This window comes from Hemicordylus capensis, chromosome 1 (assembly GCF_027244095.1).
Source record: "Hemicordylus capensis ecotype Gifberg chromosome 1, rHemCap1.1.pri, whole genome shotgun sequence".
Classification (NCBI taxonomy): domain Eukaryota; kingdom Metazoa; phylum Chordata; class Lepidosauria; order Squamata; family Cordylidae; genus Hemicordylus; species Hemicordylus capensis.
The window spans coordinates 89,163,341-89,235,429 of NC_069657.1; the positions used below are offsets into that span (position 1 = coordinate 89,163,341).

Sequence of the window (72,089 nt, forward strand, 5' to 3'; positions counted from 1 at the left end):
GAGACATCTGTGCATGGAATTAGCGATGGCTTGACAACCATAAAGAGAAGTACTTAGAGAACAGGGGAGGAGCTGGTAATAGTCTGACAATTGTCACTGTGGTGTGAGATACATCCAAGGAGAAAGAATGTATGGAAAGGTTACCTACCTTTGATGGGTGGAAATAAAAGCTCTATTCTGTTCTAGGGAATTTGAAATAAAACAATTAAGGCCCTTCTTGTAACCACATACTCTCCCTCTGCTGTGCAGCAGGAGCACTATTGTTCACTTGTAAAAGGGAAGGGTTGTTCATGAAGAGTCATAATGGTAAGATGCTAGAGGAGCTGCTATGCAAAGTACCAAAATATTGTTTGGCCAATAGGTCTTTCCATTATATACCACTCTGTAAGCTGCTTTCCATAAATACAGTACGTATGAAATGCTACCATGGCATACATCGCAATCAAGTGTTCATTTTGATCATTTTGTTCCTGGGTTGTTTTTTTTATACAGCAAATGTTCCCAGCATCCTACACAAATCCATACTGTTCATTCCATTTTTTATTTCCTCAAATTGTCCTCCATTTATCATCTTCTCAGCTACAGTGATGTATATTTCCACCCTGTGCAGAAGAGTCACTTCATGATTTTGTGTTTATCCCATGATGGCTAATCCAGTCCTTCATGATCTATAACATAGACCAAATTCACTAGCTGCCTCTTCAAGGCTGCAATTTTGCACAATTACACGTACATAATCCTAACCGAGGTCAGTGGGACTTACACAAGCATAAGTATCTAGTCTTGGAATCTAAACATGCCATTGGAAAGAACTCAGAAGTTTTATCAGTTTAAAGAGGGCATTCATCAGCTGTGAACTGGCTTAAGATTTCAAGACACTGGCTTTTTAGGGTGCAATTCAACTTGATAACCAAGAAACATAACTGCTGATCACTTGAGATACAGACTTGTCTATTTGTCTAACCATGGATGAGACAAAGATGGATTGTCCGGGGCAGAAGTCACTGACAAATCAGGAAGATTCAGAAAAAAACTGGATCTAGTTTTCTCTTTGAATTTGCAGCCAAGCCATAGTTGGAAAGAAACAAATTGGTCAGAGATGACAAACAATTTAAGAGAAGCAATAACTCTTAATTTAGTGGCATCAAGTCTTATAAAGAAGCTAATGACTGAATCCAGCTGGTGCAACAATGTGGACGGGAACTACAGGGAGAAACTAACTATTGTTCTGTCCTTTGCCATTGTTCACTAGGCAATTCAAGGCAGGCAGAGTTTTGGCACTGGTAAGACACTGACTTGCTATATTTCACTGCTAATCCAACTGCTAAAGTGAGGAATATTGACGATCAGTCCTCATGTCTTTATTTGAGAAGAATGTAGATGGTACAGGCTGGGGCATACATACAGAGGACACTTAGTAACAGATGAAGGTGTCTCACCATTGCAACTCCAAGTATGTTTGGTAGTTTATAACCCAGAATGCAATTTATCTGTTGTTGAAATTAAAGAATAATATGTGACTGACTCTTGACACTTAAGATCCCCAAAGAGGATCCAAAGTCTTGGCTAAAGCTTGGCACACGATAGCCTTTGGCATCTCAACATGATGGAGACATCGCTCTTTCACTGAAATGTTGGGTTCACCATCATAGATGATTCTATTGGTGCTCTTCCAACCGACACTGCCACAGTAACACTACATTGCACATCCCAAGATTTCTGGGTTCTTTTCAAACCACTCATTGAAATATTGCACCTATTCAGGTTCAGAGCATCAGCCAGCTACTGTGCTATGCTAGTCCCATTCCCTACCCTCTACTGTGCCTGCAGATACTGTCCCTGAATCTACAATTGGTGCTACATGAGGTTCCATTGATGAAGCAACTATCACTGCAGACACAATTGCAAGAATGAGGTTCACTGTAGACAGAGTTCAAAGAGGCTGCAGCATGAAGGCCTTATAGACAAAAGTGAAATTGTACTTTTTCCTCAGTATATTCACTATAAACCTGGAGCAGAATCATATTCTCCCTAGGAAAAAGGCTGGTTGATAAATCAGCTTCTTCCTAACCTCTGTATATGTGTGTGTATAGATAGATAGATAGATAGATAGATAGATAGATAGATAGTGTACCCCTAAGCATGTTTACTCACAAGGAAGTGCCACGAAGTTCAGTGGGACTCACTCCTAGTAAGTATGCTTAAGTTTGCCAACTTTATAGCTGATGTGAAGGTAACTTCTCAGAAAATAAGAATGCTTTGTTGGATGTGCCGCCATCATGAAAGCATCTTGTAATGAACCATAAATCAAAACTTCTCTAAACATCTGTTGATTGCCATGTTTTCAAGAGGAGCAGCAGTGAAGGCAACCAGAATGTACGCCAAAAGATCAGTGTGCCGCCTTTCCCCAGGGGCTGCATCCCAAGCAAAAGGAGAGATTCCAGAGAAAGAGTGTGGACAATCTGCAGGCACCCCAGCATGAGCCTGGCCTTTGCATTCCATTCTTGCTTCTCAGCAAAGTTGGGAACTGGAAATTTGCTTTCCTTTTTCTGACAGACACAGCTTTAGGGGAGGGGGAAGTATTGTGTATAAAGATTTCCCTCTACAGGTGGCTGGAGACTGTGGCAGCAGCTTTTGAGTTTTGCAACAGAGAGGAGGACTATTCTATTTCCTCTCCACACAGACTGACGGACTTCTTTAGCTTGTATCCCTTCCTAAGGTTTGCCACCTAATCCCAGCAGTGGAGAGTGCCCGTTCTTAGTCCTCCTTACCTTTGGCCAGATTTTGCAGCACAAATGTGTGCCATTTTCTGCAATTAGCTTTTCATATGCATGATCATTAGTAAAGCGAGTTCCCCCTTTGCTCCAGTGTGGCAAAGTAAAAATAGAAAGGTCTGCCCAAAATGGGTGGAAACTCCATTCATATATGCATCTCTCCTCCCCAATGTGTGTGTGTGTGTGTGAGAGAGAGAGAGAGGGAGAGAGGTGGTGGTGGTGGGGAGGTCCATAGTTTTTATCTTTCCCAGGGGGCATGCTTTCCCCCCCTTATCCCAAAAATTTCTGCAAAAATCATCAAACACACTGAAAACATAACCCACAACAGTCTAGATAACTTTTTTCCCCTTACAAGGGAGGGTTTGCTGGCCAGTGCATCGTGCAGCTTTCCAAAAGGCAGGCAGCAACAGCAAATCAGCAAAGTCTACTCTTTGCAAAAGCATCCAGCAACTGAAACAGAAAACTTTGCAAAAAGCAAAAGCACGACACACACACAGAGGGAGAGATACATAACAGAGATAGAGAGGGAGAGACAGAGTGCAGAGAAACCTACCTTGCAAATCTTCTTCACTTATGTGTGCAAAGAACAAAAAATAAACAAAACAAAGCATTTTTAAAAAGGAAAAGGAAAAGGAAAGGAAGGAGAAAACAAAAACAAAACCAACTGCTTTTCTCCCCACACGCCTTTGCTGAATTTCTAGGGAATTTTGGCGAGGACTGCGAAAGGAGGGAAAGGGTGTGGGGGATTACATAAATAAACTCCAGCGTTTGGAGCTGTGCACCCTAGCAAAGGCTGTGTGGATTTCGCGTAATGTGTGTCTGTACTCTTCCAGGAGAAGGGGTGGGGGGAGAGAAAAGAAAGAAAGGGGGGGGGGAATCAGTTCGTGTTCTCTGCCTGACTTGGAGACAGAGAGAAGCAACCCCCCCTCCCACTCACCCTCCCACCCACGCATCCACCCCCACACCACCAATCCAGGCACCTCCTGAGTAACTGATCAGAGCAGAATAACTCATCACCCACGTTTGCGAGCCTCCCTTCCCATCTCCCCCCACCCCCGTTTGGGGAGCATATTGCCCGTGCATGCACCTTCGCTAGCTCTATTTATAGGCTCCTAATGCTGTGTGTGCGTTGCATTCACAACGTGTGTGTGTGCATCAGTAATGTTGCTTTGATAGGTAAAAAAGGGGGATTTGTGTCTCTCTGTGTGTATTTTGCACTGCAGTGCGTCTGATCAGTTTTAAAAGATTTTTGTGTGTTTGTGTCTGCATGAAAGCGGCATCCATCATTCTTTTTAATTTGGGGGGGGGATATTCGGCAGAACGATGGCGCGCGGGGGGGACACGCACACGCTGCTGAATGCACCACTCGGGGTTCCATTTTTGCAAAGGAGGCTTGGGGGGGGGGGACGCGCGCGCCTGCGCGCGCGTGCAAGAGCCGGGGTTTTGTTGGGAAAGGCTTCCAGCCCTTGGCTCCCGGTAGCACAGTCAGTTCCTCCAGTGTGTGCTATTGACCTGCATTGACGTCATTGCGTCATTAGGTCTCCCTTAGAAACACTGACTTTCAAAAATAGTATCAAATTAATTCAACTGGCAGAGAGAGGCCACTAGCTGGAATGAGCTATAAAACTCCAGAATCTTCAGCTCAGCTTTGCTGTGCTCTCCCCCACCCCTCCAAAAATAATAAAAAAGAACTCGATTTCCCCCTCCTTGAGAGAAAAAGGAGAAAAGAAAGAATAAAATTGTATGGAAAATACCATTGATGAGAAATAAGGTGTGTGTGTGTTGCGGGCGGGGGGGGGGGAGAGCGAATCGAATTAGATTGCAAACCCCAGAGCAGCCTCTCTCCCCCCTCCCTCTCTCCTCCTCCCCCTCCGCCTCTCCCTTTTCTGATCTAAAAATAACCCCCTTGCTCGAGCTGACTGCGGTATCTTTTGTGTTGCATCTTCTGTTTTTAGCCTTTGCATGAGCCAGGGAAGGGTGCCCGCAGGAGATCAGAGAGGCACAAGATATTGATCTCCCGAGACCCCTCAAGGGCCAAGAATTAGCTATGAAAGGCGCTGCACCTTGGTTTTGGGCCAAGGGTGCTTAGCTTGGTGTGCTAGTGACACAGGAGGGGGGTTATTTTAGGATACCGTGCGGTGTCTTCTTTTAAAGCACAGCTTGCTTCCATCCCCTCCTCTCCATTCAGTTCCTTAGTAGGGAGGGAAAAAGCCACACACACACATACACACACTCCATTCTCTCCCCCCCACCAGCCTCACGTGGACGTGTGGGCAAGCACATGTAACCCCCATTCATACAAACACAATGCAATGGAGCGTAGGTAATGTGCAGAGATGGTACATTCACAAACAGCAACACAGTCTCTTTCATGCAGGTTGATTTCATTGAAAGGACATCCTAGCCCAGAGGAATCTGAGTAGGTGGCTTTTTAAGCTGACAAGTTGCTTATTAGATTTTTTTTTCATCGGGTGCATCCTAACCTGGAAAAAATGAAGGAGGGGAGGGATGGCTGCCCCCTGCCCCTATCTTTTCCATTTGGAAACTAGTACATTATTATTATTATTATTATTATTATTATTATTATTATTATTATTATTATTATTATTATTTTAAAAAACCCTTTAAAAAAAAGTGTTTCATGCCAATCAATGGGATTGTAGTTCCCAATGGTAGGGCTGGAGCCACTGGTGGAGAATGGGAGAAGTCACATAGGTGTGTTGCCAAGATACTGGTAGGAGATTTTGAGGAAAGAATGGCTAAGAGGGGAGTGGCTGAAATTTGAGAGTGGAACAAAAACAGCATTCTAGAGGTGGGGAATTGCTGCTTAGGGTGCAGACAGGCATACATTATTTGAGTAGTGACACCGGTTGTGGAATGCATAGCACTTTGTTCAGACATTCAATTCTCTCTTTGGAATCAAGCTCAAGGGAAACTGGTTCTGCCAGTCTGCAGTAGAAACAAGCAGTGCACAGTGCTGATTGGTTGGCACCTGTGACATCACAAATCCCCCCCCTTGCTCTCCATGGAGCAGTTTTTTCAGTGTTAGGTGTTGTGTTTTTTTAAAATGACCAAATTAATGTTTAATTGTACAAACATACAAGTGATGCCCTAAACAAGGCAGTTAACCCACCTGAGGCAGGGAAATGGGCAAAACTGAAAACCAAATCAGGCTTAAAAGAAACCATTTGGAAATGTCATCAGGGGGTTTGGGTAGATGTGTCTCATATCCAGATGACAACCAGCTCTATCTCACTATTTCCTGGTCCTAAATAGTTGGTGGATTCCTGAACTCATGAATGGAGGCAGTGATAGGCTGAATGTGGACTAACAAACTGAACCATAATCCTTTCGTAGTGGTACACAGGAACATAGGAAGCTGCCATATACTGAGTCTGAGTCAGACCATAGGTCCAACTTGCTCAGTATGGTCTACACAGGCTGGCAGCAGCTTCTCCAAGGTTGCAGGCAGGAATCTCTCTCAGCCCTATCTTGGAGATACCAGGGAAGGAACTTGGAATCAAGATGCTCGTTCCAGAGTGGATCCATCCCTTAAGGAGAATATCTTACAGTACTCACATTTCTAGTCTCACTTTCATGTGCAACCAGGGCCGACCCTGCTTAGCTAAGGGGACAAGTCATGCTTGCTACCACAAGACCAGCTCTCTTCTGGTGTTTGTGGTCAGTAGGAAAGCTGATCTGGGAATGGAAGTTCAGTCTCTTCTGGTTGCACATCCACTGAAGGTGCTGCAGCAGGTGCATAGTCTGGGGGTGCTCCTGGACCTGGCTTTACTCCTGGAGAGACAGGTGGCAGCTGTGGCCAGGACTACCTTTGTTCAACTTCAGCTTGTGAGCCTGCTGCTGCTGCTTCCACGAGGCTCGTTGCATCCTGCTTGGACAATTAAAACAGAGGCTCAGGTTTTGGGTGGTAGAGAAATATGTTAAATAAATAAATAAAACAAAATAAAATAAGATTTTTGCTCAACCTTTCTTTGAAAAGCATTTGGAAATTACAATTTGCTTAAAATGGCCAGATTGCTGAAGGGGACCTCTTGGTTCATTTTAATTACTACTACTACTACTACTACTACTACTACTACTACAAGAACAACAACTACTACTGCTACTATGAATATTTATATACCACTTTTCAACAAAATGTACTCAAAGCAGTTTACATAGATACGTACATAGATACATAAGATGGATCCCTGTCCCCAAAGGGCTCACAGTCTAAAAAGAAACATAAGGTAGACACTAGCAATAGCCACTGGAGGAATGCTGAGCCGGGGTTCAACAGGGATAGTTGCTCTCCCACCACTAAATATAAGAGAATCATCACTTATACATCTAAAAGCATCACCACAAGAGATGAGAAAACAAACTGCAGGCACTCTCTATGTTACCAACACCTGGCTGTAAAACACCCATACATAAAAACAAAACTTCATAACATTATATTACGGAAGTCCCCAACTTACAAACACCAACCTGCACATATAAACAAGTTGCCACTATTGGGAACTATATGTTTTCCATGTTACAAACATCTACCTTACAAATGAACTTTTGGAACACAACTTGTTTGCAAGTTTGGGACTTCCACATTGTTTTCCCATCTTTTTCCAAGATCAGGCCTAAACATGAGTTTATTGCAGTAGTTATTCATGGATTCTCATGCAGAGGCCAGACACTTGTGTGGTTTTTTGTGGACTCCCATCCTTCCTGGTGAGTTTTGGTACTCTGGCCACATGCTGAGCACACCCCTTGCACTATTTTTACAGCACCATCTGCTGGCCAGCACTTGCAAATCCATCCCTTTTTATTACTTACTACCATTAAGAAACTACTGCTGAAGTTTTTAAAAGCTCACAACAAACTCATGTTTGGAAAAGCCCTCTGTACTGCTTACCGGTATTATCTTAAAAGTCCTATACAAATTTGGTCCTGCTTATCTTAAGGTCCACCTACTTCCATGTGATTCTATCCACCTATTAAGATCTTCAGGTGAGCTCTGCTCCACATGTTCTTACTTCCTAAAGCTTGCCTGACATGCACACAGGACAGGATCTTCTTAGTTGTAGCCCCAGACTCTGGAATTCTCTCCTACAGGAGGTTCAGATTGCCCCATCCCATCTGGCCTTCAAAAGGACACTGGAACCCCATTTGTTCCATTGGGCTTATGGGGTATAGCTGGTTTCCATACTGTGTCTTGTAATGTTTTATTGACTTTATTTTTAAAATTATATTCTGTATTTTAAAAGAATTAATATTTGAGACTAGTGGTTGAAAGATGGAATATAACATTTAAAACAAACAAATAAATTGGTGGCAAGTATGTTGATTCCACTGAAGAAAACACACACACAGATTCATGCTTTAAATTAGACTTGTCTCCTGACTTGTCCAAGTCACATGGAAAATAGTGTGCACCATGGTATTCAGCATCTCTACCTGGGGAGACCAATGCAGAAATGATCACAATGCAGGGCAACTTCTGGTCAGGGGCATAGCTATAAATTAACAAGTGGAGGACAAATGTCTCTGGGCTCTTGAGGGAGAGGGGCCTGCTGGCTGGGTCACAGCTCACTCTTCGCTCCTCACTGTTGTTGTATGAATATATGAGGTGAGATTGTAGTAGCTATATATGTAAAAGTGTGTGTGTGTGTGTGTGTGTGTGTGTATAAGTGTATCTGTGTGCATGGGGGATTGTGTGATACCATTTTCATGGAAGTGAGAGAAAGAGTGTGCTGATGATGTTTTGTTTTTCACCATGTCATTACAGTTCTTCAGCAGCAAAGACATGGGGAGCGGAGGAGAAGAAGGTCGGGGGCCCAGAGGTCCATCTTTGCTTCTTGTCCAAGAGCTCCTTCCAGCCTTGCTACACCCCTGCTTCTGGTATTACTTTGCGGCTTTGTTCTGTGCCACAAAGGTGATATCAGAAGACCAGAGTCACATGGGAGGAATCCACAATGCAGCTTCTTCTGATATCAGTCTTGCCCCCATTTCCAGAAGGAAATTTGGAACTTTGAACACATATTTTATTCATTCATTCATTTTATTCATTCATTCAGTTTCTATACCACCCTTCCAAAATGGCTAAGGGCAGTTTACAGATAAAACAAAGACAGTTAAAATCAATCAACAATTAAAACAGGGATTTTAAAATACTGTAAAACAACAGTTAAACAATAAAAACAGTTTTAAAATCCTGAAAAACCAGGTACATTAAAACCCTTTACAACAATTTAGAAACCCTGGAAGGCCAGGCCAAACAGATAGGTTTTAAGGGCTCTCCTAAACGCCAAGAAAGAGTTCAAATTATAGATTTCTGCAGGGAGTGCGTTCCACAGTCCAGGAATGGCTACAGAGAAGGCCCACCTCTGAGTCACCACCAGATGTACAGGTGGTAACTGGAGATGGACCTCCTCAGATGACCTTAACGTGTGGTGAGGATCATACAGAAGAAGGCACTCTCTAAGGTAACCTGTATCCAAGCTGGTCAGGGCTTTAAAGGTAATAACCAGCACTTTGTATTTTGCCTGGAAACATATAGGCAGCCAGTGCAACTGTTTCAAAACAGGAATAATATGCCACAACAGGCATGTTGTGAACCGCCCTGAGCCGTATCGGAAGGGCGGTATATAAATCTAATAAATAAATAAAATAAATAATAAATAATATGGTCTCTCCAAGTTGCCCTGGAGACCAGTCTGGCTGCGGCATTTTGAACGAACTGAAGTTTCTGAACTACGTACAAAGGCAGCCCCACGTAGAGCGCATTGCAGTAGTCAAGCCTGGAGGTTACTAGCTGGTGCACCACTATTTTGAGGTCATCCTCTTTAAGGAATGGGCGCAGCTGTCGAATCAGCCAAAGCTGATAGAAAGCACTCCTGGCCATAGCCTCCACCTGAGATATCAGGATGAGGCCTGGGTCCAGTAGTACTCCCAAGCTGTGTACCTGCTCCTTCCAGGGGAGTTTAACCCCATCCAGCACAAGGAGATCTAACTCATCCCTCAGATTCTGAGCCCCTACAATGAGCACCTCCATCTTTCTTGGATTTAGCTTAAATTTTTTATCCCTCATCCAGCCCATTACTGCCTGTAGGCAGGCATTTAGTGAATGAACAGAATTTCCTGATGATGCAGATGAAACATAGAAGTAGACTTGGGTGTCATCAGCATACTGATAACACCCAGCACCAAATCTCCTGATGACCTCACCCAGCGGTTTCATGTAGATATTAAAAAGCATTGCTGACAGAATGGAGCCCTGGGGGACTCCATATAATAGCTCCTGTTTTGAGGAGCAACTGTCGCCAAACCCCACCATCCCGAATCTACCTGAGACATAGGAGCGGAACCACTGCAAAGCAGTGCCCCCTATCCCCAACTCCCCCAGGTGACCAAGAAGGATGCCATGGTCAGTGGTATCGAATGCCGCTTAGAGATCCAAGAGAACCAACAGTCACACTCCCTCTGTTGATTCCCCAGTAAAGGTCATCCATCAGGCTGACCAAGGCTGTCTCAACCCCATAGCCCGTATACATATAATTTATGGGGATATAAATTTTATGCTGTTCCCTGACTGTACTTGGTTACTTCCTCCATTGCTGACACTAAAAAGTTTGTGGGGATGGCATGATAGGCTGATAGTCAAGCATTGATTTCTGTATTTGTATTTATCTATAATATAAAGCTGCTTGGGCCTCACTGACTGACTGACTGACTCACTCACTCACTAGGGTCAGTTATTCTCCTCCTGCTAAATAAAGAGAATCACCACAGTTAAAAGGTGCCTCTTTGCCAAGTTAGCAGGGGTTTTGCTATTAATGAAAGCAGTTATTAGTTACTTGTGGGACAATAGGCCCTGTGCTTGCTCAGTCACTGGGGCACCTGAAGTGCATAGCAGCCCCAAACAAATATCAAGTCCTCTGCTCTCCCTGAAGTGCTGTTTCTTTCAGACTGCAATCCTAGGCATGCTTACTTAGGAATAAGCCTCATTGGGTAGAACACTGCGGGAATATTTCCAAGTAAATATGCATGGGGTGGTGCTGTAAGATAATTTCAGAAAGGATAGAGGATGACTTCCTTGGAGAAGAGGAAACTGACTCAGAGAGTGGCCCTCTGCCTTTGTGGGGTGTATTGCTGCAGTATATTCCTATCTGCTCACCAGCAAAAATAAAATAATAATAATAAAAAAATCCCTGAGAGCCAGTTCTGGCCCCTGGGCCTTGTGTTGTATAGGCCTGGCATAGAATCACAGACATATAGTGTGTGTGTGTGTGTGTGTGTGTGAGAGAGAGAGAGAGAGAGAGGGTGGGGGGAGGGAGGGGGGAGTGAGTGAGTGAGTGAGTGTGTGTACAGGATTAAACATTATCTAGGTCTACTTTGCACAGAGGTGGTAAACTTGGTCTGGGCTGCATGATCCACTTCAGACTACAAGTGGGAGTTCACATGACTGGGTGCTCCTCCATATAAAAATAAAAGAATTTCTAGTCTGTAGAAGACTAGGCTAAAACCTTTCTTCCTACCATCTTGTTATCTATGTGGAGGGATTTTTCCTATGGTGAGGGGGGAACATTCCATCATGTGACCTGCACTCTGAAGTGGTACAACCCAATCACAGGTTTATCACTTCAGTGAGAATTAGGACTTAATTAACTAGGATTCAGCTCAGTGGTTTGAGAGATTCTGTTTTGCCTCTCTGATATGCCAGAAAAGTTATACAAAAGCTCAGGTAGGGGAGAAACAGAGAGACAGACAGACAGACACATAATAAAACTGGCTTCTACTCTGCCTTTTTGTTTGACGTACAGGAAAGTTGAGGGAATAACCTAGTTGGGTGATTGTCTGCATGATTCTATGTAGAAACAAGTCCCACTGTTTTTAGTGAGGGCTTACTCCCCAGTACATGTGTTTAGGATTGCATCCTGAATTGATGAAGTTTTCTTTTAAAAAGACAAAACAAAGATACCGTATACTGCTATAACTAGTGGTAGCTCAGTTGCAGAGCTCATGTTTTGTATGCAGAAGGTCCTAGGTTCAATATGGGACAGTTGTTTCAGATGATTGTGTTAATGAGACTGTTCCGGAATGCTGGCTGCACTTAAATCGGGCTTTTTGGGCTAACATGGAGTATCAACATGACTAGGAGGAACAGTTGATTACTGAATAAATTTGTGCAATGTTTTGGTCTGGAAAAGCAGGAGGAGATGGAAATATGGTACAATTGGATTTATTTAAGTATTATAGGGGCACAGGGAAAGCAAAAGATTGATTAGGAAAGATGAGGAGGCAAAAAAATCTTAACTAACAGTATTAGAGTCTCACATAGAGGCATTTAGGCTTAAGGTCCAAATTGTCAATGAATTAGCTTAAGGCTTTACTTTGAGAAAGGTCCAAGATATGGGCTTGAAGAAGAGAGAGAAGGGAGCAAGGAGATTTAAAAGGGATAGGAAGTTAGTATTACTGATCCTGATCCGTTGGTATGTTGGATACACTTGCAGGTTGAGGTGCACAGATAGACTTCCTTGCAGAGAGAAGGCAGCAGAAAAGCAGGAAGAAGAAAGAGTGAGAAGCAGAGCACTACAACTCGAATCCTTGAGAACCAGCAGGACAAAGATCCAGGTGGAGTCAGATTCCAAATCTGACCCCAAGTCTGATCCTGAGGCCATGTGGCTAGGCCAGGGGTTTTTGTACTCAGAAACATATCCTGAGGCAATGCATTAGTCAAGCGTCCTGACTGAAGGGGCTAAAACTTGTGTGTAACAAAGAAGTTCATGTTTACATGAACCAATCAAGTGGGTGAGCTCTTTAAGAGACAAAAGCTGGAATGGCTGGTGGAGAGGTGTGTATAGAGTACTGTAAGAGTGAGCTCAAAAGTTTTATCGGAGACTGGGGCATCTCTTCCTGAGAGATAGATAGGTTTCTTTTTCTGTTAACAATCCTACCTTTGGGTCCACACCAGCTCATTAACACGAGTCTGCTTGCTATCTTCCTCCCTTTTCTGCAAAAGAGAGGCCATGGGGGTCTCCCTGTGGCCATTTGTTAACCTGACCTTGGGCAGTGCTGTCCCATGTTTGCTTGTGCCAAGCAAACAAACTGCATATTTGCCAAATAGAGGCATGTGCAGAGTTCATGATCCCATGAGCAAAAGTAGCCAAGATGGAGGCTGCAAGCCTGCAACTCCAAATCACATAGAGGGGCGCTGTCTGCAGCCCCAAGACAAGCTGTTTCTATAACAATTGCTGATAGTGAATGAGGAAGCACAGCCCTATCCCAATCACAAGCAGAAGGCAACCACTGTGTCATTAAAGGAAACATCATGTGTAGGCTTTCCCTCCATCTCAACAGGTTCTAATTTCAACACAGGCACCTTGTGGTTGAGAAATTAAGAATGGACTTAACTTCTAATGCCTTAAGAAGAGTTTTCTTGTGACTCAGAGCAGCTAAGAGCAAATATGAACTTGCTCATACTGGTTTGTGGAAGCTGTGGGGCTGGGAGTACACAACAGCTTCATAAAAAGAGAGATGCTGAAGTTCGGCCCTGCCAAAAGACCCACCTTCTATCCCTGAACTCTTCTAGACTGATTCTGCATAGATGTCAACAGCATCCAGTTCTTCAGTGGTGACTAGGAAATAGAGTTGCCATGTCCCTCCAAATTCTAGGTTTCACCCAGATTTTAAGCATCTCACCCAGACTGCTTAGCCCACCCAGATCCACCTGGATTTCAGCTTCCTTTTTTTTAAAGAGCTAAGTTCTAGCCCTTGTAGAAGCGGAGTTACGGAACAAAACATGCAGTCACTATTCTGCTCAAACATTATTTTCAAGCTAATTTACATAATATGCAAATTAGGCACCCAGATTTGGAAAGCCAGAATATGGCAACCCTACTAGGAAGCCCTTTCCTCATCTTCTAAAGTTAGTATTTTTCTTCTAATGTAGACTTGAATCCTGGAACTAAGATAGAGGCAGTTCTGTGAAAGGGGCAGGAAGTGACTAACCAGAGAGCCTGGGGATAGTGTATTGGGGGTTGACCAGGGGAAACTGGCCAAGATTATCTTTAGACAAGTGACTCTTTTTAAAAATCTTAGTTTCTTGCTCTGTAAAATGGGCATAATGTGATTACCTCTTGGGGTTGTTATGAGCCCAAATGAGAGAAGTATCACATGACAACAATAGAATAGAGGTAGAGACTGGTCTAGGTTTGCTTTTTAGCTCACCTTCATTCATTCATTCATTCATTCATTCATCATATTTATATAGTGCCCAAACTTTCATATCTGGGCGGTTAACATAAAACAATTAACACACATATAAAAAATTAAAACAATTCAAAAATTTAAAATCAGCCACAAAATTAAAACCAACAGATTTTAACATGATACAAATTCATATCTTAAAACTTGTGGGTCCTCAGCATGGCCGCTGAAATTCACATATATGTGGCACAGCCTGAAAATATCAACTCACAATGAAACAAATGTGGAAGAACAGCATGGAATACGATATCTGATGCAGAATTTATATTTCAGGGAGTCTTGTTTTTCTTTTTTAAAAAGGGCAAGTTTCTTGACTTGCCAACTTTTTTGTTCTTGGCAGGGCTTCTGCATCTTTAACAAGCAGAATTTCAACAGTGAAGCATTTCCCAGCATGCAGATGCAGTGATAGGGCAGCTTCACCTCCTGAATTATTGCTTGTCACACAGCTGTTAAAAGCACAGAATGTAAGAACAAAAACATTGCTGTATTGGATCAGACTAAGGTCCATCCAGGCCAATAATCTGTTTCCAACAGGGAGCTGCTAGATGCCTCTGGGAGCTTACAAGCAGTGCGTGAGGATGATGGCCTTCCATGGTTGAGGGACTGCCGCTAACAGAAAAAAGAGCTAGCATCCCTACTAAGTTTCTTGTCTACATGATTGTTAGAATATGTCTCTAAGGGTGAAACTATATGTTGCAAGAAACACAAATGGCAGCTTCATATCACATTCACTCTTTTATCGTAATGCATCATGCAGTTTACACTCTCTCCTTGGAGAGGAGAGCTGGTCTTGTGGTAGCAAGCATGACTTGTCCCCATAGCTAAGCAGGGTCTGCCCTGGTTGCATATGAATGGGAGACTTGATGTGTGAGCACTGCATGATATTCCCCTCAGGGGATGAAGCCGCTCTGGGAAGAACATAAGGTTTCAAGTTCCCTCCCTGGCTTCTCCAAGATAGGACTGAGAGAGATTCCTCTCTGCAACCTTGGAGAAGCCGCTGCCAGTCTGTGAAGACAATACTGAGCTAGATAGACCAATGGGCTGACTCAGTATATAGCAGGTTCCTATGTTCCTATGTACACCAAATGCAGATATCATTATACAGAACATTTCCCCCTTCTCATCAATGACAGCTAATGATATGGAACAGGGGCAGGGAAATGCATAGTGTAATAACCTCAGGGCAAAGGACAAGTTGTATTAGATGTTACAACAAAAGGGGAGAGAGAGAACTCAACATGGGGCTATCCAACATGCTGTCCGTATTTGCAAAATAATTCAGTGGTCTCTGTGGTCTGCATGATTGGCTTGCTTAGACAACATTGCCTCTAATAACGTTCCCCTGTGACATCCCTCAACTACTTACAGCCCTTTGATTCCTTGTCCATATGAATACCTTACAAAATATTCTTAACTGTGTGACGTTTCAAAATATTAAGTTCAAAAGAAGGCATGAGTAATTTATTTTTGGCACAGAAGTTAAGCTTTCATGGAACTGAGAATGAGAACTTCATTGACAAAGGAGCTGGATTTATGGGTTGAGACATCAACAAACACGCAAGGAAGTGACTGGCACCCTGATGAATACTGTGCTCGGGCTTTTAACAGCAGCTTATGTACAGTTCTAGCATTAGTGCTCCCAAAGTGCACCTTGCTCCGGAAGTGCTGTCTGACAACAGAAATACATTTCCGAGGGTTGTACAGCCCCCAGGGATGCGTTTCTGCAGGCTTCTGGAGCAGGGGGAAAGTGGCAAGGATCATTGTGTGCTTGTGCAAAAGTACTAATGCTTCAGGAGCATCAAAGTTAGTGCTGCAGGAATGGTGCTGGTAAGAGCACACGTGCAGGATTAGTCAGGATATCAGCCACCAGCTTTCCTGCAGGAAGGTTCAAATCCAAACTACCTGTAAGGAAGAAGGACATCAAGGAACAATGCCCAGACAAGCTAAGGTAACCGCGGTGTAACTCCCTGAAGTTATTTCAGTCACGGACCAGACGTTGATAATTATGAATTGAACACTTCTCAAATTCACAAAGGGCCTTGGTTAAAAGATTATTTTTTTTAAAACCAGTAACCTAAAAGGTACCTGATAAACATCCCTTGGGAAAACATTCTACAAACATCCCTGAGATGTTCACTCTGAGCATTTCATATCTAGCCCACAGTATGGAATAATTTGATCAGAAGAAACACATGCAATTGGCTGTCATTGACCAGTCTGAACATACAGTACATGTTATATGGCCTTGTTCTGATTTTTCACACACCCTTGAGTGAACCGTCATCATATTGCGCACAGCAAGTAAGTGTAAGAGTCCAGTGTGGTAGCCAGGAGGGAATATCACAAAGAATGGTACCATAGTAGGGCTTCAATCTGGCAAGGACATTTGCCATTCAGCATAATGGCACAGAAACAAAATACCAGCACAACTAAGCTCATTGGTATTCCATCCTGTATTTTGTACTGCTTGGTCAAGCAAAAGCAATGGGGAACTTCCTAGAATTAACATTGTTAATTAACAATGTTAGAATTAACATTGGTATTCTAAATCTAATATTGGGACTTAGATTTCTCTACCAACATTCAACATCAAGTGTTTTGACACTGAAATCCACCATTAAATGTGAACTACCATTCTTTCAAACTGGTGTCATCAGCCATCTAATCAATATACTATTCTTTCTCTTTCTTTCTCAGGCTTTATCAAGCTTAGCTTGGGGAAAAAGCTTGGGTTTGAGACATGGCAATTTGCATTTTGAAATGGCATTCGTGTTGGAATCTAAGTGAAATTTGGTTTCAGCTCCCAACAACCTGCTATGATACAAAAAACAACAGCAACAATCAATTCTTCTTTATACACTCTGGCCTTTCCTTGGTTCACTATTCTCAAGTGTCTTGCAGCAGGTGATCAGAAAAATCATATGAGCTGGCTCTCTTTCTGCTTCCTGTGTTTTCTCCAGCTGTAAGCTTGAGCTGGACGTGCAGCAGCTCAGACCAAGTGGATGAGATTCCAGATGAGCTTCCATTAACATCTCTTGATTTGTACATACTTTTACCAACATTATGAAGGACCTGCAATACAGAATGACCAGAAAATTATTATATTATGCACATTTGTATGAAGGGCTCGCTCACACTTGCATGGTCATTACTTGTTTTCTTATCACTTGATTACTCAACACTTGATGAATATTTTTTGACTTATAGCCAAATATGTAAACTGACTCCATAAAAAGCATTGTGTCTGAGGTGAAGTAAGATTATATGGATGTTCTAATGTCATGTTTCATCCATGATGGCTCATTCACACAAAGAAGTCATTACCATTGTTCCTGGTAGCTGAAACCTCTGGGAGATGAAAAGGAAAATGCTTCTTATTCTTATTCTTATTCTTATTACATTTATATCCCACTCTTCCTCCAAGGAGCCCAGAGTGGTGTACTACATACTTTAGTTTCTCTTTTACAGCAACCCTGTGAAGTAGGTTAGGCTGAGAGAGAAGTGACTGGCCCAGAGTCACCCAGCTAGTTTCATGGCTGAATGGGGATTTAAACTTGGGTCTCCCTGGTCCTAGTCCAGCACTCTAACCACTACACACTCTAACCACTACACCACACTGGCTCCACCATGTAGCATTGTAGCATCGTAGCACGTAGCATCGTGTAGCATCGTGGCTACACCACGATGGCAAAGTTGTAGGATTAGCCAAGCCAAACTTAAAGTTGGTCAGACTATTGTGCTCCCAGAGGAGTCCACATGACCTTTGATCACCCCTAGTCATTCAATCACTCATTAAAACCCTGATTTAAACTTAAGTTGTAATCTTGTGCAGTCTGTAGCAGCTGAGTCATCTAGCTGAGCTGAATTAGGCCTGAGCAAGGGAATAGCTGGGTGATAGTTCACTCTTCACTCTCCTGCTTTCACCTCCCCAGCTCACTGGCATACTGCTGGCTCCTGACCGTAGGATTCATCTCAGCTTCAAGCAAGATGAGTCCTCTTCAGGAGGGGGAGGGGAGGAGTGTCAGGCATCACCCGTCTGTCCTCCTTACTGGCTAGTGCTCAGCTTCAGCCCACCCCTTCCTCAGTCAACTGACTGACAGCTAGAGGGCCTGGGGGCCCCATCTTCACTATTTGTCCTAGAGCCCACCCCAACCTTGCTATGCCCCTGGTCCTGGGATTGCAACTGAGCTCCATACCATCTTTGAATTCAGCCTTTTTACCTTAATTCATGACGACAGAAATTATTTATTTATTTGATTGATTGATTGATTGATTGATTTCTATACTGCCTTTCCAAAAAATGGCTCAGGGTGGTTTACACAGAGAAATAATAAATAAATAAGATGGACCCCTGTCTCTAAAGGGCTCACAATCGAAAAATGGTGAGGGGAACTAGCCACAATACTGTGGTATTTGTGAAAGAGCTCTACAACATGAGGAACTCCAGGAATGACAGACCGCAGCCCAAGTGACAAAGCATTGAGAAAAAGGAAATGAACCAAGTGAGTGAGGCACTGATGCAAGTTTGGCAACAGAGAAAGAGGCTAGTGAAGTAGAGCCCCTTTCTTACTCTACAATAAGCTTAAAAACAAACTACACCTAACTTTGCAACGTTTTAAAATAGAAAAGTTTTAAAAAACCAAACTGAAGAAAAACCTTATTTACAAAGCCAGCAAGTAAATGGCTAACTACTGTATCTGCCAGCTGGGCTCCTGGCATTTAAGGAACAAATTTGTTCCCTTGAGGCCAATGTGGCTGACCAGAGAAACTGAAAGCAGTGGGGTATGTAGATAAGCCCTTCAGGAAAGTGATAATGGTCCAGTTCCATGCTGACACTAGATCTTCAAACAATGAGGGCCTTGGCAAGAGTATTCCATACAAAGAAAGAGGGAAACTTCTCAGATGACAAACTGAGTTCTCCCATGCCAAAAATATGCCTTCAGAGGTTAGGATGTGGGTTTTTGTAAGTGGGAGATTTGATAATCAGGAACATAAAGAGATGGACATGGGCATCTTGGCTTCATGGTGCCCGTCTGGTGTGAATATTGCATATATCATGTGCCTTGTAGATAGGATTTTCAGTCAGTGGTCATTGTACATATGGCAGCAATTACAATAGTCATGAAGGCCTAGAAGACAATTTTAGGTTGCTAAGTAGGAAGGTAAAGTTCAGAAATGCTACCAGTTCTAGATGGAAGGCCAGCTGGACAAGAAAAACTGTAGGATCTATGTAAGTGGATGAAAAATTGGTGTTGGGAAGGAAAAAAAATGTCGGGCACTGGGGAACATTTTGGGACAGGTCAAATGTGTACAAAAGAGATGGACTCTACCTGAACCATGAGAGAACCAGAGGGCTGGTACTTAAAATCAAAATGTTTGCTATGCAACTTTTAAACTGACTTCTGGAGGGAAATTCACAGAAGCTCAGGAGCATTTGGTCTAAGATGAGTTGATGGTGATGGGTGTAATTGTTTCAGATTCTCAGAATATGGATAGTGCAGAATGTGCATGCCAAGCCATACATGCATTTACAGTATAGGGAAAATTGCACATCAGAAAGACCTTTTGAGACATGCTGTGCTTAGGTGTTTGCTTCTTTAATGTTACAGCCACAAGCCAAAACAGAAGAGAAAGATTACAGTTATATAACAATAAATTGAGTGTATATAATTAAAACAGGCTGAAATTAGAATTAGTTAAAAAAAGTTGACAAAATTGAAAACATAGTGATAAAAAAATTTAAAACAGTAAAATATGCTTATTAACCATCCGGTGACGTATATTTATGGCAGCAGCACAAAATTTAGCCACATTAGATGTAATTAAACACTCTGAGTCCGAAAGCAACAAGGAACAATAAAATTGCTCCTGTCGACCGGGAAATTTACAAAGCAAAGGAGTAATGAAAGATTCACGGATATCCTTGTAAAAAAGGCAGAATAATAGAACATGTTCAGTAGTTTCCACCTGATCCAACCCACAAGGGCAAAGTCTGTCAGCAAATGGAACCCCTCTATAGCGCCCTTCTAGAACTGCCGAGGGTAAACAATGGCAACGAGCCAAGGTAAAAGCTTTCCTATACCTCGGAAATTCCAACCAAGTAAAATAATTCATTGCAGAGACTAGATATCTTCTTTCCTCTGAGAAGTAAAATTTGGAGACCTTCCCGAGGTCATTTTGCCATTCGGAGTTGAACACTCATTGTTTAACCAGCAACCTTGCCTGATCAAATCCCAGCTTAGACAGAATTGTAAGAGAGAGGCCCAAAGTAGCTATTTTAGCCTCAATAGACTGGATCCACCTGGAGCCCAAATCATCCTGTAAAATTAGAGGAGCCAGGCCAACTGGATGATAAATTAGTTTGAGCCAGTAACAGAATATAATAATCCAGATACTGGCCTCCACCCTAATAAAGCCAGTCTCCAAACGGGCAGCAGCATTTGAAACAGATCTTGGAATATTAAGGGCAGTTCTCAAAAATTTTGACTGTACACATTCCAAAGTTGTTATATTCGGAAAAAGCCCCAGCTGAGCTCCATAAAGTAGTTGGGACAGTGACTTTGCTTTGAATAGTTTAAAAGCTGCTGGTAAGTAGTAGCCACCTTTTGATCACAAGTACTGTAGAATGGCAAGTGAGCTTTTCTGGGCATTGGAGGCTACGTAGTTCGCGTGGGCCTTCCTAGTGCTCCCAGCATGGAAAACTACCCTTAGGTACTTAAAGAATGATACCTGCTCAATAAGTTGACCCTCGATCCTCCAAGTGCGAATCCTAGGTCTCCGTGCGAAAGCCATTATTTTGGTTTTCTGGAAATTTATCTCCAAACCCTCCTTCTTGCAGTACAGACTTAATGCTCTCAGCATTTTTTTGTGGCTAATTGGCATCCTCGACAAAAGGACCGCATCATCTGCGTAAAGCAAGATAGATACATGCCTCCCTGCAAATTTAGGAGGGTGGAAATCTAAATGGCTCTATTGTTCCACCATAGAATTTATGTAGCAATTAAATAATAGTGGAGCAAGTATGCAGCCCTGCTTAACAGTGCTTAGGTGTTTGCTTCCTAATACCAGAAGCCTCAGAGCAAAGACCAGGAAGCTGGAGTGCTTGTTACTAAAACAGAACTTACTGTATTTACCTGAATCTAAGACTAGGTTAACATAAGAACAGCCTTGCTGGATGAGGCCCAAGGCCCATCCAGTCCAGCATCCTGTTTCACACAGTGGCCCACCAGATGCCCCTGAGAAGCCAACAGGCAAGAGAAGTCCACAGGAAAGAGGTGAAGGAGGAGAGCTGGTTTTATGGTAGCAAGCATGAATTGTCCCCTTTTCTAAGCAGGGTCCACTCTGGTTTGCATTTGAATAGGCGACTACATGTGAGCACTTTAAGATATCCCCTTTAGGGGAAGGGGCTCTGGCAGGAGTATTTGCATGCTTACATGCAGAAGGTTCCAACTTCCCTCCCTGGCATCTCCAAGATAGGGCTGAGAGAGACTTTTGCCCGTAACCTTGGAAAAGCCACTGCCAGTCTGTGTAGACAATACTGAGCTAGATGAACCCATGGTCTGACTCAGTATACGACAGCTTCCTATGTTCGCCTGCAGCTGGTATTTAGAGGCATCTTGCTTCTGAGGCTGGAGGTGGCCTATAGCCACCAGGTTTTTTCCAGGCTTTTTTGATATTAGAAATTCGGAGGTCGTCCTAAATTCAGAATCCTGCTCCTTTTGAGTAAATGCGGGTATAACCTGTGTTTAAGCTCTACTTTTAGAGAATTGTCTAAAATTCAGAATCTTCTATTTGGGTAAATACGGTAAATGCTTCAGGGCTGAGCCAGCCGCAGTCATTGGGAGGTGCAACTCCAGGGCTGGGACTGGATGAGCCAGTCAACCAGCTGGGGCTCAGGGATCCAAGGGATACTGGGGCTCAGCAGTCAGTGGTCCAATCGAGCAGGTAGTCACATAGCAGGGCTCAAACTAGTAGGCAAAGGTTTGGAAAACATCAGAGGTCAAGCCAAGTAGATAGTCGGAGGTCAGAGGGTCATAGGAACATAGGAAGCTGCCATATCCTGAGTCAGACCATTGGTCTATCTGGCTCAGTGTTGTCTTCACAGACTAGCAGCAGCTTCCCCAAGGTTGCAGCAGGAGTCTTCTCAGCCCTGTTTTGGAGAAGCTAGGGAGGGAACTTGAAGCCTTCTGCTCTTCTCAGAGCACCTCCATCCCCTGAGGGGAATATCTTACAGTGTTCACACTTGTAGTCTCCCATTCATATGTAGCCATGGTGGACCTTGCTAAACTAAGGGAACAAGTAATGCTTGCTACCACAAGACCAGCTTTCCTCTCAAACCAGTAGCCTTTGAATTTTCCTCATTTGGGCAAAACCTCTTCGCTTAAAACACCTTTTGGCCTTTTATAGCATCTGAATCTGCTTGATACATGTATGTATGTATGTATGTATCAAATTTGTACACTGCCCCAAGCTTTCGTCTCTGTAAGCCATGCTGGCATCCTCCTGGAATTGTCCCCCCGCCCCGCCCGGGCCGCTTTCCTAATCTGTTGTATACATTCTAGCCAAGCTGCTATTATTGTAATTTTAAATAGCCTTTACTGACTCAGGGGCACAACTTTACCTTCACCTTTACTCATCGTAAAATATTTTACTCATCCTTTCAACTTGCTTTTAACTGATTGGTTCATTTTTGACGTTTCCTCTTTTGAAATTAAATGTGACTATACTGAACTTGCTGAGCAACTTACCGTTTATATCTACAGCACACGTTGAATTGAATAGCACTGTAGTCATTGTGGCTGGGGATGATGGGAGCTGTAGTCCAACAGCTGGAGAGTATAAGGTAGAACAATCTGGCCTTACGTAATCTCAAATGTGAAAATGCTGATATTATAATAAAAATATATATAACCAGTTCCTAAAATTGGTGGAGATACGCAAGAGAAAAAAGGCGTTTCATGCCTCTATTCATCTTTGTGTCTAAGGATCTTGTTCATATCAATGGAAACCATGCTGTCATGAAATCCATCCCTTTTTCATCTGTTTGTTTCCCATTGGGTTTAGTAGGGTACTGTCTCTAATTTTTATGCCTATACTTTTGCAGTTGTGCATCCAACCCACATTAAATATATAGGCGGGGACCCCACCAAGGGATCATGCTTGCCCAATGTCAGACCACACCCAATTGACTCATTGTAGAGTGTGTTGAAAAAAGATGCTTCTCCTTGACTTCAGTGGGGGAGCCAGCTCCACTTCTCCTGATCTAGGAGGGCTCTGATTGATGCTGCAAGTCATTGTGATTACCATGTATGTGTGAAGCAGCCCAGAGGTTCTGGGCAATGTCTACGGTTTCCCACATGGCTTGAAAGTAGACAGGATTTTGCAAAGCTGATGATGGAACATGGGATGTCCATGACAATCACACACACACACACACACACACAATCTACACCACAAACTTACATACTTTTAATAACCCCTGCTAACTTGGCAAAGAGGCACCTTTTAACATGGTGATTCTCTTTATTTAGCCGTGGGAGAGTAACTGGCCTTATCCACCCCCAGCACAGTACTTCCAGTGACTGTTGCTGGTGTCTATCTTATGTTTCTTTTTAGATTGTGAGCCCTTTGAGGACAGGGATCCATCTCATTCATTCATTCATTCATTCATTCATTATTCCTCTATGTAAACTGCCCTGACCCATTTTTGGAAGAGATATCAATCAATCAATCAATCAATCAATCATCATTTATTTCCTAGCCACAGGGAATCCTGAGAAGTATTATTAGGAGGTGGGGGTACTCTCACTCAGTTCTGGGGAAGTCATTGTTCCAGGTGTGCTGCCCCAGAGACCACACACTCTGAGGGAGCTTCCTTGGGGGACCCAGCCCTGGGACTTTCTCAGGTTCAAGTCTGGTGTCAAGATCTGGTGCACTGGGTCTGGTGCTGGTTATGCTTCCTCAGTGTTTGAGTTGCTGCTATGAGTGGGTGTTGTGATAGGCTGGCCATAGGAGTGTGAAGCAAAGATCTGATCCCAGGATAGTCCTCACCTTACCTGCAACTTTACACTAATGATTCACTCTCTGCTTGGGGACACCCCGGCTCTCCCACCAGACCAGGTAATCAGTTCAGACTTTCCTTCCAGCTGCCTCTGTTTCTCATGAACAAAGGTGCCCATTTTCTGCATTGCAACAAAGCAATGGAATAGAAGGGTCTATGTTTTCATCAACTTCTTTTCATTTCCTTCCTGGCAACTTCCTGATAGCTTCCTGAATCTTCTTAATCAGAAAACAATCACTTCCTCAAACCAAACCTGCAGTATCAGTAGAACCTTTCCCAGATGAGCTGGTCTTGTGGTATCAAGTGTGACTTGTCCCCTTAGCTAAGCAGGGTCCATCCTGGTTGCATATGAATGGGAGACTAGAAGTGTGAGCACTGTAAGATATTCCCCTCAGGGGATGGAGAGCAGAAGGTGGGAAAAGCAGAAGGTTTCAAGTTCCCTCCCTGGCTTCTCCAAGATAGGACAAGTTTGGTGTTGTTTTTTTTAATAGGACAAGATTTTTTTAATTGAACCCAAGATAGGGCTGAGGGAGATTACTGCCTGCAACCTTGGAGAAGCCACTGCCAGTCTGTGAAGACAATACTGAGCTAGACAGACCAATGGTCTGACTCAGTATATGGCAGCTTCCTATGTTCTTATATTCCTATGGCAATGAAGCCTCATGTGAAGAGCACTGGGATTGGTAGAACCAAGACTCTCTCTACCTGGGCAAGCAAGAAGGAGAACAACCATAGTCCACTAGAAAAGAAATCTCCATCTGCTGAAGCCAAACTCAATAGTTTTAAAATTCCCAGTTGTCACTGGGAGAAAAGAAAACTACCAAATGGAAATTTTTGTCAGTAATGAATGGTAGCAAGATCTCTTTCTTTAGTTAGCATTCCTAGCATAATAGAGCTGGAAGAAATCTAGATGGTCATTTCATACAGACATCAACTAAGGAAGGAAGTCCTATACCTAATGCACGTGGGACAGGTGCCATAGCATTTTTCTTGGTCCACTGGTACCTATTTTTCAAGTTAGATGATTTTCCTGACAATTAAACTGGATCTTTTCCTATTTTCAGTGTGGGCAGGGTGGATTTCTTTTGTTCCCCCTTGTAGTGATGAGCCTCCCCTCCCTCTAAAGAATTAACAGGGAGTGAACCCTTTTCTTGATGACAGGCTGGTGAACTCTAGGTCAGCCAATCAGTACACCAGGTGGTGGGACCTAGAGAGTGGTTGCTGAGAATTTTGGGAACAAGAAGGGGGTCCTTTGTCAGGAAGAAGCGCTTGTGGAAAAGCTTAGTGAGGGGCATGGAGTTTTTGCTCCCTCGTGGTCAAAGCCAGCATGAAGGTTTCTCACATGGAATATCTGCAGATTCTTGAGAGACAGGATTGCAGGAAGCTTGATTCTCATCAGATGTTGGGTGAGTTTTCAAGGAAAGGGGAATTCAGCACAGGGAACAGTTTGTTAGTCAGATTTTGTGTTAGAAACCTATATTTCTTCGTGTGTGTGTGCTTTGTATATTCCTGATACTGTTCTATTATAGTTTATTTGCAATGTAATTGAAATAAAATACACTAGCCTATGCTCAACCCACCTCGGGCATTGCAAAAGACTCTGTAAACTTTTAAGCATGCCTAAATGCAACCTGAAACTGAAGCCAAAGAGAACCTATTTTTACTTATTTGTATTTTACTAAGTATTTGTGAGTGCATTTAAAACCTGAAAGCCTCAGATGGAAGCAGTCTGTAGTAATTGAATAAAACTGTTTTTTGTTCTTTCCTGTTTACAAACCTCTCAGAGTTGGTTTCTAACTCAGGGAAAAGGGGAAGGAGGATTCCTCTGGTGCAAAAGCATTCTCAAGCACTCAGCAGCTATCAGTTTTTCTTATCCCATGTATCCAGTTACAGAGGGACCTTGGATTAAAGCATCCAATCCACTGACCTGGTTTTCTGCAAGTGTTAGGGTGCTTGATGTCAACATTTTAAATCTACTGGAAATATAGAAAGGTTTTAGGAGAAGCCCAGCCAGGCAGCTCACCATGGATGACTCAGCATTTCTTGTCCCCCACATGAGCTAGCTTTGAGACAAAGGCTTTAATCTGCTACATCCCTCTACTTTCTGAAATCTGTATAAATTTATGCCTGACAAGATATATCTTCTCCTTTGCCTCCTTTCTTCTTCTAGTTTCTTGAAACTGTCATAGAATTTGCCTTTAACACACAATCCTAAACATGTTCATTTGAATCAAAGCTCCACTGAATCCTACTGAACTTAACTCCACATTAATGTGCTTACAACTGGAGCTGTTGTCTCATAAGCCTTCCCACTGAGTTCAGTGGGACTTTCTGCCTAGTATATGTCCACAGTATATGTCCACAGAGTTGTGGCCATAAACTTCTCTTGGCACCTATCTGAAGAATCTCAACTTGTTCACATGCTGCTTCATGTGTATCCTGCTGGGCACAACTGCTTCTGTCAGCAACTAAACCATGTTTGGTCCTCCCTTTCTTTCTTTTAAATCAACATAGTCACTCTTAAGATGTTTCATCTTCAGTTCCCTTTCTCTGCTTGGTAACAGTCATGCACCTATTCCTGGACTAATGGTATTGGTCTATTTGCAGACCAGTTCTACCCATCTGCTTTAGTGACTCCTCCATTGCAAGGTTCCACCAGTGGCACTTCCAGACTTGCTCTTTGTAGCACAACCCAGTTATTGTTTTTATGGTTTGAATTGCAAGTGGAATTATATCTCTGCGATTCAGTGTGGTTTGTGCACTTTCATAGTGCTATATTCCAGCCACACGAATAGGCAGTCGATACTGTGAGGGTGGCTGAACTTCCTCCCATTTATTTATTTATTTATTTATTCATTCATTCATTTATTACATTTATAAACCTGCCCATTCAAAGGTTCTGATGGTGTACAACAAATGTAAAAAGACCTAAAACACACACACCATTTAAAACACAGTTCCAAAAACAATTCAAAAACAATTTTAAAAACCATTTAAAACTCATTTAAAAAACAATGTACAAAAGTAAAAGGTAAAGTGTGCCGTCGAGTCAGTGCCGACTTCTGGTGAACACAGAGCCAAGTGGTTGTCTTTGGTAGAATACAGGAGGGGTTTACCATTGCCATCTCCTTCACAGTATGAGATGGTGCCTTTCAGCATCTTCCTATATTGCTGCTGCCTGATATAGGTGTTTCCCATAGTCTGAGAAACATACTGGCAGAGATTCGAAGCGGCAATCTCTGGCTTGCTAGTCAAGTCATTTCCCTGCTGTGTCCCTGAGTTTATATTGCATTTTGGGAATGCACAGGAGCAGCAGGCACTCTTGTGTGCACCTCTGCATGTAAAATAAAAAATGTCTGGCACCAGGCGGCGAGATGAGGCAGTTGCCTCAGACAGAAGATTGTTGGGGTGCCAGTGGGGTGGCATGATGCCCTCTGCTTGTACCATGAGGAATAGGAGTTGAGGACGATGCACACAAGAGGGTGGCATTTGGCACCCTGGCTCAGGCACACAGAGGCCTTGATCCACTATGGGCTGGCACCATGCCAGCATATTGAGATGTTGATCTAGGGCTGTTTTGGTGTTCCCTACCCAGATGATGTTACTATAGGCAAAAATCCAGTGTAAAAGCTAATACAATAGAAGTGCTAGTACAATAGTAGCACTAAGCTGATTTGGCATAAGGTCTCGAAACAGTTTGGCTTTATTAAAAAATGGAACAAAGGCATGGCCTCCTTACCCCCAAAAAACCCAAATGGAAATGGGAGATGTGTAGGTGGGCTCTGGCGGGGAAGTGCTGTGCAGAGGTTTCGGTGAGTCCCATGGCACTGAGTGGAACAGTAGCCCTCAAACCATACATAGCTGTATCATTATTCTGAAAAAAGAAGGTGGGAGGGAGATTTTCCACTTGAATAGGGATACTCCTGGGATTAATACACGGCCTTCACTCATTTTGGCCACCTGCATTTCCTCCCATTTAAATGTCACATGTCTTAACTCAGAACCTCAGACTTTTCTTGAGAGCAGGCTGCACCAGGGTACAGCAGTGCAGTGAGTGTCACCCCACTTAAACGGGATGTGGACTACTGTTAGCCTCCTGTTCCCACTTTTGTGGAGAGCCACATGCCCAGATCAACAGACCACACCAGAAACGGGGGTCAGAGGGTAAAAGCGGTAGGGTCAATCCACAATGCAGGAAAGGCTAAGTGTTCCCATCTCATTGGGCTTAAAATGGAACGACGATGAGAACAGGTTTTCTAAACTCCGAGTTCAAACGGAAGAGTTCGAATTTTTCTACCTATTGGGTTCAGGTCGGGTTTACAGGTAGGAAAGATGTCACGTCGAAAAGAACGTCACTAGTAGAGTTGCGTTGAGGCGCTGTTCTTCAAAACCACTTAAAGCAATGGGGGCTGCCGTTGATTTAAGTGGGGTGACAGGAGATCTTTAGAGACGCCATAGAATCGAGAAAGTATCTCAGTCAGTCAAGATCAGCTATTCCCCCTCTTCGCGGGATCTGATTTCATGCAAGATGTACTAGAGTTCACTTCAGCTTCTGAATGAAGCCAAATGTCCAGGCTGGTGGACCTCTAGAACGGAGTCAGCCGAAGACTATTGTGGTTGGGGGTGATGGGCATTGTAGTCCAACAACATCTGGGGGGACCCAAGGTTGGACATCCCTGCTGTAGAAAAGCAACTTCTCACACCTCTCCACGGAAAGCTGCCTGACTTAAGCTCAAGCTGCACCTGCCTCACACTCAGACCCGCTCGTTCACTCTACGTTAATTAGACACCTTGCCCTGTTTTGGCATCCACCTCGCTTTCTCCAAGAGTGGATTTACAACCTACACTCGGAATATCTGCGGAAGGAGTGGAGATCGCCCGCCCGCCCCACCTTCGGCCACGCTGGAATGTGAAGGAAAAGGTAGCTCAAGCATATATAGTGGTAACGAAAGAGCACCCAAGTCTACATCGTAGGGGACTACTCCGTTCCTGTCTCCAACGCACTTTGGGGCGCACGCGTGCGGGTGTGTATGTGTTTCCAGTCACAATCATCCATCTTCCCATCCAACGAACCTCGAAAGGGGCCCTTCTGTCACCAGCTCCACGCAAAAGCACCGCTGCTGTCCACCTGCCAAACTTCCAACACAGTCTCAACGGTGGGCTGGCCAGTTCTGCAAAGATTCTTGTTTATAACGTTGTTCGGTTCTGGCCGGAACTGGAGACAACCCGAGACAAGGGAATAGCACCAGGGATGAAAATATGAGGGTTGCACAAGGGATGGTTAGGAACCTAGGAAGCTGCCCCTTATACCAAGTCAGACCATCGGTCCATCTAGCTCAGTATTCTCTACACAGGGAGCTTGGGACCTTCTGCTCTTTTCAGAGCGGCCCGATCATCTTACGGTGCGCTCCCATGTGGTTTCCCATTCAAATGCAAACCAGGGCAGACTCTGCTTAGCAAAGGGGACAATTCGTGCTTGCTACCACAAGACCAGCTTTCCCGGGCTTCCCTGATTACGCTTCCTTTTCGACATGGGAAAGGTGGCAACCATTCAAAGCGTATACATTTGCCCGTTCACGTTTGTGATTCCAAGGATCGTTTCTAAGGAGTACTCCCAAAAGAGCACTTTTATTAGTGCTTAGGTGATTAAAGTAAATGTACCCATCGTTTCCTTACGGGAACGTCCAGATCCCAGTCTGATTTATGTGACATTTGCTTAAGTGCGTTTAGGATTGCAGTCTCCCAGAAACTGCTTCCATTCTACCCCAATTCAAACATGTCTATGTTTTTGGAAGACTGCGCAAGAATCCAGGAAGTGTGTGTGATCTTTCTGTTTATTTACTCTTTCTCTATGTAAACCACTTTGGAAACTTTTGTTGAAAAGTAGTATATAAATATGTGTTGTTGCTTTGCTTCAAAGCTTCTTTGGGTACCTGGTGAAGATACTGACCAGATTTTCCTAAAAATTAATAATTTGGATTAATTTCTGGCGTCGCTCTCACCCTCTGTCGCCTTTCCGCGAAGATGTTCTTCCATCTCTCCTTCCCCGGGGCATTTGCAACCAGGAGAAAGTGTTGGGTCTGACCAGCATCTCGTCCCTGTGATGCTTGCTAGTAAAACTTTCCCTCCCTATAAGACTTTAATGTACAAAGCGGTGCCAGGCCAGGTTGAGTTGTCTAGGACCAGTGAAAACACCCCCTAAGGCCAGAACGCGCACTCGAATTGCCAGGATCGCGCAAATCCGCCTTGGAGCCACTTCACGGCTCTCCTCCTTTCCCCTTCTGAAGCGTCACGGACTTGGCAAGATGGTTCTAGTCCCCCCCTCCCCGCCTTTGCAGCCAGCCCCCGCTTGTCACGTTAGAGAATCTAGAGACTCCCGCGGCATTAACTTATGCACACACCATTCACCAAGTGTTCAGCGGGTTTTTGTCAATGAACGCACATTTTATGAATTAGAACAGCACATGCCCCCTCGTGGCTTGCCTTCCTTGGCTCCCTTTTCTATGATGCTGCAAGCCCCTTCCATACCCGAGCAGGTGACTCGAGAAACAAGACAGTTGCTGGAGTTCCCCAGGCAATGGCAGGGCCGGCTGCGTGTGCCTGACCCACTTGTCCACCCCAAGCGAAAGAGCCGCTAAAACCCAAGGGCGCAAACGAAAGCCAGGCAGGGCAGCAGCCCCTGTTAACACAGAGGGTGGGGGGGAGAAGCAAGAACCGTCATTTGTTTGCACGCTGTCATACACTGGGGATCCCGTTTGTACTGAATTCATTAACCCGGAGTTAGTTACCACCCCCTCCGTATTAAGGGAGGGGCTGCCTCCTCGTTCTGCTGTCAGGATGGCTAAGATGGAGTAGGGTTCCCAAACCACCTATTTGCATGCTCTGAAACGGTAGGAAGGAACATATAATCAGACCATGCATTCAATGGTCAGACCACCAGTTCAATGTGTCCATGACTGGCTGGCAGCAGCCTTGCAGGGTGTCCGGCAGGGTCTCATCATCTGCTACCTATCCCTTAAATGGAGCTGCCTCGGATTGAATCTGGGCTATATTCTGTTTGCCACCTTGATTATGAGTATACAACAGGGTGATTAAAATATGTTGTAGGGTAAACAATCCAGTTTAAGTGTTCCGGAATATGTTTAACTTTTGGGGACATTTGATAAAGTGCATGAGATTAATTTGATTATGAGGAGGAGGATTTTTAACCACTTATCTTCTGCTTTCCTACCTGTTGCTCTTCTTTTTGCCTCATGTAGAGTTCAGGCTTCCTTTCCACTAAAGTTTTCTCATCAGGGCTTAGTCCCAGCCTACTTGGTACTGCAGGCTCAGCTCTGCAGTATCTTGCCTCTTCATCAGGCAATCTTGCCTCTGAAGATGTGCTGAGTTGGTTCAGAGATTACGTTTGATAAACAGACAAGTATGGGGCAGAAACAGATAAATATGGAGTACTGGCAAAAAACTGATAATATTCTGATTTAATGTTTAATCCAGATTATTAGTAAAATGCATATGTGATTATTACACTGATTTTTGTATTTCTCTTGTCTGAAATTCAAATGTAATGCCTGCATCCGCTGGGATGTACATTCATCAAAACTGTCCTCATCTACTTCCTTTGATTAACAATATTCACAATTACAGAGTTAAAGTATGACAGAGACCCAAAGGGGCTTTTTGTGTTATATGGTAAACTCTCCTCAGAGTGTTTTGTATCATACTGGCGGGAAGTGTCCAAAAACAAAATCTGCACTCCTCTTTCCTCTCTGCTCACCACTGAGGGACCCCAGCCACCTTTCACATACTGTTCTGGGATTAGGTGGAACAAAGCAAATTTAAACTGTACCACCTCTCATTTTAGAAATTAGGCAGTGTGCACTAATCTGTGCAAATGCCTTATTTGTTCATCTTTGTCAAAAGACCCATTCATACATGCATGCTCATCACAATAAATATAGCAAAAAGTGATATCTTATACATCACATATCATAAGTATATAGGCAGCTGCCTTATACTGAGTCAGATAATTTTTCTGTCTAGCTCAGTAATGTCAACACTGACTGGCAGCGGCTCTCCAAGGTTTCAGGGAAGAGTCTTTCCCAGGCCTGCCTGGAGATGACAGGGATTGAACCTGAGCTGAGACCTTCTGCATGCAAAGCAGATGCTCTACCACTGAGCTATGGCTCATTCCCATCAAACACTGCAAATAAGCAATTTCACATCATTTCACTCAAGCATTATGGTTCGCAGTGGAATAAAATGATATATTCTGCTGCTAGTTATATCAGAAAACTGAGTAATCAAGTGGTGGCATACAGGCATGTCTGAAGATACACAGAGTGTTGCACCTGGAGCAAGACCAATCTGAACAGTAGCTAGGCTAAATAAACACATGGTGTCATTCTTCTAGTTCTTTTCTGTAAAATGGGAATGCTAGAAATTGAGACACCCATCAGTGATCATGGAGAAAGGAGAAGTGGCATGACTGAACACTCATCTCTTTCTCAGAGGGAGGGAGGGAGAATGTCCCATCCAGGGAGATCGTGAGCACTGAATGAACTGAAATTACCTTCTGTGCTTAGGAAGAATGCAGAAGCAAGATGCAGTTGTCCTGAGATGCCCTCTCCTTGAACTAATGAGAGATGCTACTTGGGCTTCCATGGACAAGACATAAAGGGATGCAAGAATAATAAAAGTCTGTAACTAGCTCTGGCCCATGAAGAGTGGGTGCTCTATTCCATAGAAACCCAAATTCTGCCTTGTATGAATGAGACAAGTCTCCAGATATATTTGCACCAGGTTTCCGAATAATTCCCCCCCCCCAGTAACAAGAGTGATGAGGAGCAGCGGTATTATGCATAAGGAGAGAAGAAGCTTGAGGGGAGGGAGAGCATTTTCACACATGAACTCTAGTTTTCTCTTGTGTGAACGCTGTTAATGAGGGACCGAACATGGAAGATAAACTGAATACACATTGTGCTTTTGTAAATTTTGCAATCACATTATAGACCTGTTTAAGGAAAAGTTGATTTAAGCCTGGTTATGAAAAACACCCTCTAAAACTCCATCTGGTGAATACCGCAAGGCCTCTAAGCTTATCCTGGTTCCTAAGCCTCTGAGATACTGCATAGGTTCTTTCTCACAGCTGTTAAGGATCTGGTGCTTGCTTTACGATATGAAAGCAGATTTTCAAGATTCACCCATAATTATGCTGCTAACATTGTACAGTAAGAGATACACTGAACATGGACAACTCATCTATAAATTTATTGCTTGGTTGGCTTTACCCATTTTTTTTTTAAATTGTCTGTGTAGTGTTTGGTTTTGCTTCTGTATCCACATTGCTAACCCTACCCCCCACAGATTTTTAAAAACATAGAAATGGTATTTTCCTGCAGCTGCAGTCCATCAAGCAAGAATTTTACTCCTGCCTCCATTTCCCTTCATGGTATCTTCCATTTTAATTGTGTGAATATCTAGATTATGTTCCCAAGAAAGAGATCTGTCTTCTTATTCTTTGTCAAGTGCCTTGTACATAGATGGCAATAGATAGACACATACAGAAAATAGAAGAAAACTTCTGGCCTCCATATGCCATTCAAGAGCTGTACTCAGAACTAGAAATGTCCAAAGGATTACCTCCATTTGGCCAGCACAGCTATTTGGCACCAATGGGAGAGTTTTTCTGGAGTATATTGTGGCTGGATTGGGGTCCCCATGAATCAGAAATATAGCAGAAAGTAGGCTTAGGAGCTCCTACCCCCATAGTCCTGATGCATTTGGCCCTCCCTGCAATATGGCTACTGTTGACTAAAGAAAAACTAAGCCCATCAGTTGGGAGTTGTAGTCCAACAACATGGAGACCCAAGTTTGAGAAGCCCTGCCTTAGTGGTCTTTGAGGTTCCTCCTAAGTGTTACTCTGCTGGGCAGAACCCATTTCCATATTACTTCATATGGTGAAGAAAGGGGGCAGTACAGGTATGCCTATGCATACCAAACATGCCTGTGTTACGAAATATTTCTAGACCAACGATTCGAAAAATGACAGTGTGTTTCCCAATGGAGATGAAAGACGTTGCTAGAGGAAGCAAAATCTGCTTCCTGAAGCCTGCCTTCCACTCTCTCTCACTATATTTGGTATATCTTGATTGAACCATAATAATAATTGTGGCCTTTTTAAGACTCTGAGAGGCCAAGGGGGAGAATGTGCATTTGAGCCCCCTCTCAGCTTTTCTCTGGCTGGCATGCTGTGCAATGTTATGCACATGGTGGAATGTGACATTTGCACAGTTGTGCAACAGTGCTTTTGTGAAAGTGCAAAAATTGCACACATGGAGTTATTCAACAGTCCAGCCATTATATAGTACTGCACAGTCACATAACTAATTTGAGCAAATTTTTGTGCATGCACAACAGTGCTCTTGCGCACTTCACAAATGTTACATTCCACTATGTATGTAATATTGTGCAGTACGCCACTAGGTGGCCAGATTTGGCTTTTTAAAAGCCAAATTCTGGCTTACGGCCCATTTGACCCACGAGTATACCCCTTAGGTTCTGGCCACCCTGGTATGCCAGCCACTGCGTCCTGTGTCTATGTAATAACCCCAAATTCTGAAATAACTCTTGAATCTGGGGTTATATTTTAACTGATTAGTTTTACTGCCTTGAATGAAAAGGATCTATGATCATTTCAAATCTGAACCATACTTTGGATCTCCCCTCCATGTGTGGGACTCAGGCCAGTTGCCCTCTCTGGGGACTCCCATAGATGACAACAACAACAACATCATACCAGTTAGTGTAACCCAGGCAGCCATGACTCTCCATGCATCCACATTGGCTGCTGGTGCTGGAGACTAATAGAGCACCCCCTCTTCCTGCAGGGTTTTTTGTTTTCCTGGGATCCCAGTCACCATATGCTAAAGCATGCTGTGGGCACATGCGATCCTACTTTTTCCCTCTTACCAGTGCTTTGCCTGGCTTCATATAGAATAAACTCTGATGGTTAGATCGTGGTTCCTTTATCTTATACCACGGCTATCCAGCTTGTCAGTCGCTGTTTTCTTCTAAGCCTCTTTAGGCAGCTCGAGGCAAGTCACCATCTGAATGGTTCACCACAAGCACAAGGTGTAATTTTGGACACCCCCATGCAACTCACTTTGAAAGGATTCACAACACTGTGGATTCTGCTCTTAGCAAACTTATCAGATAACCTGCTGAACAGGACCAAGAAGTTGCCCAATTAGAATGATCACCATCATCAGCCCCAGGAGCATCTGTTCCTCAGCCTCCATCACAGTTTTTAGAAAACAAGTAATAAAAACATGGCTCTTCACCCAGAACTTTTATATGAAAGTAGAGTTTTTGCTGCTGCTTTGTGTTTTGTGTGTGTTACTGGTTTATATAGGTTTTCAAACTTTTAAAATATTATTATTTTTATATTTAATATTTGTAATTTTAATTTGTATTTTAATTAAATAAAATGTGCCTTGTTTTAATTATATTGTAAACCGCTTTGGCATTATTTGAATGAAAAGCAATATAGCAATGGAATATATAAATAAATAAACAAGCAAACAAGCAGGGCTGTACAATTTTACACTGCAGTGGAGGATCATGTTGCTGAACACTTTCCCTCAACAACAAAATATCTGCCTACAATGGATGCTAGCACTTTAGGGGCTATGGTGCAAGTCTGCCTACTTGCTAACATGCCAGGATTCCATTACAGGGGCTTTTAACCAAAATATAAATGCAATTGACAATTGGCCCTTGATACCTAGCCTACCTAACCTTTAGGGGTGTGTGTGTGTGTGTGTGAGAGAGAGAGAGAGAGAGAGAGAGAGAGAGAGAGAGAGAGAGAGAGAGCGCACACACCTGCTCTGTTTCACAATAAAACTCCACCAAACAATTTGTATGAACCTGAAGCTAGATCAAAGCCCTCATTTTAGTTCACTACATAGTCTGTTTCCTGCCACAAGACTGGTAATGTGCTGTCTTCAATACTTCCTTGGAGAATTCTGCCAGCAGTTCCTCATAAACCAGTTCCATCCATTTCTCTCAGCCACCTGTCCATTGCTATGGTAAAAAAATGGACCATAGAGCCAGCATGGTGTAGTGGTTAGAGTGTTGGACTGGGAGTGATCTGAGTTCAAATCTCCATTCAGCCATGAAACTCATTGGGTGACTCTGGGCCAGTCACTTGTCTCTCAGCCCAGCATACCTCACAAGGTTGTTGTGAGGATAAGCATGAACTATGTATACCACTCTGGGCTCCTTGGAGGAAGACTGGGATAAAATTTAATAAATAAATAAATATTTTATTTTGGCCTGATAAAGGCTGGTAATGAAGTGCTATACTAGTGGATATACCTGGCATGCATGGTGGGGGTGAAATGGTCACATATGGAAAAAGCCTGGAATAACCAATGATAAACTGGTGTGAATTCCTTGACTACTATTTGGGGGACAGACAGACAAGGAAACCAGATAGAAGATGCTTTGTATAGTAAAGAGCTTCACAGGGAAATTATCATAGAATCAACAAACTGAAAACAAGACCAGCCTTAAGTGTCTTGATCCTCTCCCACATTGGATCCTGATGCTCTTGGGTCTGAGAAATCTAAATCCATCCTACATAGCTATGCTGCTTGTTGAGTCACTATCAGAGCTCCTTCAGCACCATAAGCTGTTCTCACACTTGTTATCAACCTTCCAAAAGGTTCAGTGCTCTCTCTTCCACCTTCCATAATTGCATGCTGCTTCTGCCCACATTTCAAGTTTGATCCTAGCCTCACTGGAATCTTTGCCCACTGCCTGTTGCTTCCTTATAGCATCAGACCCTTCATCATTTTTTATTTTCCTCAGTGGCATGAGAAGATGGTGCTTGGAAAGAAAGTCCTCTTCCATCCATTGCATCAGCAAAAGTGCTTCCCTTTTCAAAATGTGGCAGGAATCCATGCAATTGCCCAATCTTTAATAGAAAGGCCAACCTTAACTATCACTCCATATGTTGGATTATACTGGCACAATTGTGCCAGTACAGTTAAGCTGGAGAGTATTTTCAATGTTCTACCATTACAAGCCCTGAACATTCTATCTATCTATCTATCTATCTATCTATCTATCTATCTATCTATCTATCTAATTCTCTAAGGCGTACCAGTGGCTAATCCCATGCATGGCAGATCTCACAAGAAATCGCAAGCAGAAGCACCATGGTGATTGGGCAGTGGGGATTCCATATGCAGATAGGGAGGAGGAGCTTGTGATGGTTAAGGTCAGTTTGAATGCAACTGTTACTGATCGGAAGATGTTCTTGATTGCAGAGGAGAGGAATCTATATATATAAAAGAATAGTGGGCAGGGGTCTGCGAAGAGAGGGGTCGTGAGGGAGGAAAAGCCCCTTCAGGAGAAGGAGGCTGCCGTTGTGTGAATTAGATGAGGAAACAAGATTAACAAGATCTGTTAACTCAGGAAGAGAGAGAAAGAGAGAAAAAGAGAGAAGGAAAGAAAAAAGAAGGGAGGGGAGGAAAGACAGAGGGGAAGAGCTAGTGGAGGAGAGGGAAAGAGAGAAAAAGAAGGGAGGGGAAGAGAGAAAGAAGGAAGGGCGAGGGACGGGCCTGAGTCTGTCAGTGGCCTGAGGGGAACGAACAGCCATGGCAGTGGCAGCAGCGAGGAAAGGCCCGGTTAACTGCTGCTGCTGCTCCTGTGGGGAGGAGCAGGAGCTGGGATTGGGTGAGGGTGGGGAGGTCTCCGGGGATGGGGAGCTGCAGCTTGGCCAATAGGTGCCAGCAACGCTGCAGCCATGATCAAGAAGGATGAGGGTGATGGAGTAAAGGGATGGAGAAGTGACCAATAGGGGTGAAGGAGATGAAGTCAACGGGATGTAGGAGGAGGAGCAGGAGTGTAGCTCAGGAGCAGGAGTGTAGCCTCACCTCAGAGATCTCTTCACCCAGAGATCTCAGAGATCTCTCCACCAGGTGAGGGTGGAGAGATCTCTGAGGTGAGGGGGGCTGTGGCAGGGGGTATGGGGAGCAATCAAGTACTAGTGCGCAGATGCTCTGTGCGGGTTAACTTAGTTGCTTATGAAATCAAAACCTGGCCATCAGCACACATTCATTCGGTGACAAGAGGCACCTCCTCTGCAAGTTTGGTGAAAGATGCCTTACACAGAGTAATTTAAAGTTTTTCTTTTTTGAACAGGGGTTGAAAGGGTTGGTGACATTTTTTCAGACCGAGAGAATGCTATTTAAATGATTTTGTAGTCCATTTGCATAGTTTCAGCCTTTAGACTGCATGCAAGAAAAGTGCCCTTTGCATATCCCCTGGGACCCAATTGATTGTTATTTTACAACTGATCCTTAAAGTTGGGTTTAAGAGACAGTGAGGTGATTCTCACAACCAGCCAAAACCGGGCTAATGGAGCCCCCAGCCCAGTTTCGGCTGGTTGTGTGCAGCAGTGGGAATTGTGCAGCTCCTGGCGGCAAACGGCAAGCCCACTTAAATGCCTCGCCTAAACAAGGTTAGCGGAGTGAGCACTCTGCTAACCCCATTTTTCTGATCGTGTGTCTGCCGTGGCTGCAAGCAGACACACTCAGAGAGGGGGTACCCAGCAATGTACCATGCACTTGTGTGGTGCATTACTGGGGCTTCAAGGGCGGGTCGCCGCATGGCGGCACTTCCCTTTGCCCAACCCCTGGAGCTGCCGGGCAAGGTGCGGGAGGATGGCAGAAGAGCCACCGCTTGTCTGTGCCACCAATCTGCCAGCGCAGGGAATCCCCTTGGATCGTCTGAGGGAAAGGTAAGGTAAACCCTCCTTCCCCACAGTTAACCCTGGCAGCTCTCCTGACTGATCGTGAGGAGAGCTTCTGAGAAACGCATTTTTAGTGCTAAGAGTTGGTGCAGCAGCACGTTTGAGGTTATAGTGCCCATAGTGCTGCCCACAATAAACATGGCAGCTGACTCACTGCTTTGCCCCTACTCTGCTGCCACCGCTCCTGACCACCACTCTATTCTGGCACGTGCCCCTCACCCATTCTGGTGCGTGCCTCGCCCTGGTCATGGCAAGCCAGCATTCCCTGCTGGCTGCTCTGGCCTCTGCCCCCAGGGCTTAGATGCCTTCCACACATGTGCAGAATCAGCGCATGCGCAGAGGCCACCTGAGCCCTGGGGGTGGGGCAGCTGGCAAGGAACACTCCCACTCACTGCTCCATTCAGCCATGTGCCTTGCCCTGGCCTCAGCAAGCCAGTGTTCTCTGCCAGCTGCCTCGGCCTCTGCCCCCCAGGACTCAGATGGCCTCTGCACATGTGCATACTCTGCACATGCGCGGAGGCCCTCTGAGCCATGAGGGTGGGGCAGCTGGCAGGGGACACTGGCTTGCTGGGGCCGAGATGAGAAGCATGCTGGAACAGGTGAGGTGCATGTGTCTGGGAACGGCTATGGCACTTGTATTCAACTTTCACAATCTTTTGCTGTTAACACAATTCTGAAGGAAATTAGATCAAGCAGAAATGTGAGGTTTATGGGAAATTTCTGGGAAGATAATCTATCGTTTTGGACTCAGTTGTTAAAGCATTATCATTGTTGTGTGTTCACGTGTGTGCTTTTAAGAAAAATGAAGAGCAGATATAAAGTGAACACAAATTACCTGCTACTTTTTGTGTCCTTACCTGCTGAATAACCATGAGGTGGGATCACACTGCCACTATTACGGAATCCACTAATTTAATTTACTTGTGTTTTTTCAGGTGACGGGAGTGGGTGGTAGAGTGTGACTTTATCTTAGTTGAAGGTTTTACAAAGTTTTTGGTGTTTAGCATCAGGAAGTTTCACTTTATGGTTTGTGTAAGCTCTTCCCCATATTTCCCTTTTAGAATGCCTGGAAATTCAGTAATCCAAAAACTTTCGGTTTAAAGTGAGAGTTGAAATGCTTTACAATGGAAATTGCAAGTTAAGGTGCCCATCTTAATTTCTGCACCATATAAGTTGTAAAGACTTTGTAGTCTGGTATATGATGACGGCTTTAGAAATGAGGCTCCATGCACCTACACTTTGCCTTGATCAGAGATGCATCAGGCAGAAATTCATCAGGAGCATCTCTAGGAAGTGGTTGGGGAACCTGCACCTGTTAAATGTCTGTCTGGATGCATCCCTCCCCAGACCAATGTCCAGCTGAATGACCAAGGCAAAGTTTGGGTGTATGGAGGAGCCTAACTTCGAAAAGCCATTATCATATACTAGATCGTACAAAGTCTTTACATGGTGTGGAAGTTAAGATGGGCACCTTAACATGCAATTCCTATTCTTTTAAAGCTACTAGTGAAAATGAAAAGCAGCTTAACTCTCATTTTAAACCGAAGGTTTTTTGATTACTGATATAGAGGCGAGTCTCATGATCAGTGACTTGCCAAAATGAGATCGCCTGCAGAGCCCTGGGCAGCTGGACTGGCCACCCACATGACTGCCGGCTCCGTCACGGAGCTGGTGGGGATCAGGGGCTACGCAGTCCCTGGAAGTTCCAGGATGCCCCACATGAGCACACCGGGCATGCTGGAGGGACCCCCGAGCCTGGGAGTCTCCTCGTGTGTTGCTGCGCCGTGGAGCCACACCACGGCAATACGCTATCGAAAAAACAGGGTTAGCAGTTTTTCGCTCCGCTAACCTCATTTATGGGGAGGGGTATTTAAGCAGGGTGCCCGCTTGGGGGAAACCAGGCTCGCCTGTGAGCCCGGTGGTTCCCACCATCCGTGGAAAACAGGCTAAGCTCCCTTAGCCCGCTTTCCACTGATCATGAGAATACCCTGAGTTTATATGGAACACATGTATGAAAGTGTTAAAACTGTGTGTATTTATATGTGTGTGTGTGCGATGACCTCAAGTGCGTGTATATGCATGTGAAAAATCTGCTTGCAAGTGACATGCTAGTTCACACACTGCTGCTTCCCAAGACATGTATTCTCCGAGTACAGGCAGTGTGGACTACTTCTCACACATGCATGCCCATCGCTTGATTTCTTTCTATACTTGATACAGGTAAATACTGAATAGCTGAATGATTCCACTGGAAAACATCATGCTTACCTGTGAGGCGACAGTTTTGTCTGTGGTGCTACATTTGCTAGGGCCTCTTCACCATGCAAGTCATCATGGACGAAGTCCGGTGAACCAACCCTTTATCTGATGTGCCTGGTGCCTATTAATTTCTATCCTGCTGTTCTCTGGCACAATCCGATGGGCCAAAGTGAATCTTGAGACCATTCATGATATACATATATTCATCTTCTTTAAGCTCATCGCGAAGGGCGATTGTACATTGTTTCATTGAAGATTTTCCCTTGCAGACCCCCCACCCTGCCCCCTGCTGCCACTTAAAATTATGCTCTGCTTACCAAACAGCCAGTAACCTTCCGCAGGCTTATTTACAGCTCAAGCCTATGTATGTTTACTCGGAAGTAAGCCCCACTGAATTTTATGGGGCACATTCTCAAGGAAGCGTGCAAAGGCTTGCAGCCTTAGCCAAGCGAACGGTGGGAGGGGTTTCATCGGTTTGCGTAGTTAACCTCCCCCCCCCCCCCCGCTCTCCCCAGCGAATAAGATCGTGCGTTTGTTTGTGTTTAAATATAGCCACAACCCTTCTAAGGCTTCCAAGTTTGGAGGAGAAGGGCAGAGGCGGGTGGCAGCAGCCGGCCCCGCCCTCCCCAGCCCCTCGTGCCACTGGGAAGCGCAGGCGAAGGGCGCCCAGTCTGCCGTTTCTCCGTGTCCCCAAGAAGGGTGAAAGGGGCGGGCGCTGAAGCTCCACTGTGCCACCACCGGCTGGAGTCACATGGAGACAGTCTGACGAGGCGGAAGGCAGCAGGTTGGGGTAGTCCGCTGGACTGGTGGGGTGTTGGCCTGGAGAGCTGCGAGGGCTCTTAAATGGCCCCCCTCCCCCGCCAAGCCAAGCTCAGCTCTCCCGCTCCGGGCAGCAACGCTCACACGCGCGCTCTCTAGTCGCAGCCGGTGCCTTGCGCGTCTCGCATCCTCCTGCCGCCCTGGAATTGTGTAGTAGCCCTGAATTAGCATGTCACGTGTACGGCATGTGGAAATGAATCAGGGGCATGTGAGCAGCAGGAAGGGGAGCGGGGAGGAGGAGGAGGACGCCTGCGTTTGCATCCAAGGATCTCCTCTCGCTCGGTAGTTGCGTAGGTGTCTCGCTCCCCTCCCACCCGCGGCTGCCTCGAGCGTTCCTGCTCCCCCTCCCCTCAGCCCTCCATCTGGCCTCCCGCCTCCTCCCTGCCAGCTTCAGCGAGCCAGCGGCGCGGTCCTTGCTTATTCAGCCAAGCAGAATCCCTCAGCCTCCAGCCGCGGGGGGGGGGGGGGTTTGAGAACGAGCGCCCCCCCCTTCCCATGCAGACGCCGGGGGGGGGGGTGTATTACCCTAGTGTAGACACACGCATACATTAGGCCACACAGAGATGCTCGGGGTGTCATTTCAAATTTTAGTGTGGGGGAAGCAAGGGTCAAAAGGCCTCCTGGGGATATATTCAAGTTCAAATTGCCAACAGCCGCACCACCTAATGTATTTTGAGAGCATTCTGTTGTGACTGCTCTGTTTTCCTTGGTAGGTCATAAATAATCAGCGCTAGTCCAGAAATGGTGCTGAGGAGTGCATGTGGTCTGAAACACTGCAGGCTGAAGGTGTAACACCTCCCTAAATTACACCCCTTGGAGATGTGTGCCACACTTGCCCCATAGGCAAGGTATGCAGCATACTACCTGTAACATTGGAACCGGGAAAGTCAGCTGCTCAGGCTTAAATACAGAGTGACCTTAAACAAGGCACAGCCTCTCTTGCAGGGTTGTGAAGCTAAAGCACAACACCACACCCTTGTGGGGATGGGGTACAGATAGGTATATGGTTATTTATAGTCTATTTCCAAATTCTTGCCAGCATATAAAGATATGTGTATGCTGGATAGACTCGGGGCACTTTCAGATGGGGTGTTTTGCCTGGGATTGTGAACTTTGTTAGCCCTTTATGTGGGGTTCACATAATGTCATAAAGGGACAGGATCAATCCCATAACGGGTCAGGGTTGATCAGCTGTGTTTCAGAAAGGCGCAGCATCTAGTGCTGTGTGGGAAGAATATTGCATTTCCATATATGACTGCAAATGAAAAAGGGATGACTTGCTGGTGCTGCAAGGAGTGTGTCTGAGAGCGCCTTTGCATTTGGGTAGTGGTGAGTCTTTGCTAATGGCCATTTGGGAAAAGCAGAAAACAAACTAGGACCAAATTCAGATATAATGTGAAACTGGAGTTAAACAGACAGAGGTTGGAACTCTTTTATGTCCAAATGTATGCAACCCCAGTTTTGAGCCGAAAGCAACCTGTGGTTTGCCTCACCAAACTCCAGTTTGAACTTTTGGTTTGCAGTAAGGTTTGCTGCTGATACCTGAAGTTTGGCTGCCGAAGTGCTACATCTGAATGCGGATGGCACCATAACTGTGGTTCCGTGCAGTTATAGCGATAGTGGCACAGACCCACTCAGAATCGCACCCACTCCATGCCTGCGGTGTTTCTTGCTGGCCGCCTCTTCAAGCACTCGCCCTGCCCCTCCTGTCTCTGACCCAACAAAGCAGTTGCCTGGCAACAGGGACGCTGTTGCCACCTGTCCAATGGCGAGGTTACATGGGGCATTCCCTCACCCCATTCTGTCCCCTGCCCCCGCCTTGCAAGCTGTAAGGAAAGGGTACGGCATGCCACGACGGGCATTAAGTGCTTTGCTCCCCAAGAATGAAGTGACAATGATGTATGTTCACAAGCACAAACACTCCAGGTGCCAACATAAGTAGGGCACCGTATTACAGCGCCATGATGGGCACACATATTAGGGTGGGGATACCTGGTGTCAGGTTTAAAAGGCAGCTCCAAGTTGGGATTCTTGAACAGCCAATTTCTATTTTTTGAACAAATAAGTTGGGGAAGGGGGTCCCAGCCTTAGGGGGGTACCTAGGCTTACTCATGAGAAGGACCAGCCAGCAGTATCAGCATTGCCCCAGTGAAAGTAGTGATTAGACCAGGCCTGCTCAACTTTATTTATTATTTTATTTATTTATCAAATTTGTATACCACCCCAAACTTTTGTCTCTGGGTGGTTTACAATAACTTTTGCTCTCTTGCAGATGTTGGCCTACAATTCCCATAATCCCTGGCTATTGGCCACTGTGGCTGGGGATTATGGAGCTGTAGTCCAAAAACAGCTGTGGGGCCTAAATTGAGCAGGCCTGGATTAGACATATATGATGATGATGGATGCTAATCCTGAGCAGACTACTTATGAGAATGTAAGGCCATGGGGACACCCCCTAACAACCCATGAGAAGAACCATCAGTGGGGTTCGAAATGGCCCCGAAATGGCGACCTTGTTCTGCAGTTTCTGGAAATTGTGGCTCCCCTCTCCCGCGATTCCCCTTGGTTGCAGATTTGCATACAGGGCAACGCCAGCCCGCACCTGGGAATTTTGAATGACAGTAAATATCTGTCCCTGCACCTGGTGTCTCCCCTGTCCGCACACACAGCTAGGCTCTGACAAGTGTCACGAGGAGCTTTGTGACGCCTGTCACAATCTCCTTTGGGTCTGTGCAAAGCTTCCCGGGGAGCAGGGAGTTGCAGTGCAAAGGTTCTGTTAACTAGAGAGAGTGGGGTCCCCATGCAAGTGGGACCCCTTTGTTAGGTCAGCTCAAGTCATGAGAGGGAAGGGCTACCCTCTCCCCAAACCAGATGTTGTCGTACCGTGGTTGGACAGACATCTGCGATGTGATTTATAGTTTGAAATTGAAACCACAGGTTCGTCAACCTTTGGTTTCACATTACATGTGAATGCGGCCAAGCTGTTTTTCTCTCCTGGCAGCTTAGGCTAGTCACAAGAGTGTTTGAGGAGAAGGAGTTTAGTCTGGGTGTCTATTGCAGTGCTGCCCACTCTCCCTGCCACACTGGATGAGAAGACCTCCCAGATCAGTGGAACTGGGCAGCAAAAGTACTCTCCATGTTCTAACTTGTTCTTTGACAGGTTACTGCCACTACTCATGGTTGCTGGAATCCTGGAGGTCTTGGGGTGTAGCAGTTTTTCAGCAAGGAAAGCAGCAGGTCATTCATGGAGCTGGCTGGAAAATACAATAGTGGAGCAGCTTTGTGGTAGCAGCATAAGGATTCCTTGTGGCTTTCTCCTTATAGAGGGTGAGAACAGGAATCAAGGGCATGTGTTAAGCTTGGTAACAAAGCCGCTAACTTTAACTCAGCTTATTGTACCCAAATATCTTCCACCTAAAGGAGGCTGGTTATTGTTGGGAAGTGGGATACCCCTTGTACCTTGTGGAAGGGGGAGAGCAACTGCCATATCCAAGCCCAGCACAGCATCCCTCCAGTGGCTGTTGCTGGTATCTGCCAATGTTTCTTTTTAGATTATGATCCCTTTTGGGGACAGGGGACTATCTTCTGATTTATGTATTATTTATTTTTCTCTGTAAACTGCTTTGAGATCTTTGGTTAAAGAGTGGCATATAAATATTTGTTGTAGTAGTAGAAGGTGGAGGGGGTGCACTGTCATGTGCCAAGTATATTAGGGACACTTGCAGAAGGGGAGATCAACATGGACCCAGGGGTATGCATCAGGTAGCAGAGATTGAAGCTACACAAATACACAGCAAGGAAAGTGGCCTTCATTACCCTTATAGCAATTGAGGGACCAGAGGAGTTGACGGGAAGGAAGAGAGCCTTAACAAAGGTTGGGGCATGCCTGCCGTCTGTCTGTACCCTTTTGCAAGGCTGTGATCATTGCCAGGGAGTTATTTAGGGAAGGAAGGCAGGATGCTAAAGAGGAGAGCTAAGAGGGCTGAGCAGACAGCTCAGTCTAGGAGAGAGATAGTGAGGCTATTCACACGATGGGAGAAAATCGGGCTAGCGGAGGCTAGCCCGATTTTCTCCCATCATGAGAACCACCGGGCTCGGCTGCGAGCCTGGTGGTTCTTAAGCGGGTAACACGCTAAATGACACCTGCCCTTAAACCAGGTTTGCGGAGTGAGCGCTCTGCAAACTGGGTTTTTTTAATCGTGTGTTGCCGTGGTGCGGTTCCGCACCATGGCAACTCATGAGTAGTCCCCCGACTGGGAGGCTTCAAAGCAGCCTCCCGGCTCAGGGGTCTCTCCAGCATGCCCTGCATGCTCGTTCAGGGCATGCTGGAGCTTCTGGGGGCTGCACAGTCCCCAAACTCCCAAGTCCCACCAGCTCCGTGATGGAGCCGGCAGTCGTGTGGGCGGCCAGTTTGGCTGCCCGGAGCAGACTGCTGGGTCGTCTGTATGGAGAGTGGGCTAAGCCCACTCTCCCCGCCAACCCTGCCAAGGCGGTTCCCACTGATTGTGGGAACCGCCTCAGTGTTACAGATTTAAGCCCAGCCTTTGTCTCAAAGCAAGCCCATGTGGAGGAAAGAAAAATGAAAACATTCACTCCATGTTTGCTCAAGAAAGACTGTTCCTTTTGAAAACTTAAACTGCTTCCTCAGTAGCTGATTTGCTGCCACAACACCCTAATTATTACGGTTTGCCCCCCAAAATTTGGGTGAATGTCCAGGGAGACCCTCCCCTTTTCTAAGGAAAAAAATAAAAAAACCCTTCCATGTGCAGCCTACACGTGATGAGCACACTTGGTAGAGTGAGTTGCTGAGCAATCAAACTTGAGACATGTTTGCACCAGAGTTTTAAAAAAAACCCTTTTCCTGAGTTAAAAATCCACTCAGAGGAAAGAATAAAAAGAGAAAACTTTATTCAAAATACTACAGACTGCTTCAGTCTGAGGCTTCCTCACCTTTTAGTTACAGGGAAAAGGAACACTCAGTAACTACAAGAATACTTCAGAAAGCACCCTCAGATGATATTGGGGCAGCAAACTAAAAATCCCCAGTTCCCCAGTTGCAAAGAACCCAAATGTAAGAAAATACAAAAAGCACTTCTGAGAGTCTACAGAGACTTTTGCAACGCCCCAGTTTGAAAGGCGTGCTGGTTCATTTCTTTGGCTTAGTTACGTTACAGATAAACCCTTACCAGTTGTAAGGATTTGCAAAGCACATGAAAAGTAAAGCAATCTAACACGCTCTAAGTACAAACTGTTCTTTGGCTAAGCCATTCTGAAGCTAAAACCCTGGCTTCCTTCCTTGAATTCACCAAAACCATGGCAGAGGATTCAAGTTTCTTGGCTTTCCCTGGACCTGCAGAGAGATTTCCCTGCAGCCAGACCACTCATGGCTGCATCCCTCTTGCTCTCCAGCCAGCTTCCAACTGAGAACAAAGAAAGTCTTCCTGCCACAAGGCCCTCAAGTTCCCACCCCCTCCCACCCTCAAGTTCCCACCCTAGAGGTCACTGTCTGTCAGTCAAGACAGGGTTCACTTCCGGTTCACTTTTTAGGGTAAGGGAGGGCCGATTGCTACAGATAGGCTAAGGAATTACAACTGCATTGGAAGAGGAGGAACAAGGAAGAGGAGGAACAGCATCTCTTGCACGGATGAAACATCAGGGTGAGATGCCTGACACACAGTAGCAGAGGATGGCTCATGAGTCCACCTGGATAGGAGCACGCTTTGCTGACCTGCTTAGCTAGAACATGTAGGCAGATAAGGGATGTTCCTCTCTCCCCACACTTTTTAACTTGGAAGCAACTGGCAAGGATAATGTTTAGTTAAATTGGCATCACAGTGCCACTTGAACACCAAGACCAATTGTTCTAGGACATGTTGCAGGAACAAAATGGGGGTGGGGAGATGGTGTTGGTATGAGAACTATGTGAGGGATTGGCTGCTCATCACCCACACCATAGTGAGGACAACCTCTTCTAGCTGACGAAGCTGATAACTGACAATGATGTGGAGCTGTTCAAATAACCTTTGAGACCATGGCTGAAACCTCCCACTGGCTGAAATCTTAGTGAGCCTACTTGTTAGAACCCTATCTTATGGGGCCAGTTCAGGTCATTATGAAATCCCTGTTGGACCAAAACATCAGCAATAACGAGAAGGTGGGCAAGGTCATTCTAGACTGGTACAAGATTCTCTAAATACCAGTTGCAGGGGAGTAACAGCAGGAGAGAGGACATGCCCTTGGCTCTTGCCTGTGGATTTCCCAGAGGCAACTGGTGAGCCACTGTGTGAAACAGGATGCTGGACTAGATAGGCCTTGGACCTGATCCAGCAGTGATGTTTTTATATTCTTATGTTGACAGTCTTATGTTGACTGTTGACAAAAGTTCCATAGCATTAGGTATCAGAGAGGCAATTGTTTTCAGGCAGTAGTAGGAGGGATTGGAGAAGCAAAGAGCTGGCTAAAACCCATGACAGATAGATCAAAATATGATAGTGAAGAAAGTGTTTTTAGAGCAGATGAATCAGATCTCTCAGTTTATGTTGAATCCTGGGTGATGCAAAGCTGATCCTTGACACTGAGAAGCTCAGCAAAGAAGCTAGAGAATGTCCTGGTTATTACCCTTTCTGGGAAAGATCCATGCTTTCCCATGTGTGGGCGAATAAGCCATTTTAGATAGGACTGCCCCTTTAGGGAATGTGAAGTTCTGTGTGAGGTTACCTTGAGAGGCGAGGCAGAGTCACCCATGTTCAACCATCCCATTTATTGTCCCCTTTCAGCTCCAGTGTTGTAGACTCAGCAGTTCTCTTCTTGATTCTGGCAGCACAATCTCAGTTATCTGTTCTCACTTGCTTCCTGTGGATTTGATAGTCAAAAAGCAGGCCATGATTGTCTGGTCAGGAAACACAGGTGTGTATTCCCTGACTTATAACAAGGACACGTGGATCTAATCAGGGTCAAAGACCTGTATCCTCTCTTTTTGGAGTGGGGCACTGCTACTTTTACAGAACACATTCAGATTGTCAGAACACTGATGCACTTGTTTGCTCATATAGGCTTACCCAAAGATCTTGGGATCAAAGAGATCTTTACCTCAGTTTACTCTCTGCAGATGGATGCTTTAGTTGAAAGATTCACTCCATCCCTCTAAGCCATGCTGTAGAAGATTGCACAAGATCACTTGATCCAGTTGGACGTGTACCCAGTACTTTGTGTGGTCCAGGATCCACCTCCATCTGAATTCACAACTTTTGAACTGTTCTATAGGATGTGGCTTAGGAGTCCAGTAGTCCTGCCGGAAGGGTGAGTAACTGCTGAATAAACCCCGGGTTTAAAACCCCAGACCTGTATCTTTCACCTGAGGTGGCCAGAATGATAGCCATCCCCAAAGAAAAAATCCAAGCAGCCCCAAAGAAGTACTGTGCCACCAAAATTAGAGAACATCAGTTCCAAGTGGGTGATATGATCTTGGTATGTAGGGCAGTTTTACTTCAGCTATGAAGTCTTCCTTGGGTATGGTTGAAAAAGTATTAGGACTTACATTTGGAGGCAGTGCATATCATTGATGAAGTAGGAGTGCAGCACACCATTCCGGGGCCCAGCGCAAAGCTTTGCCTGACACCTCCCCTGACTGGTGCGAGATGAGCTTCCCTGGGAAGGGCATTCCGTTACAGTGTTACAATTGAAAAGGCTCTGTTGTTTATACCCCCTTTCCCATTGTATTTCAGTTGATGGAGAGTCAGGCACAGGACCTCTGGTATTGATTGGAGTGCACCAGGGGACTCATATGGGAAAACCAGTTTGAAAGTGTTCAGGTCCAAGCCATTTAGGGCTTTAGGCCAGCAACTTGAATTGGGCTTGGAAATGAATAGGCAACCAGTCAAATTCAAACAATTCCAAAGTTATATATTTCATCTGTCCAACCCCATACAAACATATGGCAGCAGTATTTTGAGACACTTGAAGTTTCCATATGCTTTTCAAAGGCAGCCTTATTTACAACATTTTACAGCTGTCCTGTATGGTGACTGGAGGAGCCCCTTAGTCTTAGTTCCAAACACACAAGGGACAGTGTAGTTCTGCATAGACTTTAGAAAGGTAAAATGGATTGCCAGATTTGACATGTACCCAGTGCCAAACAGAGACATGCTGCTGGATCAGCTAGATGAAGCAAACACTCTCTTGATGCTAGACCTCGCAAAGGGCTACTGGTAGATCCCAGTACTCCAATCCCAAGTCCAAGAAAAGATGCCCTTTGCTATCTTGTAGGAGCCATTCCAGTTTGTGATGATGCCCTTTGGGGTTCATGGAGCATTTGCCATGCTGCCATGATTGGTTGATGATTGATCATATACTGAGTCCTTGTCAGATGTTTACTCTCACTTAACCTTGGAGGAATACCTGCAACACCTATGGGAAGTGTGGGCCATCTTGCATAATGTGGGGCTAAAAATTAATCCATGGAAGATCCTCATAGGGTTGTCTGTGATTATCTGGGATACCTGCTAAGGTGGGATGTCCTCCTACCTCTCTCTGGGAAAATATATGCCCTCGGGATAATCCCACAGCTGCAAACTAAATAGCAGTTATGCCAGTCTCGGATGAGCTAGTTAGATGTCATGACTGCTTCATCCCCAATTTTGTTATCTTGGCTAGTCACTTAATCATCAAACTACTATTACTCCTGTGGAAATAAACAAATTACAATGGTTACAATTATAAACTTGTAATTCAATTACAAAATATTCAATCCAGTTACAGTAACCCTCCTGTGACCAAACAGTTAACAAGTTTAGTAGTGCCCTAGCAGATGCCCCCTTATTAAGAAGCCCCAACTTTTAGGGGCTATAGCTGATACATATGGAAGCATCTGCTACTTGGACAGTACAGATCTGGAGCTGTACTTTCCAGGAATGGGACAGTCAAGACTACTCATAAGCTATAACTGCCAGAACTTTGGTACTTTACCTTTGCTATAAAATTGATCTTTTCAACATATCATTATTACCTTAGCAACAACCCCTTGATACTAGTCACTGACCACCTAGCCGTTCAGTAGATGCACAGGTTGAAGGACTATAATAACTAGTTTTAAGATAGGTTTTCCGTCCAGTATTGATGGAAAGGTGCATACAACAATGGCAATTGTTTCTCCCTGCATCATGGGTTCCTTGGGGTTAATGTGCATGTATCAGAGAGTGGGACCCTCCTGTTTCCTGGTGGAAGCTGGAGGGGACAGGTTGCACTGCAATGCATCAAACACATTAAGGAAACTCACAACAGCGAGTTAGGAGTAATAGTAGCACAAAGAAAAGTGATCAGAATCAGAGAAGGAAGCCTGTGGCAGGAAAGAAGCTGTTATAGTATCATAGCAATGGAGGAACCACAGGATTCAATAGGAAAGGAAGAATCCTTGTGAGAGGTTGGGAATCTCCTGACAATATTTCTTATTCCTTCATAAGGATTGCCAGGAACCATTCAGGACAGGACACTGAGGAGGAGACTTGAGAGGAGTGAACAGGCATCCTGGTCTCTTGGAGACAGATGATCTGAGAGACAAAAACCCTGGGGGTGGGGGGAAAGAATGAACAAAGGTGACACAGATATCTTTCCTTTCCACAGGGAAAGGATGAGGCATGGAGAAGGAGGGAAGACACAAGCAGACAACCAAAGCTGTCGTAGTTTTGTTTGAGGATTCCCACAGAGCTTGCAACAATCTTCAAATAGACCAGGTATGCAGGACTTGCTGAGAACTGATGTCTTAGGCAATCTGGTTGTGGGCTCTGGCTCAAAAGCTCAATGATAAGAGCATGCACATGCTTTGCATACAGAGGGCCTAGATTCAGTCCTCAACACACTCCATCGCAAGCAAAACAAGGATCTCCAGTAGAATGGCTAGGGAAAGTCCTTTGGGAAGCTGAAGAGCTGCTGCCAATCAGAGTAAATGATAAAGAAATCTAAGTTACATATGTAGTAGTGTTCAGAGCACCTCAGCATGTTGCCATACATAGTATTTGTATATTGTCCTGTTCAGGCCCATGAGAATAAGGCCAGAGGACATAAGAACAGCCCTGTTGGATCAGGCCCAAGGCCCATCTAGTTCAGCATCATGTTTCACACAGTGGCCCACCAGATGCCTCTGGGGAGCCTACAGGCAAGAATTGAGGGCATGCCCTATCTCCTAGGCTGTAGCCTAGCCTCATAAGGAAAGTGTTCTAGGCCCCTAATCATCTTGGTTGCCCTCTTCTGTACCTTTTCTAGATCTACAATATCCTTCTTAAGATACAGTGACCAAAGCTGTATGCAGTACTCCAGATGTGACCACACCATAGATTTGTTTAAGGTCATTACTATTAGCATTTTTATTTCCAATCCCCTTCCTAATGACTCCTAGCATGGAATTAGCCTTTTTCACAGCTGCCACACACTGAATCGACACTTTCAATGAGCTGTCCACCATGACCCCAAGATCTCTTTCCTGGTCGGTCACTGACAGCTCAGATCCCATCAGCATATATGTGAAGTTGGTGTTTTTTGCCCCAATATTACACTTGCTTCCATTGAACCACATTTGCCATTTTATTGTCCACTCCCGCAGTTTGGAGAGATCTTTTTGCAGCTCCTTACAATCTGTTTTGGATTTCATACTGTAAATAGTTTAGTGTCATCTGCAAATTTGGCCACTTTGCTGATTACCCCAACTTCTAGATCATTTATGAACAAGTTAAAGAGCACTGATCCCAGTACTGATCCCTGGGAGACCCCACATTTCCCTCCGTTGTGAAAACTGTCTATTTATCCTTATCCTCTGTTTCCTGTCCTTCAACCAATTACCGATTCACACATGAACCTGTCCCCTTATCCTATGACTGCTAACTTTACACAAGAGCTTTTGATGAGGAACTTTGTCAAAAGCTTTTTGGAAGTCCAAGAATACTATGTCAACCGGATCACCTTTATCCACATGCCTGTTGAGACTCAACAAACTCTAAAAGGTTAGTGAGGCAAGACTTGCCCTTGCACAAGCCATACTGGTTCTTCTGTATGTTTAACAATTTTATCGTATGCTTTCCAGCAATTTACCTAGCACCAAAGTTAAGCTGACCACCCTGTAATTTCCCAGATCCCCCCCTGGATCCCTTTTTGAAAATCGGAGTCACATTAGCTACTTTCCAGTCCTTTGGTACAGAGCGTGATTGTAGGGACAAGTCACATATTTTTGCTAGGAGAGTGGCAATTTCACATTTGAGTTCCTTAAGAACTCTTGGGTAGATGCCATCTTTCCCTGGCGATTTGTTAATTTTTAGTTTTTCAAGACAGTTTAGAACATCTTCCCTTGTCACCTCAAATTGGCCCAGTTCTTCAGCTGCTAAACCTGAAAAGCTCAATTCTGGAGAGGGTATATGGTCAGTATCCTCCACCGTGAAGACAGATGCAAATTTAATGTAAACCGCCCTGAGCCTTTTGGAAAACTCATTTAGCCTCTCTGCAATCTCCTTATCCTCCTCAATAATCCCTTTCATGCCCTCATCCCTTAAGGGGCCAACCACCTTCCTGGCAGGTTTTCTGCTTTTGATATATTTTTAAAAGTTTTTGTTATTCCCCTTGACACTTCTAGCTATATACGCTTCAAACTCTCTCTTTGCATCCCTTATTGTCTCCTTGCATTTCTTTTGCCAGAGTTTTTTTTTTTTAATGTTTCTTCATTTGGGCAGGACTTCCATTTTCTGAAGGAAGTATTCTTCCCTTTTATAGCTTCCGTGACTCTACTTGTTAGTCACGCTGGCATCCTTCTGAACTCTTCTTTGTGGTATACATTCCAGTTGTGCTTCTAGTATTGTGGTTTGAAATAAGTTCCATGCTTTCTGGAGTGATTTTACCCTCCTGGCTTTCCCTTTCAACTTCCTTTTTGCCAGTCCCTCATTTTTGAGGTTTTGTCTTGGACTTCAGAAGTTTCCTCTTCTGAAGTCCAACGCATCTGTGTTGGACGTCCTTGACAATTCTCTGCTTGCATATGTGCTGAATTAGATTGCACTATGGTCACTGCTGGGCCACCTAATGGTGCAGCGGGGAAATGACTTGACTAGCAAGCTAGAGGTTGCTGGTTTGAATCCCCGCTGGTATGTTTCCCAGACTATGGGAAATACCTATATCGGGCAGCAGCAATATAGGAAGATGCTGAAAGGCATCATCTCATACCAAAGACAACCACAGGGTTCTGTGGTTGCCAGGAGTCGACACCGACTCAATGGAACACTTTACTTTACTTTATGGTCACTGCTATCCAGTGGTGCAGCAATTCTGACATCTGGCACCAGGTCCTGGGCATCCCCACCAGTGGTGGTGGTGTGGTGGTGGTGGTGGGGTATGGTTGTGGTGGGGACCATGCATAATTTTATAGACCTCTATCATGTCTCCCTGTAGTTACCTCTTTTCCAGTTTACAAAGCGCCAGGTATTGTAGCCTTGTCTTGAAAGAAAGGTGTTTTAGGCCCCTGATCATCTTGGTTGCCCTCATCTGCAGCTTTTCCAGTTCTACAATGTCCTTCTTAATATACTTTAAAATATTAGCCATTTTGTTTTCAAACCCCTTCCTAATGATTCCAAGCATGGAATTGGCCCTTTTTTACAGCTGCTTTTTTTTTTAACAGTCTTTTTCCTTTTTTCCTTTTTTACAGTTGACACTTTCAATGTGCTGTCCACCATGACTCCAAAAGGGATGTGCGAAACTGCCTGTTTTGGGTGATTCGTTGCTGAAATGAATCACCCTCTTGCCCTCCTGAAATGTTTTGGAGCCGAAACGAATCACCCCCGTTTTGGCTTTGAATTATTTTTAGTTTTGGCCCTCTATTTTGTGGCCGATAAACTGCTTCTTCCTCCTCCTCCATTTTGAGTTCTGACGTCTATTTGAATTTCCTGCCTTTTTGCCTCCCATTGATTTCAGTGCAAAAAGGTCCAATCTGATGTCTACTTAAACTTCGGGTCCCAGGGCCAAAAGAGTGGGGTGGGGTGGGGTGGTATAGTGCCTAATGGGTGGGGGCTACCACCCAGTTTGCAGAGGGATTGGGCAAAGGACTGATTTTGTGTGAATTGTTGAAGTTTACACGTCTTTAAGGTTTCCCCCCATAATGTATAATGGAGGTGTATCACTTCATGTTGGGGGGAAAGGGGTGGCCTAGAGTGGTGTGGGGTTGGTGGTAGTGCCCAAGGGGGGCAAGGTAGCTACCAGAATTTTTTCAAAGGATTTGCGCAGAGGGCTGATTTTTGGTGATTTGTTGAAGTTTATGCATCTTTAAGGTTTTTCCCCATAAGGTATAATGGAGGTTTCAGCAGCCTCATAAGTGCACTTGAGGGGTGCTGGGGTGGCCCAGAGCGAGTGGTGGTTTAGTGCACATAGGGTGCCAACCACCCCCATGGGTTTCTAACCCATGGGGTACAGGGTTCTGTTGTTTCTGAGGTGTTCTGAGTGTAGATTCTTTGGTAGCAAATGAGAGTGGATTCATGGTTTGTATTGGAAATCTCATTTGCTCCTTTTGAAGCTCCTTACAACTTCAGAAAGGTTTGAGGGGGGAAATGGACTCACTACCAGCCAGAGGCAGCCTGAGTCCTTAAGTACCTCTGAGACCAGACTACCCCTCCTTCATGCCTGGAGTGAGGAAGCCTTAAGGGTACAGCCTTCTGGCCCCCAGTCTGGCACACCTTCTCCACTCTAGCAGCCCCTGTCAGGCTTGTTGCTGGTGATGGTGTGCAGACACTGATGGGTGTGCTAGCATTGAAGAAGCTAGCTCTGTAGCAGGCTCAAGTTCCAAAGTTCTGATCCACAGAGTGAAGGTCCTGAAAGAGCTACTTTGGAGGACTACAACTCCAGGGTTCTTTTAGGTTCTGGCACACATCTATTTTTATTGTACCTTATTTAATACCTTGAGCCCTGAAGATTTCATTAAGGAGGACTTCATCTTCTAAATCACCAGAGGCTGCATGTCCTACTGCCTTGAGAAGTGAATGAATTATTATCTTTCTTCACTACAGAGGATACAGGATAGATATCCATGCCTGAATTGACCTTCTCAGAAAAGGAGTCTGAAGAACTGAATCAAACAAGAGATGATGTTCTAGGCATATTGAAAAATTAAGAATTAACAAGTTACCAGGACCCAATCAGATCCATTTGAAAGTTCTTAAATAACTTAAATGTGAATTTGTTGATCTTCTATCAAAAATATGCAAGTTGTCCCAAAAGTCAGGCTCTATGCTGGAGGACTGGAAGGTAGCCAGTGTAATACAAATGTTCAAAATTGGGCCTGGGGAGGATCCAGGAAATTAAAGGTGGTTATCCTACTGTCCCACCTCCCCCCAGGTCCTGCTATGCTGCCTCATTGTGGCGGTGTGTGTGTGTTCCTGGGAGGGATGAACAAAGTACACCAGGCGGTATACTCCCAGTAGGGTCACCCAAAGCGCAAAGGTCATCCCAGATGCCCAGCTAAAGCAAGCTGGCACCTATTTTGGGCAGCAGTGATATAGGAAGGTGCTGGAGACAGACGATCATGTCAGTGACAATGACAAAGGCGTCACTTCATACTGCATGGGAGGAGGCAATGGTAAACCACTCCTGTATTTTACCAAGAAAACCACATGGATAGACAAAATAGAATGATTGTCAATGTAGTACCAGATGATCGGCCCCTCAGGTCGGATGGCACTCAACATACTACTGAGGAAGAGCTAAGGATCTCTCAGAGTACTGATGGTATTCATGATGAGGTTTGATTAAAGCCTTTTGGATGTCTAGCGGCTGATGTTGCCATGCCGGAAAAGGAAATCCGAAGCTGCAAAGACAGAATTACAATGGGAACGTGGAATGTAAGAAGCATGAATATGAGAAAGTCGACACAGTGAAAGATGAAATGAATCGACTACAGATTGACATCTTGGGCATCAGTGAATTAGTGGACTGGAATAGGACACTTTCAGTCAGAAAATCATACCGTTTACTACTCAGGGCACGAGAAACAAAGAAGGAATGGTGTTGCTTTCATAGTCAGGAAGGATATAGCAATGACAGTACTTGGGTACAATGCAGTCAGTGTCCGACTAATATCAATTAGATTTCATGGACAACCATTTCACATTATAGTTCTTCAAGTCTATGCCCCAATGGCTGATGCAGAAGAAGAGGAAGTGGATGAGTGTTATGTTCAAGTCCAGTCTGAAATTGACAGAACATGCATGCAAGATGTGATGCTGGTGGTTGGAGATTGGAATGCCGAAGTTGGAAAAGGTAAGGAGGAACACACAGTTGGCCTATATGGCCTAGGAAACAGAAACGAAGCAGGAGAATGACTGATTAGTTTCTGCCAAGCCAATGATCTCTTCATTGCTAACACATTCTTCAAACAACCAAAGTGGTGCCTAGACACATGGACGTCACCAGATGGAGTACATAGAAATCAAATTGATTACATTACTGGTGCAAGGAGGCGGAAGAGCTCAGTTATAACAGCAAAGACATGACCCGGAGCCGATTGTGGAACAGATCACGAAGTGCTCATGTGCAAGTTCCAAGTCAAGTTAAAGCGGAAAAACAAAGCTATCCAGCTTCCACGATATGATCTCTCTTCCATAGCGCCTGATCTTGAGAACGTACCCACCATTTTCAAGGAGAACATCAGGAACTGCTTTGAAGTTCTGAACCTCATTGATAGGGAATCAGAGGAACTGTGGAATGAAATCAAAGAAGTTGTTAAGGACGGATGTGAAAAGAGACTGCCAAAGACCAAGAAACAGAAGAAAGCAAAATGGATGTCAGAACAGATGGTGGAAATTGCCCAGAAGAGGAGAGAAGCCAAAGTCAAGAAAGATAAAAACCTCATGAATGAACTTAATAGGGCATTTCAGAAAGCTGCTTGAAGAGACAAGGAGCAGTACTACAATGGCATCTGTAAAGACCTTGAGGATGGAAATAAACACGGAAAAACAAGGAAGGTTTTCCAAAAGATCTCTGAACTCAGAGGGAGTTTCCAACCTTGAATTGGTATCTTAAGGGATGCCAAAGGACAGAGAGTAACAGATTCAGAGAAGATCAAACAGAGATGAAAGGAGTATACTGAAAATCTGTGCAGCAGGGACTTCAACATCCAAGATACTCTAGAAGATATTCCCTACTTGCAAGAAACTCTAGTACAGGAAGATGAAGTTAGATCAGCACTCTGGTCATTACCAAGTTGGAAGGCTACAGGAACTAATGGAATAGCTACAGAAATATGGTAAACAACAGAAGAAGAATCAGTCAAGGCTCTAACCAAATGATGCCAGCAAATTTGAAAAATGACACAGTGGGCAACAGATGGGGCTATTTAGTTTAGAAAAAGGACGACTGTGGGGAGACATGATAGAGGTCTATAAAATCATGCATGGTGTGGAGAAAGTGGATAGAGAGAAATTCTCCTCCCTCTCACATAACACTAGAACCGGGGGGCATCCCATGAAATTGATTGCCGGGAAATATAGGACCAACAAACGGAGATACTTTTTCACACAACACTTAATCAGCTTGTGGAGTTCTCTGCCACAAGATGTGGTGACAGCCAACTACCTGGATGGCTTTAAGAAGGGTTTGGATAACTTCGTGGAGGAGAGATCTATCAATGGCTACTAGTCTGAGGGCTATGGGCTACCTCCAGCCTCAAAGGCAGGATGCCTCTGAGTACCAGTTGCAGGGGAGTAACAGCAGGAGAGAGGGCATGCCCTCAACTCCTGCCTGTAGGCTTCCAGTGGCATCTGGTGGGCCACTGTGTGAAACAGGATGTTGGACTGGATGGGCCTTAGGCCTGATCCAGCAGGGCTGTTCTTATGTTCTTATGTTAACAAAAGGAAAAACCTCACACACCATTTAATTAATCTGTGGAACTCACTCCTGCAAGATGTGGAACTCAGTGCTGCAAGAAAGAGGTGAGTCTTTCAATGACTATTATTAATCTTGATGGCTATATGCTACTTCCAGGTTCAGATGCCTCTGAATATCAGTTGCAGAGTAGCAATGGTAGGATAGGGAGCATGCCTTCATCTTCTGCTTGTGGCTTCTCAGAAGCATCTGGTGGGACATTGTGGGAAACAATGCTGGGCAAGCTAGGCCTTGGGCGTGATGCAGCATGGCTCTTATGTTCATAACTACATGGCCCTAACTTGGTTTAAAAAACTGGTGCTGGCAAAAGCAAATCAATGAATCAGGTCTTCCCTCTGGTCACATCCACAGACAATCAGATAAGAAGGCAGAAGAGGCTAGGCAGGCACCAATCATTGCTAAATGGATAAAAAGCGGAGAGGGGATGTCAGAAGTAGGATGTTAGGCATGGGATATTTTTTAGGAATCAGGATTCAAACTTATGTGAAAGATAGTCATACAGAAGTAAGGAGGAAAGAAAAGGCTGGGAGTGAATGAAATACATTGTAATTCATGACAATGTTTGAATGCGTGGAGTGTTTCTCATGTTTTGACATCCTCCCTTTTTATACCAGGTCCTCGTGCTTCTTTTCTCCCCCTCCCCAATTTCTCTCTCCCTGATTCTAATTTATCTCTTTGCCCTCAGGTGTCTGTGTTTATCCCCCCACCCCAGTCTCCTTCCTTTGCATGAGGTCTGTCCCAGCCCCCATATCCTCTCCCCATATTGCACACCACACCATGCAAACCATGTCCCCAAAAGACCTCCCTCCACCCCAGGCTGATGGTGCCACCTTTGTGCAATGTTGATGAAAAGGTGCAGCCACTAGCAAGGGGGAAGGGAAGGTGGAGAGAGGTTATAAATAGCTCAGTAAACGCTTTTCTCATTGACATGGCTTGGATAGAGCATGGAAAAACAAACAGGGGAAACTCCATCTAACAAGCCACATCTAAACAATGCCTTGCACATTCCTCCTGCTAAATAATAACAGATTTTCCATGAAGGTGTAGATAATTAATACCCAGGAAGAGAGCAGGAACGAAAACAAATTATACACACCCAGTGGATATCAATATTTTGGTCCCCCTCAGTTCTCTTATTACAGTAGTTAGGCACACACAGATTGCCTATATTTAGAGGAAGGTGTATTTTTAATGCTAGGAAGTAGAGTTTGCTTCCACTAATAACAGTGAAACACATTCAAGGAATCAGCCCTGGCTGGATGTCATGAATGTTGCTTTAGTGACGTATGAAGTCCTGGGAGATAAAGGACAAGGCAGGAGAAAGAACAAATATTTTGAAACCTAGATAGCAACTACCTTCAACTTTGCAATCATGGGGGTTATATTTTGTTTAACAAATGCTGTTTGCATTTGGAAGGGAACACTTTTATTCACTTGGAAGCAAGCTATGCATCTGGAATGGAGTTTATGAAGCTTTAAAGTGACATGTTTCTTTATGTTACTTGAAACAAGTGCTTTAGACACAAATGTGTGGTGAAGAGTACTAAACTATACATTTTTTTTAAAAAAATGCTGATCTGCTGTTTATGCGCAAAGTCACCAGAAGTGTACTTATGATGGGGAGCTGAGAAAAAGGGGGATTAATTTGGTGGGAGGAGGAGGAGAAAGGATGTTTTAATTTTTAAAAATATATACAAATTATGGAAAGTATCCTCAGAATGAGACATGGTGTCAGCAGAGAGCACTCGTGAATTTTCAAGATGATGGGTGGGTGTGGGTTTGTCCGATATATTTTCAGTTTTTACTCAATTATTGCAAAAGAGTCTTTCCTCATGTTGATTTTGCTCAAGATAGTTCTTCTGTTGTAGAAATGTATCACAGTTTCCCAGAACTCAAGCTGCAGTACATTGAGAGGTCATTCTCAAAAACAAAAACTGTATTCTACTCGGGTTTGGGAACTGTGTGTGCTCCCAATTTTCGGTTGTGTGGAAGCAAGGTAAGAGGAGAACCTGGGCAGAAGAGATTGTGTGGAAGCAAGGTAGGAGGAAAAGCTACCCAGGTTTTCCTCCTACCTTGCTTCCACACAATCACTTTTATTCAGGTTTTCCTCTTACCTTGCTTACACACAACTGAAAATTGGGAGCACACACAGCTCCCAAACCTGGGTAGAACACAGTTTTTGACTGTATGAATAACCTCTGACTCTTCCTTTAGTCAGCATGTATTTTGTTATTATGAGGTGGTTCCCACAATTAGTGGGAGCTGCCTAGAGAGGGTTAGCGGGGATTGCGCGCTTAGCCCACTCTCCCCGCAGACGACCCAGTAGTCTGCTCATGAGGAGATCCTTAGAGGGGAGGTGAAAAGCCGCATCTTGGCTCAGGGGTCTCGCCAGCATGTCCTGTGCGCTCGCAGAAATTAAAAATTAAGTTTCACCCCGTACTGTTCAAGTGGGAGTGCTCATGTAGACCTTGAACAACAAATAATATGCCAAACACCAGCAAACCTACTTCCCCCTGTCATTTTATTAGTCTGCAAAATATAAGTCTCTGAAGGCTGTGCTTTTCTCTCTCTAGTACTGGAACACACATCTCTCACAGTTTTCTTTAAGCCTCATCTTGAATCAGGGGTAAATTCCTACCCCATCTGCATAAATGTAGAATAAAAATGCACATCATTGCTTTATGAGAGCTATGCTCTTCTTGTTACATTGTTATGTGGTACTCACCTGTTAAAATATTTCTGTTATTGATAAAAAATATTATACAGGGTAGAAAATCATCCCAAACTACATAGATTCTCTCTAATGGGGTAGTTATCTTCCTACATCCTTCCCATATTAAGCTAATTGGGAGGAAAATCATATCAAATTGCATGGACTTTCTCCAGTGGGGTAGTTCCCAGCCCAGCCTAATGTTAAGTCAACTAACCCACCTTAGTCTTCATGGACATTCTGCATTGGGGTCATTTCTATCCCAATCCCATTTTTGGGATCCTCAACATTGGGCCCCCAGATGTTCTTGGACTTCAACTCCCATAATCCCCAGGCCCAGTGGCCTTTGGCTGGGGATTATGGGAGTTGAAGTCCAAGAACATCTGGAGGCCCAATGTTGAGGATCCCTGATTTAAACCACTATTTACCCTTGCTTTTAGCGAGTTTAAGGGAGCAAGTGCTCTCTTACCCCCAGCTACATGCTCGTCTGTGAGCATGGGCTACTTCCAGCCCGGCCACACACAGGGATGGGTGTTTAGAGCAGGCATCTCTTAGGGGAATTCATGGAGATTCACGGAGGCCAGGACAATGAGTCCCAGCCTCAGATCGATCTGCCCTGGACGGAGTAGCCCAGCACAGAGCAGGGCTGAACATGTGCTCCCACCAACAAAACAACAATAATCTGGGGGGAAGGCAAGGTTTGGGAAGCCTCTTCCCCCCCCACACCCACAAGGGGAATGTAATGTTTGGAATGAGGAAATAATTTAGAAATATCTGACCTTGCAGAAGTAGGGATTTTAGCCACCAAAACAGAGGCAGAAGGAACACAAGTGGCAGCACCTACACCTCAGCTCCATTAAACCTGCCATCAGTGGATCAACTGTCAACAGTACATATCTGGTTCCCCACAACACACAGACTTCTCCTGGTGGCATACAGTCCAACAAATCTGTTGGAGCTTAGTTCTGGTAGAGAGAGCAAGAAGATGTAGCGGTGGGGTGTGTGGCACTGAACAGTCTACTGAACCTCACTTACCTGCCATTGAAGTTACTGTGATCATGGGTTAAATGAATGGCAGAAGATGGTCTACAACACCACAACCAGTCCATCACTGGCCCCATGAAGATATACATTGACACACAGGGGCAGCATGCGAAAAAACCAGAGACACAATAGAGGAAACCGTCATGCTTGAAGATATTATACATTGTTCCTTGGGAAACCAATTGAGAAATTGAATGAACATTCATAATGGAATGAAAGCCATCCCATGAAAACACTAATGTGGAAGACCCTTGACCTAGCAGAGCTGAAATCATACTTTGGCCTAATCTTGGCTGGTGTGTTTCATGCCACCTCAGGAAGTGCTGCTGAGTGGGCAGCACGTTTGGGGCACCCTACTTCTGTGCAATTATGATGCAACTGAGATGGCTTAAGGGCATCAGACAAATTATTTAAGGTTTGATGACAAAGTTACACAAAGAGTGATTGACAAGCTGGCACCCATTAGAGGAATCTGGCTTTTGTAGCAGCTGCAGCAGTGCTACATTCCTGGATCTGACCTAACAGTTGATGAGCAGTTAGATTTCTTAGGGCTGTCTCTTCTGGCAATACATGCCAAGTAAATCAAAGAAGTACATTTTGAAAATATGATGGTGCTGTGATGCAGCAACATCCTGCCCACTGACAGAAATTTACCTTGGGGAGCAAGGAGCAAACAGACCTGCATATTGTGCAGCAACAGTTGTTCCATGGATTGTGGTGGGAGATGACTTTTTCCCCAGTGTAGAGCTGGCAGAAGATCTACTGAGCAAAGAGTTGACCTATGTACATAGTATGAGATACAACAAGTTAGACATACTACCAGAGATGTGACCACAATCACAAAGGGAACTACTGTCATCTGTGTTAGATTGGATGGACAGAAGCCATTGGCATAGTATGTATGCGAGTGTGTATGCCAAGGACAGCTGACAGGAAACAAAAAACATGAGAATTGTGAAAAGCTGATTTGTAGAAAGCACTTGACAAGCTACCAGAACTGTGATTGCCTTTAGATCAGTATACTGCATTCCTTTCAGCTGAAATGTTAAAAACTGAGATGTTGAGAACTGGATCCTAATTACTGTTGAGTTTCAAGAGTTCATTTTTCTTAGCTAACAACTCACATTCTCAGTGAGTTGTGTGCTCACACAACCCTCAACCCAACTCAGTTGCATCATAATACTTGAGGTGGGTGGGGTGGGATCACCACTGTACTCTCCTGAAGCAAGATTTATGGTAGGTTCTGTGATCTGGAGACTTGGGGGATGGGTATCTAATCTAACCAATGGGACTACTTGGAGGAAGGAGTCTATTCATGAGTACAATTTCATGACTCAGGATGAGGGATAAAGGAACAAATATATGGCTGTCCTCTGCAGCAAAGCTACTGCTCATCCATTATGTCAGGATGGAAGAACATGCTACTAAAACTGGATTGGGGCTTATCTAAAGGGAAATCCAATGGGCTTTTAAAATTGCTTAGAAAAATTGTTAGAAAAATAAAAGGTATTTGGAATAACACTAGAAAGATAAATGATGAACATCAAATGTGTGTTCATTGGAAACAGACAGCTCAGAAGTGTTATCATGTACTCAGTCTTTTCTTCCTGCCAGAAGGTGAGCCCTTGGTATCTTGCATAGGCTTTTGAGCTCATTTTTTGCGCATCAACTAGAAGCACTGAACAGAGGCAGAGAGCACCCTGCTTGATTCTTACACCTGAAATAATAATAAGAGAGTAGCAAACTGCGCATTTTGCTGCATTCTTTTTGGATTCCAAGTAACCATTCTGTCCCTTAAAGATGTGATTGAGAGCTTTGGTTACTTGCCACATGGGTTCAGAGCTTGCCAAGTATTCCATTGCAATGCTTCCCTCTATGAACTGAGTTGCCAGACCACATCCCTCTTTCTTGAAAACCAACTTGAAGGAGCTTAGTTTGAGAGGTCTAAGCTATAGTATAATGAGCAAGACATTTATTAAGAATGGCATGTGGTGATGGCACTTGAATGCATCAGTGGGTATTTTGCTCTATTTCAGCCTCTTTGATTTGGATCCATTATCTCAAATAAATTAATAGGACATTATTGTGTCATGCAGGGCCAGGCAGTGTGAGGACTTGCCAGGGGAGCTAGGTAGAAGTCAAGGTCAGGTTACAAGCCAGGGCCAGAAGCTGGGAAGTCGGGTTCACACAGGAGGAATGGGAAATCAGGTCTCCTCAAGCCAAGGTCAGGTGCCAAGAGATCAGGTCTACACAGGAGCAGGCAAGTTAGGTCAGTCAAAGCCAGGGTCAGAAGCCAGGAGATCAGGTCTACACAAGAGCAGTGCAAGGAACAGACTATAAGCTTAGGCAACGATTTTGCTGCAGCAATGACCTGCAGCAGACTGAGCCCTTTTCAAGGGAAGTGAATCCTGGTCATGCCCCCTGATCTGGAGCATGGCAGTCTTAAATTGGCTTCATCTTATTCCTGTCTGGCGGCTGTGGTGTCGTTGAGGCATGGCTGCAGCTTCTTCCTCTGAGCTGGAGGAGGAGGAAGAGGGCAAGGGTGCATCCTCAGGATGAAAGGGAGATTCAAGAGGCACAGGGTGTCTCTCATGTCCTGTTTCTGCAGCCAGGTCTTCGGAGTCTATCTCAGGCTCAGGGTCTGTCTTGGCTGAAGCAGGGTCAGGCTCGGGGTCTGTGTCAGATGAGGGGTGGTTAGGTTCAGGGTCCATCTCAGATGAGGAGGGGTCAGGTTCAGGGATCATGACAGAAGCTGTCATACAACTCTCCAGCACTTGAATCCAGATGAGCCCCAATGATGAGCAGCCCAACACAATGCGTCTGTTATTTATTTATTTATTTTATTTCTATACCGCCCTTCCAAAAATGGCTCAGGGCGGTGTACCCAAACAAATAAGTTGTACCCCTGTCCCCAAAGGGCTCACAATCTAAAAAGAAACATAAGATAGACACCAGCAACAGTCACTGGAGGTACTGTGCTGGGGGTAGATAGAGCCAGTTACTCTCCCCCTGCTAAATAAAGAGACTCACCACTTTAAAAGGTGCCTCTTTGCCAAGTTAGCAGGGGTTTTATTTCCTCTCCATTTTGTGTCCGGTATCCAAACAACCCCATAGATATGTGTAAGCATGTTTGTGTGTGCATTGTGACTTCTTCAGTTTTGTTCTCTGACCATGGCTCCTTGAATTGCATCAGAGGCTGTTCTAGAATGCCCCTCATAATCCAACAGTGACTTCTTGGGAGAAGTGACTTCTTGGGAAATTTGGGAGTTGTGTGAGGGCCCTCAGTGCATCTCTGCAGAGTCTCCTTACACATGTGCTTTGTTAGGATGTCAGCCAGTGTCCCATACCACAAGATGAGGTGATGGTCACCAGTTTAGCTGGCTTTAAAAAGGAATTAGATAAATTCATGAAGGATTGGATTATCAATGGCCATTAACCATGATGGCTATATGGAACAGAAGTGCTCATCAATGCCTCTTATTCAGTGCCTACTTTATTTAAAAAACAAGACTGGAAGAGACTGCTGATTATGTTCATTAGAAAACATGTTCTTTCTTTAAAATACAGTAATACCAAGTAAGGGTAAGCAGGCACAGGAACAACAGTTAATCTGTAGCAGGGAGGTGGGAGAGCCAAGCTGAAACATTGTTATTATGCCAGGCTGCCTACAAAATGTGCAAAACTTGCCTTTTGAAAGCTGAAGTACTGCAAGACGTTACCAATCTTGCATGGGCCCATGTCCTGTACATGAATGCAAGTAATGCATTTGGGCGATTATCTATCTATCATATTTATATACTGTTCCATATAAAAACTCTGGGTGGTTTACAAATGAAAACACAACAATAATTAAAACCTTAAATAATATAAAACAAATTAAAATAATGATCAATAAAATTTTAAAACATTATAAACTAAAAGCCTGGTAAAATAGGTGCATTTTCAAGAGTCACTTAAAAACAGCTGAAGATGGGGAAGTTCTGATTTCATTTGGGAGTTCATTCCAGAGCCCTGGGGCAACCCTGGATTTGGGTCGCTACCAAAAGAGCCAGTGGTAATGGCCTGGACCTCCCCCGATTATTTTAATAGGCAGTGGGGTTCATGAAGAAGACACTCTCTTAAATGCCCTTGGTCCATTCAGGGCATCCTCTATAATAAAAGGCTTGATCGTGATCCCATGCCTGTCTTCGACCCGTGTCTTTCTTGGCCGTTCTGGGCATGCGCAGAGCGCATGCCCAGAACGACCGTGAAAGATACGGCCGTCCAGACACGGGTGGCCATGTTGCTCAGTGGCAGGGGGACTGGGAAAAACAGAAGCAGCAGCGGGGGAACTGGGAGGGCTGAGGCGGCAGCGGGGGAACCAGGAGGGCTGCGACAGCAGCGGACGAACCGGGAGAGCAGCGGGGAACAAAACAAACAAACAAAAATACGGCCGGGAGAAAAGAAAAGAGTGGGGGGGGGTTCCTTTAAGAGCGGCGGGAGGGTTTACTTACCCCTCCCGCCGCTCTCTCACTTGCCGCCATAATTATAGGATTAATTGGGGCGGGAGGACACCCCCGCCGTCCCCCACCTGATTAAGGGCCAAATCAGCCCAAACTACTGCTGCCGCCGCCGCCAACCACCCACCCTCCCAGCTGGCCAAGTCCTCCTCACCACCGTGTTCAGCCCGCGTAAGTCGGACGATCAGGGACCATAATCGGAGAAGGAGAGAGGAGCTCGCAAACAGAGCTCCTCTCTCTGCAAAGCCTCTGCCCGAACTGGCGCTTTGGGCGCAAAGGACGCCTGGGAGTCCTTTACGCGGCAAATGAGAGAGTGGTGGGAGGGGTAAGTAAACCCTCCCGCCTCACTTAAAGGTACCCTCCACCCAGTGCCACTAGCACCCGTTATTTCAACGGGCTGAAAAATACTAGTTATAGATAATAGCCAGCATTTTTATTTTGCCCAGAATCTTATTCGCAACCAAAGCATTTCTTTTTAAAAAGGAGTAATGTGGTCTCTTTGGATAGCTCTGGAGACCTGCCTGCCACATTTTGTCAATTGCAGTTTCTGGACTACAAACAAAGACAGTCCAATGTAGAGTGCATTGCAGTAGTCAAGCCTGGATGTACCACTGTTTTAAGGTAATTGAGCTCGAGAAATGTACGTAGCGGGCATAGCAGCTGAAGCTGATAAAAAGTACTCCTGGCCACTTCCTCAACCTGAGATATCAGGTTTGGGTCCAGAAGTCCTCCCAGATTATACTTGTTCTTTCAGGGGGTGTATAACTCCATCGGGAACAGGCAGATCTGAACCACTTCCTAAGTTCCAACCTCCCACAATGAATACCTCTCTCTTGTTTGGACTCAATTTCAGTTTGCTCACCCTCATCCAGCCCATTACTAATTCCAAGCAGGAATTTAGGGAGGTTAAACCATTCCCTGATGAAGTTGATATGGAGAAATAGATTTGAGTGTCATCAGCATATTGATAACTCCTTGCACCAAATTTTCTGATCTCTCCCAGTGGTTTCATGTAGGTGTTAAACAGCATTGTAGATAGAAAGTGATTATACTTGGAAACTGAGGGAAATGATTCTGAGACCTAAGGAAAACCCTGCTACAGCCAACTATCATTGAGGAAGCAGGCAGCTATCTTATCTACCTGATAGAGTAAGCCAGGAATTGTAGCACCAAATCTTCAAGTGTGAATAACCATGTATCAAGTTCAGACAATGCAGTGTCTTTTCAGAGCAAGCTTGGGCACTTTCCAGACTAGCTGCTCATCAGCAGCAAAATGTCTCTGTTCGGGCAAGTTGCCTTCGAAATGTAAACAGCAGGGGGAGCAGTCTTGCAGCAACTAACAACCCGAAAAACAGCAACTTTCCCATGCTGGATATACGACATCCTAGCTCTATATCACAGTGATTAAATTCACAACAAGGCATTGGAAATGTGAACGGTACCCTGCTGTCCATGTAGGGACTGCGGTGTCATGACGCAGGAAGTGTGGAAGCACACTTCCGAGATGTATCCTGACCCCATTATAGGGTTTAGTCTGGAAAGCGCCCTGCTCAATTTTGGTCCCCCAGCTGCTTTTGGATGACAACTCCCACAATCCCCCGCCACAGTGGCCAATAACCAGGGATTATGAGAGTTGTAGGAGGGCTGAAGTTGAGCAGCCCTGTTTAAGAGTATCCAGAAGGACAAACCGAAGTAGAAACAGATTTTTTGAAAAGAAAGCAAGTTTCTTTTGTGCAAGCACAATGCAATAAAATAAAATAAAATGTATATTGACAATAATTATAATGGGAGTAAAGGCAGCTCCCAAGATGAGAGGGGAGAGGTGAAAAGGGATGTGTGTGTTAGGGAATAACAAAGAAAGAACAAGTCAAGAACCGAGCAGAAAAATGGAAAAATAAGCCCCTGCATGGTCAATATATGCACAATATAAGTGGAAAATCAAACCTCACCAAGACATGGCAATGGCTTAAGAATGGCAACTTGAAGAAAGAAACTGAGGGTTTAATACTGGCTGCACAGGAACAGGCACTAAGAACAAATGCAATAAGAGCAAAAGTAGAAAAGTCAACAACAAATAGCAAGTGCCGCCGTTGTAAAGAAGCAGATGAAACCGTGGACCAACTAATCAGCTGTTGTAAAAAGATCGCACAAACTGACTACAAACAAAGGCATGACAAGGTAGCAGGGATGATACACTGGAACATCTGCAAAAACAAACAAACAAACAAAAACCAACAAGCTACCTGTAGCCAAAAATTGGTGGGGCCATAAAATTGAAAAAGTTGTAGAAAATGGAGATGCAAAAATATTATGGGACGACTACAAACAGACAAACATCTGCCACACAATACACCAGATATAACTGTAGTCGAGAAGAAAGAAAAACAAGTTAAAATAATTGACATAGCAATACCAGGCGATAGCAGAATAGAAGAAAAGGAAATAAAAAAAATCACAAATTACAAAGATCTACAAATTGAAACTGAAAGGCTGTTGCAGAACAACAACAAAATAATCCCCGTGGTAATTGGCACCCTAGGTGCAATCCCTAAAAAACTTGAAAGCACCTCAACACCATAGGGGCCACAGAAATCACCATCAGCCAATTACAAAAAGCTACTTTACTGGGAATAGCCTATATTTCGCGACGATATCTATAATAACCAACAGTGTTGATGATAAAATTCAGCCATCCCAGGTCCTTGGGAAGCACTTGATGTCTGGATAAAACAAACCAGTCAATACCACCTGTCTGACTGTGTAAACAAGAAATAATAATTCCCCAGTGAGGTTCTACCATGGCGTTGTTCTGGGGCTTGTGTGCTCTGAGGAAGGTGAGAACTATGCCAGAGGTCCAACCATACTGGACAGGTCTCACCAGAGGAGCCAGACAAAGTGTGCCTCTCCTATCAATAATATGGTGAGAGGTAACTTTAATAAATCAATACTGGATCGGTTGTCGCCCGGGTCAACAAGGACCGTGCCAGGTGCTGGAGTCCCTGGACATCTGGTGGCAAGGTCTCAGGATCTTCAGTTGAGCAACCAGGACTGGAGACTGCAAGGTTACTGGAAGAAACGTCGCTTAACTGGAAATAATATACAAAAAATGCCAACAAGGAAATAATGATCTGCTATTACAAGTCTAGTCCAACTAGAAGAGGTTATTTAAAAAGAATGTACCAAATTTGGAAAGAGAAGCATCCAGATACAGAAATAACAGAACAAAGGCTAGCAGACCAGAGAAGATTCATAATAAGAAATAAAGTATTTACAGGAGTTGAGCTGGAAGAACTGCAAAGAGCAGGCTCAAGATATGGAAGAAGAATTACCACCAACTGAAGAAGTTGCTCAGGCGCAGTTGGAGGAGGTGTTGGAAATAGAGGATGCCACTGTTGCTGAACTGTTTCAAAATCAAAACCAGGCAACCTCCCCTTTGCCTTCACCTCACAGAAAAGCAACAAGAACTAAAGCAAAAAATAACTGAGCACATGAACCAAACAACCACCAGGGTTCGACTTCCAGCTCTAAAAACAGTTGGCAAAAAACAACTTGCTCAGGCATTAAAAGATGTCAGTGCTGCACTTGCAGGAATAACCACCAATAATTTGCAAGAAACAAACCAACTAATGTACAGTGCAGCAACAATAACAACATAAGAGCTCGGATATAAGATCAGTGGACCTGTCAAAAAAGAAAGTAGTACATTACCTAAATGGAAGATTAGATTAGAAAATAAAATCTCCAGGCTTAGATCAGATGCTAGTAAATTGAAAGATAAGAAAGACAAGAAGCTGAAGAATGAAAACACCAAACAGTATCTGATCCAAAAATACCACCTAGATTCAAGGAAAATTAGAGAAGTCCTGGAAATAATAAAGCAGCAAATAACAGCAGTGTCAAAGAAGATTAGCAGATACGAAGCCAGAATTACACAACACAGACAGAATCTCCAATTCCAATCAACTCATAGACATTTCTACCAAAGCATAGAAGGAGAAACTGCAAGAAACCTAGAAACACCAAATAAAGAAGAAACAGTGCAATTCTGGGGGAAATTATGGGACCATCCAATAGATTATAATAAAAAAGCAGGCTGGATGAAAGAGGTCGAAAAATGTAACCAGCAAATGCAAGATCTAATAATAACACCAGAATTAATAAGTGAAAGAGAAAAAAGAAAATTAAAAATTGGACCACACCTGGTGACAATGAACTGCATGGATTTTGGCTTAAACACTTAACAAGCCTCCATAAACAACTATCAAAACAGTTCAATCACATTTTGCAAGGAGGTGATATTGAACAATGCCTAACAACTGGGAAAACTCATCTCATCATGAAAGACCCAGCAAAAGGTGCAGTTCCAAGTAATTATAGACCGATAACCTGCCTGCCAACCATGTTCAAATTATTAACTGGAATAATAGCAGATGAAGTGATGCAACACTTATTAACTAACAAACAGCTTCCAGTTGAACAGAAAGGAAATTGCCCGAACAGCAGAGGCACAAAAGACCAGCTGCTGATAAACAAAATGATTTTAGAAAATTGCAAGAGAAGAAAAACCAATCTAAGTGTTGCATGGATTGACTACAAGAAAGCCTTCAACTCATTGCCTCACACATGGATACTAAAATGTTTAGCAACAACTGGTGTCAGCAAAAACATTCAGATATTTATTTTAAAAAGCAATGAGCATGTGGAGTACACAGTTAACAGTCAATGGTGAGACACTTGGACAGGTTAGCATTAGAAGAGGCATTTTCCAAGGGGACTCACTATCCCCTCTGTTGTTTGTAATCACCATGACTCCACCTTCACAAATACTAAACAAAACAGGCCTCGGATACCAAACATCTAAAACATCAAGTAAAATCAACCATCCGCTCTACATGGAGTCGGACGATCTGAAGTTGTATGGAAAGTCCCAGTCAGAAATCGAATC

General features: G+C 44.4%; 1 long non-coding RNA gene across 1 annotated transcript; it reads right to left on the reverse strand.

Annotated features, from left to right (window-relative positions):
• Window positions 1-14,096: 14,096 nt before the first annotated feature.
• On the reverse strand, window positions 14,097-41,592 carry LOC128339780 (uncharacterized). The gene is made up of 2 exons (XR_008313210.1): window positions 41,186-41,592; window positions 14,097-17,111 (listed from the first exon to the last, which is right to left on the reverse strand). It is a non-coding gene; the product is annotated as an uncharacterized LOC128339780 (long non-coding RNA).
• Window positions 41,593-72,089: the final 30,497 nt, after the last annotated feature.